Consider the following 72,089-nt stretch of genomic DNA (forward strand, 5'->3'; position numbering starts at 1 on the left):
ACCATCATTCCCATTTCCTCCTCCGTTATAATATTCTTTAATGCTTCTTTTATGTGAGATAATTTTTCCCATTCTATCTCCCCCACTCTTTTTCTTCCAGTTCCATCTTCTTTCTCACTTCTCTATTTGAGTGAGATGATATATCATCCCATCAAAGTCACCTTATATCTGTCACCCTCTGCACTCCTTCTAATTGTTCTTATAGTAATTAAGTTCTTAAGAATCACAAATATTATTTTGCCATATAAATAGTTTAGCCTTGTTGAATATCTTATATTTTCTATTTCTTGGTTCTTTTTTTTACCTTTTTTAATGTTTTCCTTAGGTCTTATACTTAAAGATCAAATTTTTTATTCTACTCTGATTTTTTAATTGGAAATGCTTGAGTTCTTTATTTCATTTCTTTTCTCCTGAAAGATTATACTCAGTTTTGCAAGGTAGGTGATTCTTGGTTGTAATCCTAACTCCCTTTAACCTTCTGGAATATCATAATCTAAATCCTCTGCTTCTTTCATGGGAAAGGTGCCAAAAACTGTGTAATCCTAACTGTTGCTCCACAAAATTTGAATTATTTCTTTTTTGAGTTCTTACAATACTTTCTCTTTGACCTGAAGGCTCTGACATTTGACTATGATGTTCCTGGGAGTTTTTATTTTGGGATCTTGTTCAGGTAGTAATCAGTGAATAGAAATGGCTATTTTCTTTCTGATTCTAGGGCATCACTGCAGTTTTCCTTGATAATTGTTTGAAAAATGTTGACTGAGTTTTGTGTTTTTGATCATGGTTTTCAGGTAATATAATTAATCTTTTTTTTTTTTTTTTTTTTTTTTTTTGCTGAGGCAATTAGAGTTAAGTGACTTGCCCAGGGTCACACAGCTAGAAAGTGTTAAGTGTCTAAGGGCAGATCTGAACTCAGGTCCTCCTGACTTTAGGGCTGGTGCTCTATCCACTGCACTACCTACCTGCCCCTAGTATAATAAATCTTAAATGATCTCTCCTGGATCTTTTTTCTAGATTAATTGTTTTTCCAATGAGAAATTTCACTTTTTTTTCTTCTTTTGATTTCTTTTATTATATTTTGATATCTCCTAGAGTCATTTAGTTTCTGTTTGCCCAATTCTAATTCTAATTAATAATTCTAAGGATTTTTTTTTCAGTGAGCTTTTCTACCTCCTTTTCCATTTGGCCAACTCTATATTTTTAAGAAATTAGTTTTTTTTTTCATGAACATATATATATGTGTGTGTGTGTGTGTATTTTTTTCTCATGACTCTCTTTTATTACTTTCATTTCTTTTCCCAATTTTTCTACTACTTCTTTAATTTGCTTTTTAAAACTTTTTTTAAAGCCCTTCCAGGAGTTGTTTTCTTTAAGACTTCACATGTAGTCATTTTGACATCATTGTCCTCTCCTAAATTTGTGCTTTGATCCTTCCTATCACTATAGTGACTTTCTATAGTTAAATTTCTTTTCTTTTCTTTTGTGTGTGTGTTCATTTTATCTGCTGATTTTGCTATTGATATTTTTGTGAGAGTTGGGCTCTGGTCTTGCACTGTCCCAAGTCTCTTGTCCCCAGGACTTACGGCTTATCTGCTAATTTTCACTGGAAGGAGGCCTCTCTGCTGGCTTGTACTAGGAAGTGGTACCAGCTTGTTGGCATCCCTTGGTGTAGGGTTTCACTGCTAGCATTGCTGCTGCCCTGAGGGAGAGATCTAACTGTTGGTCAGTCCCAAGGATGTGGTCTCTTTGATGGATGTCCCTGGAGATGGGGTCTTGCTACTGAAAGGCCCCAAGGGACCAAGGGAAGAAGGTCTCCTTTGTGGCCTGTGCTGGAGGTAGGGACACTGTGGTCAGGTCTTGCTGTGCTACACAGACTGCTGGCTTGGCACTACTGGCTTGCAGGAGAATGGGTCCTCACTAGTGAGTTGCCCCAGGGCTTGGAACCTGTTTCAGGCCCCCTGCTGTGAGGCCTGAGGCTGTGACTGTTCTAGGGCTTGGCTCCCTCTCACCCCACAGAAACTTTCCTGATGAGCTGGTAAACTGCTTCTGGGCTCCTAAATAAGTTATGAAACAGTTCTCAAGTTGTTTGAAGAGGATTGGGGAGGGAGTTCCTGCTTCTTCCACGTTGGCAACAGAAGCTCTATATATTTAAATTGTAAATATTTTTGTAAAACTTAATTCATGAGGAGATACAATGTTTTTCTTTCACCAAAAATTCTCTCTCTTTTTTAAATGTCTCTAGATAACAAAGTAATTAGAACGTACAAGGTAGGCAATTATCTACCTGATTTGAATTTTTTTTCAAAGCAATCCTGTTAGATTGTTTGAAGAGCAGGGCATTTCCCCCCAACTATATGGTCATGAAAAGTATTATGGATATATGAAGTGTTGTCTCTCTTTTGCTTTGTCTATACACAATCACTTTAACTGTCAATATCAAAGCCAAAGAAATCACTTAAAGTTAAGTGTTTGATTGAATTTATACTCATGATGGTTTATTTGATTGTTGTAGACACAGCCTTTTTCCCTGCTTGTAATTTCCATTCAGAGACATAGCTCTTATGGCAGATGGCATTGTGACTTAGGCAGAGTGGTTCCACTCTCAAAGATTTCATTTGAACAGAGATACTTTTAAAAAATAGCTTTTTATTTTCAAAATATATGTAAAAATAGTTTTCAACATTCACTTTTGCAAAATCTTGTGTTCCAAATTATTTCTCCCTCTCTTCTCCCCCTCCCCTAGATAGCAAGTTATCCAGTATATGTTAAACATGTACAATTCTTCTATACATATTTCCACAATTATCATGCTCTACAAGAAAAATCAGATCAAAAAAGAAAAAAAATGAGAAAATAAAAAGCAAGCGAATAACAATAAAAAAGTGAAAATACTATGGTGTGATCCATATTCAATTTCCATAGTCCTCTCTTTGAATGCAAATGGCTCTCTCCATCACAAGTCTACTGGAATTTTAAAAAAATCTATTGGAATTGACCTGAATCATCTCATTATTGAAGAGAGCCAAGTCCATCAGAATTGATGATCATTATAATTTTCTTGTTTCTGTGTACATTGTTCTCTTGGTTCTACTCACTTCACTTAGCATCAGTTCATATAAGTCTCTCCAGGTCTTTCTGAAATCATTCTGCTGGTCGTTTCTTATAGAACAATAATATTCCATAACATTCATATACCATAATTTATTTGGCCATTCTCCAACTGATGGGCATCCACTCAGTTTCCAGTTCCTTGCCATTACAAAAAGGGCTGCTACAAACATTTTTGCACATACCGGGTCCTTTTCCTTTTTTAATCTCTTTGGGATACAGGACCAGTAGAGACACTGCTGGATTAAAGTTTGATAACCCTTTGGGCATAGTTCCAAATTGCTCTCCAGAATGGCTGGATCATGAACAGAAATATTTTAAATTACCCAATAGCTTTAACAATATTTTTAAATAAGAAAATGTAATTATGCTTGTTAAATTTACTCAATAATTAACATCTTTATAACCAGGATTCAAATCACAAGGGTCTTTTTTTTGCTGTCAGTCCACTCTGCCTTAATGTGATTACAGGAGACAAAATATGTTTAAATTAGAGGACACAAAGTAAGAGAAGATTTGTAGATAACTTTTAATATGATTTAGGAAGGTGCATTTTAATCAGTGCTTGAAATGGGGAAGATGGTAGATGATTTGAACAAGCATCTTCCCTATTCCCTTCTCCAATTTCACCATTATCTTCTTTCACCTATCAATTAATACTAATCCTTATCATAAGAGACCATTCTATTGCTCCCAGGAGGAGAAAGAAGGGACATAAAAGTATTAATTCAGGAACTTTAGGAAACTATAAAGAAACAATGGTATGGGTATAGATCCTCAAAAAATTTCTGAATGATCTGTCATATCATTTATCTTTAACCATTCATTCAAGCCCCCAACATATAGCGCTATTGAATACTTAAAGATGTATAATTTATTCTCTTTTTTATATTTTTGGCAACATCTCAAAACATACCTCTTGAAACAAATCCTGTTTTTAAAAGTTTAACTGTGATGCAAAAAAACAAAGAGCATTAAAATTGTATTTTTTTTTAATTAAAGTATATGTAAGGGAACAAGAAAGACAATATAAAGTGTTCTGTGAATTTGCAACTATACTTTAAACTTATCATGATTGCTTCAAAAATGGGCCTGGAATTAATTATTTTAGGATAGCATAATGTATATCATCTAGGAAAAAATGTGATGAAATATGTGAGCAAAGGACATAGCATGAAAGAGGAGTAGAAATGTCATTTATGTTGTAGAACTGAAGAGTTATATGATTTTCTCAACTAGCTTCCCTGAAAATTTTGGTATGATAAAAATCTTATTCATAGGAAAACCTTATTTTGGGTACAAAAATCACATTAGACTATTTATCTTTATCATATCTATATCTACTAGCTCACTTCTGCTTTGTGATCTCCTGTGCTAGTAGAATATAGTAATAATGAGTTATAAAAATTGCATCAAAATACTTGGGAAAAAGAAAAAAAGGAGAGAGAACTCCATTCCTCTCCACCTCCAAAAAATATTTTTCTTAACACTAAAGAGGAAAAAATACATTTAAAGAAAATATTGGAGCAGCTATCTAGCATGTGAATAGAGTCCCCAGTTCAAATCCAGCCTCAAACACTTATTGTGTGACCCTAGGCAAATCAGTTAACACCAATTTAACCATATGTAAACTTTGGACTCCAAGTACCCTATGATATCTCTGTGATACTAGAGTACTACAGTTGAGCTGTAAGACAAAAAAAGTATTTAAAATATATACTTTTGTGCTGTAAAAAAGGAAAAATTAAGAAAACTCAATCTGTATCTTTAATAAGAGGGCTTTTTAAATACTTTAGAAGTGACTGGATTACTGGATCAGCTAGGCCATGGGGAAGATTGTAAATATGTTCATGTATACACTTCCTATAAGGCTGGGTTACTATTCTCTTTGCTCTAAAAACAGACTGAATATTTCAGTCTTACTGTAGAATTGAAATGTGTCTGAACTCAACTTTAGGTTTGTCTTCTGATTGGTTGGAACAAAGGAGCGTCGGGCTGCAACAAAGTAGGAAATAATAAGGTACCATCTAGAATAATGCTAGAGAATGGGGAGCCTATATAAAAATTGTGTGGGGGGGTAGAGATTTAAAGTACTGTAGGACAGCAAAACAAGACTGATGATGTTCAACTATGATAGACTTGGCTCTTCTCATCAATTCAGTGATTTAAGGCAATTCCAATAAACTTTGAATGGAAAATGCCATCCCCATTGAGAGAGAGAAATATGGAGACTGAATGCAGATCACAGCGTACTATTTTCACCTTTTTTTTGCTTCGACTTTTTTTCTCACAGTTTTTCCCTTTTGTTCTGATTTTTCTCTCCCAATATAACTCAGATGGAAATGTGTAAAAATTGAATATACATGTATAACCATATATATATATATATATATATATATATACATATATATATATATATATATATATATATACATATATATACATATATATATATGTATATATATATATATGTTTGTGTGTGTGTGTATAATTAAAGTGCTGTAGAAGTAAAGCAGATGGGGAAAGACAAACAAGAAGAGGAACAAATAAGAGGGAAATGACAAGATGAATAAGCCATTCACTAGTTTATGCTGAGATCACCTGTCCCAAGACAAGAGATGAATAGAATTTTCTATTTTGCTAATTTTTATATGTATTACAAGTCAATTTTGCATTTCTAAATTCTAAGAATAATTGTACCTACCAAATAAAGTAGATTGAAGGGAGAGTTTATGTCTAATTGGAACACCATCTGGTGGACAGTGAAGGAAACTACATCCATAGGGAAAGTTCATAGGCTATATATATTTTGTGTCTATTGGTTATTACCCACCAATTTGATGAACACATTATATAATACATCTTCCTTCTACTCATCTAGTTAATGCAATTCAGTGTGTTACAATGCTTTCTGTGGGTTTCTTAAAAGAGGGGAAAGGTACCGTAACACCTCCATGAAGGCACTTAGCACTTATCACATCATTCATCACCTGTTTCATTTTGCTTTCTATCTATGGATAGGCTAAAAGGCAGGTTTTCATGACTTTTCTTCTTTAAAATGCATATTTATGCCTTTTTTGGAAACACAATACTTTCTTTTGTAATATGAAATTTGAAACAATTACATGTAAAGATAATTTTTACAATTTATTTTTAATAAAATTATGAGTTCCAAGTTTTCTTTTTTCAAAACTTCCCTAAGATGGTAAGAAATTTGACATAGGTTACACATGCACAACCAAATAAAACTTTATTCCATATTAATCATGTTAAAATAAGAAAGTTTTCAAAAGGAAAAAAAAAAAACACAAAAAAAGTGAAAATAGAATGGTCCAATCAGCATTCAGATTTCACCAGTTCTTTCTCTGTATGTGGATAGCATTTTCCATCATGACTTTTGGAACTATACTGATTGAAATACACTATTTTCACCTTTTTTTGTTTGCTTTTTTTCTTGTGTTTTTTTTCTTTTGTTCTTATTTTTCTTTCACAACATAACTAATATGGAAATATATTTTTAAATGATTGTACATGTATAACTTATATCAGATTGCTTGCTGTCTTGGGGAAGGAAGAGGTAAGAAAGGGAGGGACAAAAATTTGGAATTCAAAATCTTACAAAAAATGAATGTGGAAAACTATCTTTGCCTATAATTGGAGAAATCAAATATTATTGAAATTTTAAAAAATTCCTCATAGGACATAACTAATATGGGAAAAGTTACTAATTTAGAATTGCCATCATAAAACTTTATGAAAATGGATTTTTTTTGAGAAACAATTTCCAGTAACTAAATAGACTAAAGAGTAAGCTGTTTAATAGATAAAAAACTCCAATTTTCTACCTGGAAAGTACACAAAACTTAAAAAAAAATTTCTTATTCATATACAGATGACAGCAAGCAGCAAGTCTACTCAGTCTCAGTTATCTTTGCATAAATTCTTTAAATAGCTCTCAAAAAAAGATGTTATATTTCTCTCCCAAAAAATGATGTAAAATGGGGCAGCTAAGTGGCATAGTAGATAGAGCACCATCCCTAGAGTCAGGAGGATCTGAGTCCAAATCTGATCTCAGACACTTAACACTTCCTAGCTGTGTGATCCTGGGCAAGTCACTTAACCCCAGTTGTCTCAGGTGACAAAAAAAAAAAAAAAGATGCAAAATGTTAAACCCACATGTCTCTCTATAGTGTTTGTGATAGAGCTGAAGGTATAGGGCCCTCAATAATAAATTTAGTATTAAGTTACATTGATTTTCTAAACCTAAGCTATAGAAAATGCTGGCAGAGAGAGAAAAGCTTCAGTGACCAAGAGTGCAATTTTGTTTTTGTTTTTGTTTTTACTTTTTGATAGTATTTTATTTTTCCAATCACATGTAAAGATAGTTTTCAACATTAATTTTTATAAGATTTTGAGTTCCAATTTTTTTCTTTCTCTCCCTCATCTCCCCCCTCCCCAAAACACTAAGCAATCATTTTAAATGTCATTTTAAGCATATTTCTGTATTAGTCACACCATAAAAGAAAAATCAGAACAAAAGAGAAAAATCACAAGGGAAAGCAAACAACAACAACAAAAAACCCACCTGAAACTACTATGTTTCCATCCACTTTCAGTCTCCATAGTTCTCTCTCTGGACACAGATGGCATTTTCTATCTCAAGTCTAGTGGAATTGACTTGGATTGCTGAAAAGAACTAGGGTCTATCATAGCTGATCACCACATAATCTTGCTGTTTCTATGTACAATGTTTTCCTGGTCTTGCTCACTTCAATAAACATCAGTTCATGTAAGTCTTTCCAGGATTTTCTGAAATCAAATTGCTCATCATTTCTTATAAAATAATTATATCAGGAATGCAATTTCTTGTTCTGTCCATAAAAAGTTATTTAAAAATAAAAAAAATTTTAAAAGGAATGCAATTTCTTTTTTTAAAATTAAGTTCAAATGCTTTAGGTAAAGAAACTCTGAAGAATAAAATTCATTCTAATTAATGCTATGGATGAAATAAAAAAGAAAAGAAATTCTTTATGAGTTTGGGGGAAATGAAAAACTTTTCCCTAGCAAGTTCTATCCCCTTTTTTTCTTCCATTTTGTGATAGTTAAACTGTTAGGACTTTTACTTTCTATGAAAGATGTGAGTCATAGAAGTCTATTACATGAACTGATACTAAGTGAAGTGAGAAGAACCAGGAGATCATTGTAGGTGGCAACAGCAAGATTATACAATGATCAATTCAGATGAACATGGCTCTTTTCAACAATGAGATGATTCAGATCAGTTCCAATGGTCTTGTGATGAAGAGAGCCATATGCACCCACAGAGAGGATTGTAGGGACTTGAGTATGGATCACAACATAATATTTTCACTCTTTTTGTTCTTGTTTGCTTCCATTTTGTTTTCTTTCTCATTGTTTTTCCTTTTTGATCTGATTTTTGTGGAAACATGTATAGAAGAATTGCACATGTTTGCACATGTTTAACATGTATTGGATTACTTGCTATCTAGGGGAGAGGGAAGAGGGAAGGGAGGAAAAAATTTGGAACACAAGGTTTTGTAAAGGTGAATGTTGGAAATTATCCATATATATATTGAAAATAAAAAGATTTAATAAATTTTAAAAATTGTCCAGTGGAGTCACACCTAATGGCCAGAAGTTTTGACCATGGAACCAGAAGAACAGCTCTAAACAGCAATCTTGTGATATATCCTCAGGAAGCAAACATAGCTGGTTGGTTAACATGTCTGTCAGAGATATCTAGAGACACTGGATGGCACATGAAACTAAATAAGGCATAGTCCTGGAAAGAATATTGATGTCTGAAGAAATCAACAGCTCTGCAGTATATTACTGGATCACTAACTTGTCATGATAGAGGGACTTGTGTAGCTCAGTGAAATCAGGAGCTATTCTGTATAGAGTTACCCAAGAAAGACAGGTCATGATGGAGAATTATGACCAAAGTGACTCACAGGAAAAGGAAATCCAAACCACTCCAATAGCTTTGCCAAAACAAAAATAGATCATATACATCAACATCTGATGCTATAAACATCAGTATTGCTTAAGGACCTAGAATGTGAGGTCTATGAACCAGCATGAGCTGGACGAGATCAAATTGAAGATGAAAAGGTTAAATGTGACATCTTAAATGTCAGCGAACTTGGATGTGAGTGGGTGATTTTAATTCAGGCAATCACTACATATACTACTGTGGGCAAGAATCCCATAGAAGAAATGGAGTAGCCCTGATAGTCAATAAAACAGAGAGAAAAGCAGTATTAGATATAGTTTTTTAAATGACAGAATTATATGCTTGAATCCAAGGCAAATCATTCAACATCACACTAATAAGTTTGTGCTCCAATCATTACTCCAAAGAGGCCAGAGTTGTTCAGTTCTATGAAGATATAAAACATCTGGAAATAACATTCTTTTTTTTTTTAAGTGTCACATTCAACATAGGTAATTGGATTGCTAAAGTTATCAATCAAAAGATAATTGGAATAACAAGCAAGTTGGCCTTGAAGTACAAAGTTAAATAGGACAAAAACTAATAAATTTTTGTCAAGTTTATTCCTTGGTCAGAGAACACAATTTTTCAACAACCTCAAAAGGCAACTCTACACATGGATATCATATGATGGTCAATACCAAAACCATATTGATTATATACTTTGCAGCCAAAAGTGGAGAAGCTCTATAGAGTCAATTAAAACCTGGACCTGACTGTGGCTCAATCATAAGCTTCTGATTGCAAAATTTAGACTGAAATTGATGATAGAATAAATGATTACATCATATATGTATGATCTAAATAACATCCCTTATGAATATTATGTTGAAATGATGAACAGATTTAAGGGATTAAATCTGTTAGAGTACCTGAAGAACTTTAGACAGAGGTTGCAACATTATACAATATTACAATAAAAACTACCCCAAAGAAACAGAAGAGAGGCAGCTATGTGGCGCAGTGGATAGAGTACCAGTCCTGATGAGGCTTTACAAATAGCTAAGGAAAGAAGGAAAGGGAAAGAAGAAAGGGGAAAATATACTTATCTGAATGCAGAATTTCAATGAATAGCAAGGAGAGATAAGGTTTTCTTAAATAAGCAATTCAGAAAAGTAGAAGAAAACAATCAAATGAGAAAGACAGATCTTTTCAACAAAATTTGAGATATCAAAGGGAATGTTTCATGCAAAAATGGGCATGATAAATAGTAGGGATTTAACAGAAGCAGAAGACATTAAGAAGAGATAGCAAGAATATATAGAAGATACCCTTTGATCCAGCAGTGTTACTTTTGGGCTTATATCCCAAAGAAATACTTTTTTTTAAAATTTTTATTTAATAATTACTTTATATTGACAGAATCCATGCCAGGGTAATTTTTTTTTACAACATTATCCTTTGCACTCGTTTCTGTTCCAATTTTTTTCCCCTCCCTCCCTCCACCCCCTCCCCTAGATGGCAAGCAGTCCTTTATATGTTTATCCCAAAGAAATACTAAAGAAGAGAAAGGGACCTGTTTGTGCCAAAATGTTTGTGGCAGCCCTGTTTGTAGTGGCTAGAAACTGGAAATTGAATGGATGCCCATCAATTGGAGAATGGCTGGGTAAATTGTGGTACATGAATGTTATGGAATATTATTGTTCTGTAAGAAATGACCAGCAGGATGAATACAGAGAGGCTTGGAGAGACTTACATGAACTGATGCTAAGTGAAATGAGCAGAACCAGGAGATCATTATGCACTTCGACAACGATATTGTATGAGGATGTATTCTGATGGAAGTGGATTTCTTTGACAAAGAGACCTAACTCAGTTTCAATTGATAAATGATGGACAGAAGCAGCTACATCCAAAGAAAGAACACTGGTAAATGAATGTGAACTATTTACATTTTTGTTTTTCTTCCCGGGTTATTTTTACCTTCTGAATCCAATTCTCCCTGTGCAACAAGAGAACTGTTCGGTTCTGCAAACATATATTGTATCTAGGATATACTGCAACATATCTAACATACATAGGACTGCTTGCCATCTAGGGAAAGGGGTGGAGGGAGGGAGGGGAAAAATCGGAACAGAAGCGAGTGCAAGGGATAATGTTGTAAAAAAAATTACCCTGGCATGGATTCTGTCAATATAAAGTTATTATAAAATAAAATAAAATCTATTTAAAAAAATAAAAAATATATATAGAAGAACAAAAAATATCCTCACATCATTAATGATAAACACCATAATGTCATTCCTAATATAGAGCCACACATCTTAGAGAATGAAATCAAATGGATATTAGGAAGCATTGCTAACAATAAGACTACTGGAGGTAATGAAATCCCAGCTAAGTGATTTAAAATCCTAAAGAAAATGCTGTTAAAGTGCTGTACTCAACATGCCCAAAATTTGGAAAAATCAGCAGTGGCCACTGAATTGGAAAAGATTCGTTTATGTCCCAATCCTTAAGAAAGGCAATGTTCAAATTACTGAAAAATCATACTTATTTCACATTTCCAACAAGTTATGCTTTAAATTCTGTGAGCTAGGCTTTAGCAATATATGAACTGAGAATACCAGAAGGATAGGTTGGTTTTTGAAGAGGCAGAAAAACTATAGACCAAATTGCCTTCATTTACTAGATTATAGAGAAACCAACACAGTTCCAAAAGAATAAAAAAAAATTCACTTCTGCTTTATTGATTACACTAAAATCTTTGACTATATGGATCACAAACAAAATGTGGCAAGTCTTCCAAAAAATGGTACTCACCAAATCATCCTTGTCTCCCAGAGAACATATATATGAGCCAAGAAGCAACAGTTAGATCCATAGAACAAGCAACTGGTTTAAGATTGGAAAAGGAGTATCACAAGGTTGAATATTATCACCTTATTTATTAAACTTAAATGCAGAGTATTTCATGTAAAATGTCAGTGAGACAAACCAAAAGCTGGAATTAAGGCTATCAGGAAAAATACTAACAATCTCAGCTATACAAATGATACCACTGTCATGGAAAAAAAAAAGTGAAAATAAAGAAGCCTCTTGATGGAGCTGAATGAGTAGAATGTAAAAATTGGCTTGAAGCTTAACATCGAAAGAAAAAAAAATCTAAGATCATAGCAATTGTTTCCATCACTTCCTAGCAAATAGAGGAAGAAGAAATAGAAACAATGACAGATTTTATATCCTTGGGGCTCAAAAGTCTATGTATTCAGTGACTGCAATCATGAATTAAAAGATGTTTGTTCCTTGAAGGAAAAGCTATGGCAAATCTGGACAGCATGTTAAAAACCAGCATGTTAAAAATCATCTTGCTAACAGGTCCATGTAACCCAAGCTATGGCTTTTCCAACAGTAATGTTTGACAGTGGGAATTGCACTATATTAACAGGTGAGAGCCTCCAAATGGATTCTTTTGAATTGTGATGCTAGAGATTTTGAGAGTCCCTTGGGTAGCAAGGAGATCAAATAAGTCAATATTTAAAGTAATTCACGGGACTCATTGGAAAGAAAAGTGCTAAAGCTGAAGCTTAAATACTTTGGCCACATAATGAGAAAACATGATTCCCTAGGAAAGAGTGAAAGCAAAAGTAGAAACCAATGGAAGAGGATGAGATAAATAGATAGTATTGTGGAAGTAATGAATGTGAATTTGGACAAACTTTGGAGGAGAATAAAGGATAGAAGGACTTGGTGTACTATGGTCAACAATAAAGTGTATTTGTTCTATACCCATGTATTTAGTACATATGTATATTTCCATTCATATTCATTATATGTGCATATTCCCAGTAATGGTATATGTATTCGTGTGAGACTAAGTCATAAGTTTAAGGAAGGAAATGTTTTATACTACTTTTCTTACTATGCTATGTCATTAAATGATTTTGATTTGAATTAATTATGACCAACAAAAGTCAACTCATAAATGAAGTACTTCTGAGCTATGGTTTTGAATGAATGTAGATTCAGAGTACTTTAAATCAAAGGTAGATGTTCCTAGGTACTAACATATGATTTAGGCAGTATATACAAAGTAATGAATTCCTGAACTAAATGGCTGAAAGCTCAGAATATTATTCAGTATAGAAGAGAAAAAGTGGAGAAAGATGAAGATTTTCAGTATTTCAATCTCATTTCATTTCAGCAAAACAATTTTTATTTCAGCACTTGACATTTCATTTCAGAATTACAGTTTTAGCAAATCAATCTAAATATCTAAAAGTAAAAAGTCATTACTGCCAAATGATTGCATAATATTATTGGACACTTATAACAAAGTAACACAAACCTCATTTCTCATTTTCTCTCCTAGATTTTCTGTTCTAACCATAGAGGAGCCACAATCCTCCAAAATACATTTATTTATTTTTGTACCACATGTATCAAGTGGAACCACTGTACAGGAACTCAAGGCATGTGTACGATGGGTTTTTAAGCTATGTCTATCTTCTTTCTTGAAAGACTTTGAGAAATAGGAAAACAGCAGTGACTGAGTGACTGCTTCTTTATCTTCTATGAGGATATTGAGCTATAATTATGTTTATCCATTTGAAGTCTAGAAGTGTTTTTTATTTTTGGGATTCAGGGGAAAAAATCCATTTTGCATTGTTCTTAGGGGTGGGGAAGACTTTCTCACCAAACATGAAGTGTATAAATGATAATCAGAGAAATGAAACCATAAAACAGCAATTGAAAAAGTCATGCAAATTAGTTTAATGACAGAGTTCATGGGAATCAGCAGACTCTGTAACTCAAGAGTATGATGAGGAGAGAGAGCATCTCCCTGTTTTATCAATCTTTGGGATATAATCATTGGAAACCATGGACATGTTGGGGTGTTAGCTTTCCTCATATTCCTATGGTTCCAGGGACTCTTGTTTACCATTCAAAATTTGTACTATTTCTTTGTCTCTCCTATTTCTCAGAAGTCTCCTCCCTCCTCCATGGTCACATCTCCCTACTTTATATAGCATCACAGGATTGTTACTGGTGATGGGCTTCTGTGTATTTCTGTTGATGTCAGTCTCATCTGAAATGTCCTTCCTTCCAGTCTTCCACATATCATCTCTATACTCCTTAAAAATCCAGCTCAAAATTCATCTCCATACTTATACCATGACTTTTATTCTATACCTTTTCCATGAGGACAACAAGATGCAGAGAAGTTATATGATTTGGATAAGACAACAACATTTGTGTATAGATTTGTAAAGGCAATGTTCATATCTTCCATTTCTTACAAATTTTCCTTTATCTATTCATATATTTATTGGTTGTTGTCCTTTGTTCTCCAAGAGGAATGTGTCTGACTATGGCTGATCAGACCAATACTAGCTCAGAATAATCTGCCGCAGGTCAGACACAGATGGTCTCTATGAATATTTTGGGTGGTTTCTCCAACTTTGCACACCTCGCATTTCTTCTGAGCTAATTCTGAGGTGTCATAGAGCACAGCACCTTCTCTAATGAAAGTACACCATACTAGGAGGTCCTGTGCCAATATCTCCCATGTCATATAATCCATTCTAAAGTTCTTAAGAGAGACCTTGAGAGTGTCTTTGTATCAGTTTTTATGACATCTTGTGAGTACTTGCCCTGTGTGAATTCTCCATAAAATAATCTTTTTAGCAAGCATACATTTGGGAGCTAAACATCATGACCAATCCAACACAGCTGCAGTAAAGGTGGAATGCTTAGCAGTTCAGTTCGAGAAAGGATTTCATTGTCTGGTATCTTTTCCTGCCAGGTAATCTTCAGAATGTTACAAAGACAACTCATACATATTGATATTTGTAGTAATCTAATAAATGTTATTAATTCATTATCTATAGCAAGCAAGTTAACTCATTATTTTATGTCTATGTGTAGATATGGATGTGTGTGTGTATGTATAGATATACACAGATATATATACATATATATGTATGCTCATATATGTGAGGAGTATATACACACACTGATGAAGTGAACCATAATAATAACCCACATTGACATGACATATATTAGTCACATTGTAAAAGAAGACAAAGACTTTTCCTCCAAAGAGGGAAAAAAAAATTTAAAAAAAAAAAAGTGAAAAATAGTCTGCCTTGATTTTCATTCAGACCCAAAATTTAATATTTAATATTTACTCCCCCCTAAAAAAACCATTAGGCAGTGCAGGTATTATTATCCCTATATAGCAGGTAAAGTGAAACTTAGGCCTAGAAAAGGAAAGTGATTTGTCACCAGCTAGCAAAATAACTAACTAGGAGTTAAAGATTTAAAACTAGGTCGCCTGACTCCAGCTTCAATGCTTATACTCAGAGTTAAAAATTGCAACATTTATGACAGATACAGTGGGTATATCTCATTCTGGAAATTCCAAAGACTGCACTCCCAACCTCCATATTCTCTATGCCCTACTATTAATCTCTATTCATAGAAAAAAAAGGCTTGAAATATTAGCAGCTATTCTTAGGTTCCCACAAGTGCTCTTTGAAATTAAAATGATAATATTTATCATATTTACCTATAAGCAGATGATTATGACCATTTGAATGTGATTTTCAAGAAAATATTTTGTAAGATTATTCTTTAAATAAAAATTAGCAATATAAAAGTGCTAAATATAAGTATTAAAAATAAGTTAGAATTTCTTTCCAGGACTCCTTTATACACTAGATTTCCTAATATATTTTAAATCTGGGAGAAGAGGGTACACAGTGAGCAGGAAGGAGTGCTATTTAAAATAAATGTGTGTGCACACACAAGCAATTTAGCAAAAGTCATTTAGTTTCAGAAAAATTGTAACTGCCTTTTAAAAATCATTAATTAATGGTTTATATCTTTTTAATTTTTTTATAAAACCAACTCCTAATTTTATTGATTATTTCAATGATTTTCTTTCATTCAGTTTATTAATCTCATCTTTAAGTTTTAGGATTTCCAATTTGCTAATTAATAAGGGATTTAAAATTTTTTTTGTTTCTAGTTTTTTTAATTGTGTGCCCAATTTATTGATCTGCTCTTTCCTTATTTTATTGAGGTAAGCATTTAGAGATATATATTTTCCTGTGATTACTGCTTTTGCTGTATCTCATAAATTTTGTTGTTTCATTATTATCATTTGATCAATTAAAACACAATTAAAAATCAATACTGAATCTATTCTTAAAGAATGAGTAGATAAGAAAAAAGATAAACAGAAGATTAATTATCTAGGGTCAGGTGTGGTTATCACAGTTGATCTCTGAATGCCCTCTGATACTCCTCTTTGCCCCCTGAGTAGTAACTAGGGCTCTCAGCACAAGTGTCCCTGCAAATACTTTCATTCCCAGCATAGCAATCCAGAATGCACAAGCAGTCTGAAGCTTATTCCTATGTCCTAAAAGCAAAATCAGGGACTCTTCTCTCTTACAAGTGACCACAACTAGCAGGTCTTACCCTTCTGTAATTCTGCTCACTAGTATGTCCTTTTAGTCCAAAGTCACTACTTGGGCCATTAAGTGCCAATGGAGGGCTCTTCACTCAGTCTCCCTTGATCAACCACCAAACCCCAACACCATCTGTGGGAAGAATTTTCCTGAAGCTTGATATTTGTCGATGAAGCAGTTTCTGCATTTTGATCTTGTCCAGACCACCACTCCAGGCCATATCTTTCCTAACGTTCTCCTGAGTTGTCTTAGACTTGAACAACTTCTTTATCCAAACTTTTAATTATTTTTGCTGCTCTAAAATTCACTTTAGGCATTATTTTAAATTATTTTAGTGGAACTTTGGAAAATCAGGTAATTTCCTGCCTTATTTTGCCATCTTCTTACAATTCTCTCATCTTGCTAATAATTAAATTTTCCATTCATTTCCATGCCCCATTCCATATACATAACCTGTTATTTTGTTCATCCTAGTTATTTAGATATGCTCTTGCCTGACAGTCTATAACAAAGGAAAAGGATGACCACCTTATTGACCTAGGGATCATGTAGGCCTAAATACAGTATATGGAGGTAAGTAGTAGATCATGCATAAAATTAAGTGTCAGGAGCACCCTGGAATCTGCTCCAACAAATGATACTATTCTTGTGGAGAGAAAGAGAGGAGAGAGAAAAGGGGAAGAGAGAGGGGGGAGAAGGTCATCTATAAATTCTATAAAATCTATAAAATTCATCTATAAAGTGAATGAGAAGGGAGTGACTCCACTATTTGATCCCTAATATTTCTTCCAATTCTAAATCTGTGACAGAGAATGTTCTCATTTTAAGGAATCATATCCCAAAGAGATTTTTTTTTAAGAGAAAATGATCTATTTGTACAAAAATATTTATAGCAGCTCTTTTGTAGTAGCAAAGTATTAGAAATTGAGGAGATGTCTATCAATTAAGGAAGGATTGAACATATACAAAATAAAGATTGAACAGAACCAGGAAAACATTGTACATAGTAACAGCAATATATGTTGATCAACTGTGAATAACTTAACTATTTTCAACAATACAACAATCCAAGATAGTTACAAAGGACTCACAATGAAAAATACTATATACCTCTAGAGAAAGAACTAATAGAGTCTAAATAAAAAACAAGGTACACTATTTTTTTAGTTATTTTTTAAAGTTGTTTATATCTTGGATTCCATAATCCTTATTAGAGAAATTTGATAAGAAAAATTGTTCCCAGTTAACAACTTTTCCTCTTATCTTATCCATATTAATTTTGATCGTAAAAAGACATTTCACTTTTATGTAATAAAACTATCTATTTTATATGTTTTATATTTTTTAGTTGCCTATATTCCTTACTTAGTAGAAAATTCATTCCTTTGCCTAATAGCTATGAAAAGATCTACTCCTCTTTTAATTTTGGGGGGGTCATAATCTTCAATATTCAGTACAAGTATCAATTTTGAATTTATTATGTAATATGGTATAAGATAGAGGAGCTAATTGGCACAGTGGATAGAGCGCTAAGGCTGGAATTAGGAAGACCTGAATTCAAATTTGATCTCAGACACTAGCTGTGTGATCTTGGGCAAGTCATTTAACTCTATTTGCCCCAGTTTCCTCATCTGTAAAATGAGCTGGAGAAGGAAATGGTGAAATACTCTAGTATCTTTGCCAAGAAAACTCCAAATGGGGTCAAGAAGAGACTACCATGACTAAAAATGACTGAACGTCAACAACACATTTTAAGATATTATTAGGATTCTGATTTAAGACATATTGCTTTCTAGTTTTACAAGTAGTTCTTATCAAATAGGGATTTTTATGATTTTTTTATTAGTGATTGTGCTAATGTTTAAGAAAGGCAGAATATAAAGAGGAGATCTGGAATTTTCTTTCACTTCTAAGTATAAAGAATTCATTGTTCTAACAAGGTGTGGGGGATCAGTGCTACGTGTCTTAGGCAATGTTTGAACTCTCTAATGAGGGGAGGGGAGAGGAAGAGGGAGGCAGAAAAGATACACTCACATATACAAATTCAGAGAGAGATAGAGACAGAGACAAAAAGAAAAACAGCGAGAGAAAGAGAGACAGAAAAGCAGAAAGAGAGGAGAGAGAGTGAAGAAAAAGAAGAAAAAAAGGGAGAGGAAAGGGAAGAAGGAAAGGGAGAGAGAGAGGAAGGAAGAGAGAGAGCCAGACAGATAGAGACAGAGAGAGACAAAGACGCATATAGAGACAAGGACAAATAGACAGACAGACAGGCACAGAGACCGAGAAGCTCAAGATGGTAACCAAACAAGGAAGTCATAACCTAAGCTGGTCCATCAGGAGGATTTAGGTGTGGTCTGGGAAGAATCAGGCCTTCCAGATGGTTGAAGTTCTTCTCAATTAAACTTCATAGTGATACCTTCTGGTTACATATAAAATGATTTTTGGTTTGCAAAACACTTTACTCAAAACAAATCTGTTAAATATCTAGTATATTGATTTTTTGTGATATGTTATGTATATATGCGCGTGCGCACACACACACACACACACACACACACACACACATATATATATATATATATATATACGTATAGATCAATAGTATCATCCCCCTCCTTTTTCAAAAGGAGAGTTTATAAAACTTGAACATATTCATATGATTTGGACTTAAAAAATAAAAAAAGAATTGGCATTCTCTATTAGAATAAAATTTTAATAAAGACATCTCTATATCTAATAATAAAATAAAAAGATAAAATTCCAATAGCAACAAAAGCTACATAAGCAGTGTACTTAGAATGGCACTTAAAAGTGACACAAATGTGGAGCTAAGTATATGTAGAAATCTAAGAGGATGTAAAATCCAAAAGAGCCAGGTTGAAGTTAAAAAAAAAAAAAATTAGCTGGGAGTAAGGAAGCTTACATTCTAGTCTTGTCTCTGTCACTAACTGGCTGGGTGACCTTAGAAATAATTCATTTATTTCCTAACTATAAAATGTGGAAGTTGAATTAAATGTCCTTTATGTATTCTGCTCTAACATTCTGTGTCTATGAGATCAGTCTTCAGAATGTTACCACTCTGATCTGTTCTATGAGCAAAGTTCTACAGATCACTTTGATGTCCTCTCTCTCACACAAGTTCTGGGTAATACCTAAAATGCCTAAAAACATATCAGCATCTGCAAATAATCCCCAATTGTGATGTCAAAAAGCAAACTAATGATGCTAAGCTAAAAAGTAAAATTTGAGAGAAAGTAGCTGGAAATGTTTTTTATAAACAAAAAAAATAGGGTGAACTTCTGGCAAGATGGCTGATTGAAGCCAGGTCTCCTTTGTTAACTCAAAACAACATCAAATGAGCCAATAAAGTAAAAGAACAAAAACAGTAAAAGAAGAAAAGAAAATCTTCACAAGCAAACTAGTACAGACTGAATAATCAAAAACAAGCAATGAATATAATAAATAAATACCATGGGACAAAAGAAATCAAGGAAAAACCGCCAGAGGAAAGTTATAGTGTTTCAACAATATCAAGCAGATTACCACCAGAAAGAATGGAACTGCAGCAACCACCTTCAGAGTGCTATAAAACCTCCATAAAAGGATTGAAGGAAGATCTGACATCTATAAAGATGGAAATAAAATCTCTTAAAGAGGAATACAAAAAGACAGACATGAGAATTGACAGCTTAGAACTGAAGGTAGAAAATTTTAATAAAGCAGTGAGTTCTTTGAAAAAGAAAATTTCAGAGACAGATCACAGAAATGGAATGATGGCATTACAGGGACAACTTTGAAGCCCTGTCTCTCACAAGTTCTGGGTAATACCTAAAAACATATTAGCATTTGCAAATAATCCCCAATTGTGATGTCAAAAAGCAAATTAATGATGCTAACCTAAAAAGTAAAATTTGAGAGAAAGTAGTTGGAAATGTTTTTTTGGTAAACAAGCAAAAAATAGGATAACTTCTGTTAAGATGTTGGCTCATTATCACAATACAGAAAATTTGAAGTGCCCACCCTTTCTTGGTGACCCCCAAGAGAGTGAAATAAATGTGTGTAAAATATCGCTTTTAAGAAATGATAAATGCTTGCTTTCTAAATTATTCATACCCATATATAAGTGTGAAACTGCTTATTATGAGGCTGTGTATGTCTGGGTATGACATAAAGACACTTATTTTGCTGCAAATATTCCCCCCCCCCCATTTAATTGTTTCTCTTCAAGTTTTTAAAATTTTTTAAATATTTTATTTAAAGTTTTGAGTTCCAAATTTTATCTGTCCTTCTCTCCCTTCCATCTTCCCTTCCTGAGATGGTAAGCAACCAGATACAGTTATATGGGTGCAACTGTGTAAAATATTTTCATATTAGTCATTTTGTATGTCTCAAATAAAAAAAAAATGAAAGAAAGTGAAAATAGCATGCCTCAATCTATATTCAACCAATATCAGTTCTTTCTCTGGGAGCAGATAGTATGCTTCATCATTACTCCTTTGGGGATTGTCTTAGATCATTGTCTTGCTGAAAAAGTTAAGTGATTCACAATTCTTCATAGAATAATGTTATTGTTACTATGCACAAAATTCTCCTGGTTCTGTTCACTTCACTTTGCATCAGCTTACTTAAGTATTTCCAGGTTTTTCTGAAAACCTCCTGCTTGTCATTTCTCACAAGACATTAATATTTCATTACAATCATATATCACAGCATGTTTAGCCACCCCCCAAATGATGGACATCCACTTCTTAGCCAACCACAAAAAGAGGTGCTTATAAATATTTTTGTATAAGTAGGTTTCCCCCCCCCCTTTTCTTGGATGAAAAAATCTGAATTATCCCACATGGATTAAACACTTTTGAATTGTCCCATGTGGAAGAAATGAAATATCCTATTCTTCAGTTTTTTTCTCTCCTGTTTTCCTATTAGATTGGATTGGGGACAAACTAGATTTCACATGGAAAAATAGGGTGAACAAAAGGACCTCTTCTCAGTTTTAGTTAAGTAGTAACTTATATAAATCTGGTATATAAATCTGACCACCAGAACCATGAAAACTTGCTTATCAAAGGAATAACCTCTCCTGAAATCAGCTAGCTAGCTTGTCTGTAATTACTCCCTGGATATTTGTGTGATACTCTAAGTAGCATAAATAAGGATGATCTGAGTAAAAACCTAACAGCTTTAATTGGTTCACAAAGCCCTTGTATCGATCAATACAGTGATGCCAGAAGTTTCTCCTCCAGAAACCTGTTTTACAGAATAAAAGACTCTGCCAAATAAAAACTTATTCTATTTTCAAAAAAATTTTCTTCTTACCAACAAATAGTGGTTCTTACTGGCCTAAGGCTTTCACAATTTGAACTCAGGTCCTTTGTGGGCACAAACACTAAATTTAATTCACTCACACTTTTAGCTGCTAAGTTCCAAAGAGCAAATCTTGCAAGGCATTAGGAAAAAGTCATTTGAAAATTTAAAACTATTTATTATAATAAGTGGATATGAGAAATAAAAGAAATGGTGGGATTATGATATAACAAAACAAAATTAGATTCACATTCTAAAACAGTGTACCTGCACAGCAACAACAAGATAAAGTGATCAACTCTAATGGACTTGGCTCTTTTCAAAAATAAGGTGATTCAGACCAATTCCAATAGGCTTGTGATGGAGAGAGCCATCTGCCCCCAGAGAGAGGACTGTGGGAAATGAGTGTGGATCACAACATAGTATTTTCACTTTTTTGTTGTTGTTTACTTGATTTTTTTCCCTTTTTAATATGATTTTTCTTGTGCAGCATGGAAATATATATAAAAGAATAGCACAAGTTTAACATATATTGCATTACTTGCTGTCTAAAGGAAAGGTTGGAGGAAAGGGAGGGAGAAGAATGTAGAATACAAGGTCTTGCAAGGGTGAATGTTGAAAAATATCTTTGCATGTATTTTGAAAATAAAAGAGCTATTTTTTTAAATTAAAAAATAAAACAGTGTTCCTGAATAAAAGAATTTTAAAACCAGAGTTAAGCAGTCTTTTGCAAGCAAATCTGGTGAACAAAAGAAATTTTAAAATGTGCTGTGATAGCCAAAATTATCCAATATATAAGAAAAATCTCTGTGGCAAAAGTCAGAGCTAATAGCACTTTATTAAAGAGTTCATGGCCTCCTCTAATGAAGTGGACCTCAAATCTTTCTTATAGTCTGAGATGTCCCCTTCCTCCAAGGCCTTAGTTTTATAATATTTATAGTGCTATAAGGAGTATATTCCATTCATAAAAGTGTTTAGTTTTATAATGTATATAGATGATACATATGTAGCAAACTAAAAATAGACAATCTCATTGGTTGAAAGACTTTGCCCACAAACTTCCAGGAAGGTCTACACAAAATCTAGATTCCCTTTGGTTGACAAACAAGCCAATGAGTAGACTTGACAGACCTATTTTGTTCTTTCAGGAGATTCTACAGAACCAACAAATAGATCCATGGGATGGGTTGATCAATAGATATCAAAACATCTATATGGGTTGATGGGTCATTTGAAAAGTCATTTATTGACCAAATGCTCATGGCCATCTCTCCATTTGGGGCAATGAAGTATCTCTCTAAGCACTGAGGGGGGAAAAATAGTTGGGAGACATTCAATCACCTCCATTGTGGTGACTTGGTCACCATAACAAAGCAAAAACAAGGTCTTCCAGTTAACTTCCTATGATTATACAAGTGAATTTACAACCTGTAGTTCTCAACTCTAGGAACTAACATACAGAACATAACACTCCCTCCTCAGAAGCATATTGAATTAATTAATAGTGATTGGAATAAAGTAGGAATCCAAATAATCTTTTGTCACAGTATAAAATACCACCTGGAAATGGATTAGCAAGTAAAGACTCTGGGTTTGGATATTATTAGGTGGAAATTAGATACAATGCTTTAGAATTTTCATTTTGTTACAGAGTCAATGAGAAAATAAAGATTTGGAATTTCAACATCTAAAGAGCAATCAGAAAAAAATAAACCACAGAGAGATGGCAAGGAGAGAAACAATAAAAAGACAAAGTTTCTTGGTATCATTGTCATTCCATGAAAAGAGGAAAAAGAGAAAAGAGAAGAAAGCAGGGATCTAGTTTTAGAATGGGAAGTAAAAGGGGGATGTATATGTATACATGAGGATAAATAACTAGATGGAATTGTTTTGTGTAGTACGTCATCCATAAGACAATCTTCCCATTCAAAATCAGAAGCTAGAAGCTCCAGAAATCATTCAAAGCATGAAAAAGGCAGACTGACAACTGATGCTTTCTTGTGCTCCTCAATTCTGCCCTGCCCCTCATCCAGGGCTTTCATCTTCACCAATAGGGAGAGAATTTCATATCAGTGGACTTTGGACTGGAGTTTCACATCCATTAAGTGAGAGAATGTTGTAGAATGAATTAGAAAACAAAATCCAAAGTATTCCACAAAAAAGAAAAAACAAAGCTTAGGATCACATACCTCAAGTAAATCCAAAAAAGAGAAAATTGCAATCATGAATTAAAATGTCAATTTTTAAAATGCTATCAAAAGAAACAGAAGAAAACTTCCTTATGCCTACAGAAATGATAGATTATAAAACAATATCACTATTAAATATAAATATATATAAAGAGAGAGAGGAAGGAAAGAACACAGGAAGGGAAGGAGGGAAGAAAGAGCATCAGTAACATTAAAGAAAAAATAAAGTGGGCATACCTAGGGAATACTTATGGATGGTATAACATAAAAATTATGTAAATGAGATTGGAGAAAAGATGGTAAGGACAAAAATCAGAGGTGAAATCTTAGCATGTCTTTCTTTCAAACCTTTGTTATAAATTCATACTTTTATTTTGTGTATATATATATATATATGTGTGTGTGTGTGTGTGTGTGTGTGTGTGTGTGTGTATATATAGCTAGAAAACATTTTTTCTCAAATTTTGGATCGACCTACATATGCATATATTAGAATGAATAACAGAAAGAATGTAGTCAGAATTCACAGGTCCAGATTTTATTATTTGCTAACTGTATGACTTTTGACAAGTCACTAATGCTTACTTTCTCCCAAGTTTCCTCTATAAAAGTAAATAATATCCTAGATAATTTTTAAGCTTTTGTGTTAAATGGTTTCATGGTTCTATGTGTGTAATAAATACTGAAGTATCTACTCATCTCTCATTCCAGTTGACTGAAATGGGTAAATGGTATTAGTCCAGGAGCATACATATCTAACATCAGCTTGAAGCATAATTTTTACCTTATATAATAGAATTGCCCATCTAAGTGCTAAAGAGACCAAATTGCTGAGCAAGTGGGGAGCATCAGTCTCCAAATGGATGGGACAGAGATAAGGTGCTGGTGTATGAAGAAATATTGACATTTTAGACCAATATCTGAAATGATGTCATTTCATCCTGAACAACAACTTAAGATTGCTATTAAGCAAATTATTGTGACAGCTAACTACCCATAAATTTATAGGCACCTGTGGGAAGGCAAAAGAGAATAATACATTCATTAAGGAAAGTTCCAGGACCTAGGAGAAACTGTAGAGTGGACCCCATCTCCTTACAAATGAGATTAATCAATAAATAACCATTAAGAGTCAACTATCCTAGCACTGTGTTAAACCCTGGGGATATTAAAAGAGGCAAAAAACAGTCCTGGAGCTTACAATCTAATAGAGGAGACAACAAGTAAACAAATATATTCAAAGCAAGTTATATATATATATATGTAGATATATATATGGATAAATAGACAATAATAACATAGGGAAGCAGTAGAATTAAGAAGTTTGCAGACAACTTCTGTAGAAGGTAGGATTTTAGTTGAGGCTGAATGGAAACTAGGAAGGTCAGTAGATTCAGCAGAAAAGAGAGAGCATTCCAAATATGGGGATCCTATGTAGGATCTCAAAATTAAATATGGGAATGCAAAATTATGATCTATTATCAGTAAATGTTTGATTGGTGCACCTATTTTATACACCTATAATCAGGATCTCATAAAATTCCTTGGGCAAAAAGGGGTCACAAATGGAAAAAGTTCAAGAATGGTCTAACCTGATATGATCTAATCCTTCATGTTATACATAAAGAAGCCCAAAGTGACTTGGGCAAAATCACACAGATTAATAGCAGAGCCAGAAATTAAAACCTCACTCTTTCCACACTATAAGTGAATAGGAGAAAGTAGCTAAGAGAATAAAACAACAAAAATGATCTAAGGAGAGAAAGCTCCCTATTTGGACCTGTGTGTACATTTGGAATTATTGAGATGGGAATCAGTTCACATATGATGATAAATTTAAAGCTGGAAGATTACAGCTTTGTTTTTTTCTTACTGGAAAACAAGATTTTCTATAATTTATGCCTTTGTCTTCAATTTTCTAGAGAATTTCATGCATATATTTCAACAGATTTTTTACAAGGTAAGCAATTGAGCTAAAAAAATTTCTTTTAATTACCTTAAACTATGCAAGATGTACACATGGACTATTTATAATCATGTAATCTTCTGAAGTTACCATCATGTGTGTGCTATGGCTCCATCCTAATCCACTGTGCCCTCCCCTTGACACATGCTATCTATCTCTCTTATAATATCTTTCTCACTCCCTACAGAGTTATAAGACCTGACCAGTCTTTTTCCATTGTCTTTCTGAAATGCATCACATTTTTTGTTTATGATCCTTTCTGAATATTATTCAAAAACTATAAACAGTTCAAAAAAACCAATGGAGTCAAATATAAAATATCCCACTGTATTCATTATTTCTTCACTAAGATTTATTATTTTAAAAAATATTATCTCCATTAAGTCAATGGAATAAAATTCATTGCTAATGCATTTTTAAGTAAACACTGATCAGAGTGAAATGTAGGATTTTCAAAGTGTTTATGTATTCAGTCATCTCAAAGTGTTTAGCCATATTCTCTTAGAAGGCTCACTTATTGCTGTATATTGAATGTCATCTCTTTGTTTTATTGTTAATTACCTCAGTATGTATTCAGAAATCTTACATGTGTCTGATTATATGAAGCAATCTTTAGCTGCCCTTTGATTTCATGGAAAAATTACTAATATCCCCACTTAAAAAGCTAGAGGCTAATATATGTTCCCTTCCCCCAACCCAATGTCTTGATTCCTCCTGATATCTGCTTCTAGTAAGTAGTTCGTATTAATATAGTACTTTACGTTTTCAAAGTGCTTTAAATATATTATCTCATTTGATCCTCAAAACAAAACAAAACATAAACATTCATACCAAAGATGTGGAACAAGAGACTAAATTTTTCTGTACCAAAGATAATACTGGCAATTTTCCAAGAACCTGGAATCTGAGTCTGAGCTTCATCTATACTATATGCATGTACATATAGTTTGTACTTTTGATCCAGACTACAGAATGACAAAAAATTTGCTATCATCTCTGGTGATATTTCTATAGCATATAAAGGTTATATTTCCCCTTAAAAGGTTTTATACAAGAAACTTTGAAGAAGAGGTATAGCTATCAAGAATAAATTTAGATGCCAAAGCTCATAGCACCAAGACTGAAGAAAAGAGCATGGCATCCATCTAGAACCAGTTCTGATCACTCCAAAGTCAGATGGGGCAGAGAGACCTAGGCTGGTGAGCTTGAATTGTCCAATGTGGGGAGAGGTTGAGATGTTCAGAGATCCATTCCCTAACAAACCACAAAGGAAAAAGGAAGCAGAAATATACGGAAAACAGAGCGGGGCAGGGTTAAAATTAATCTTCACTATTAACAAAACAATCATCAACAGGGAAAAAATATGGCCTCCATAGATTTTTCCCCATTTATCTAAAATAGTGTTTTCTTTCAAGTTATGATTTGCTCCCCTTTTTTGATATAAACACAGTACTTTACTTCTTTAGTTATTTTATTTTAATCCTTTTAAAAAGTGGTTCTGTTCCCACTGGCTCGCTTTTCCTCCTCTGTAATCTATGCTTATTTGTCACCCCTTTCTTTTAGGTTTTGTTTATTAGTTCCCCTCTCCTGCTTTTATCTGGTTATAGATTTCTTCTCTCTCTTCTTTCATCTCAGTCAAATAGATTCTTCTTTCCTTTCCTCCCCAAAAGCTAATCCTGTTAGTTTTTTAAAATTTCTTTTTAAGCTTCTTTACAAGAAGTATTTATCTCACTCTCTTCATATTTCCTTTTCCTGTTTACTCTAGACCCTTATTCTCTAATTCATGATTCGTATGATTATCTGGTCTCTTTCTTTTCTTTGTATTCTTCATGAAATCAAAGATACCAAAATATTTATTCTATCTGCCTTCTAGACACTTTCTGCTACGGATTTGTAGGGTTTACTTTATGGATTTCCCTTTTCCATTGCATTTTCAGAACAATGCCAATTATTGCAGGTATCAAAGAGGATACTGCCCCATGATAGGGCACCTTTGCTATCAGATCTTCCTAATTACAGACCCAGCAGACTATCCATTGTAACACCTAGCTATCCCACTAGAAAAAAAAAAAAAAAACATATCATACATTAAATGAATTTTAAAGAAAACAGGAGGGGCAGCTAATTGGTGTGGTGGATAGAGCATCAAGAAGGACTTGATGCTAAGTGAAATGAGCAGAACCAGGAGATCATTATATACCTCAACAATGATACTGTTTGAGGATGTATTCTGATGGAAGTGGATCTCTTCGATAAAGAGATCTAACTCAGTTTAATTGATCAAGGATGGACAGAAGCAGCTACACCCAAAGAAAGAACACTGGGAAATGAATATAAACTGCTTGCATTTTTGTTTTTCTTCCCGGGTTATCTATACCTTCTGAATCCAATTCTCCTTGTGCAACAAGAGAACTGTTCGGTTCTGCACACATATATTGTATCTAAGATATACTGTAACCTATTTAGCATGTAAAGGACTACTTGCCATCTGGGGGAGGGGGTGGAGGGAAAAAATCAGAACAGAAGTGAGTGCAAGGGATAATGTTGTAAAAAAAAAAAAAATTAACCTGGCATGGATTCTGTCAATAAAAAGTTATTTAAAAAAAAAAAAAAAAAAAGAAGGACTTGAGTTCAAATTTGATCTCAGACACATAACACGTCCTGGCTGTGTGACCCTGGGCAAGTCACTTAACCCCATTACCTCAGTAAAAAAAAGGAAAAGAAAACAGGAGTTGTCATCAAAGCAAAACCAAATATTTGAAAAAACAAAAGGGGATAAACAAGGAAACCATGGTATACTGAAAGGACAATAGACAACAAACCAATAGCAGTAATAAACTTTTAAATCTCATTTGAGATTTATCCAAATTCAAAACAACAACAACAACTATATTAAAAGTTGCAAGAAGATATACATAATAATACAATAATAAAAGGAAACTTCAATATTCCTCCATCAGTTTTGGAGAAGTCTAACAGAAAGAAAAACAAAAGGGAAAATAATGGAACTGAACAAATTTCTGGAAAAACTAGAATTAAAAGAATTGGCACTTCTACTATATAAATTATTCTCAAAAATTGAGGAAAAAATACCCTACACAGAATTCTTTTTACCTAAACCAAGAAAGGTAACACTCCACTCCCAACTCCTCTTCCCCCAAAAAACAACCATGGTCAATATCGAGCATTAATTAAAAACTTAAACTAAATCATATATCCAAATGATATATACAAGAAATAATTCACTAGATCAAGTAGGATTTACACTAAGGAAACAAGGAGGGTTCAATTTTAGGAAAACAATTAACATAATTAAACATATTAGAAACAAAAACATCCAAAATTATATAATCATCTCAATAGATGCAAAAAAAAAGCTTTTGATAAAGCATAACACTCTTTTTTGCTAAAAAAAACAAAAACCCAAAAACTTTACAAACTTTACAAGGACATTTTGAATATCATTTAAAAACAAAAGTCAGTATCATATGTGTTGGAATATACTAGAATCTTCTCTGTAATAAAGCAAGGGAAAGAAATAAAGATAGGTAAAGAGGACATAGACTAGCCCTGTTTGTTGATATGAAGGTTTGCTTAGAAAAATCCAGGAAATCAATTAAGATACTAATTGAGAAAATAGGTTCAGCAAAGTTGCAGGTTACAAAATATATCTTCAAAAATCAACTATATTTTCATATGATAATAGCAAAGCATAAGAAGCAATAATAGAAAGGGAAATCCCATTCCAAAAAATGGCAAAAGGTGTAAAATGAAATCATTTTGATCTGGTACTTCTAAATAATGTAATAGTATAGATCAGGCTTGAATCATGCAACTTCTCTAATTTAAGTTTGAGATTAGACTAAAATGAGAAACTCATAGGCTAACTGTTAGCTTTTTACTGTTAGATACTAAATTAACAAAAGGGAGTTTTCTTACCTATAGCACAGAAAGATTATTAAGCACTGATTCAATTGAATGAAGCTTTCTTATTTATATATTTAGCATAGCATCTGCTGGTGTTAAAAGATGAGTTCTTAGGACAGCTAAATAGAACATCAGCCCTGAAGTCAGGAGGACCTAACTTCAGTTGTGACTTACTAGTTGGGCAAGTTACTTAACTGAAATTGCCTCCACAAAAATAAATAAGTAAATACAAATATAGAACTTGGAATATTGTGTGATTTATTCATCAAATTCAAGTCACATAAGTTATATAAGTTGCACATAAGTGCAAATGAGGTGACTAGAAAGTTCCTCAGAAGAGGAAATCTATGGTAGAGCCAAAATGGTGTTCAGATTTTGATACAGAAAAAAAAAAATCTATTATTAATTCTTAAAGAAAACTACCATAACATAGAATATTTAGAAAACAAAGTGGCTGACTATTTGAAGTATATGGAGAAGTCCAAAAGTTCCTTCTCCCTGCAAACCATATCAGATTGCAAACTTGGATTTACTTAATATTCCTGCCAAATTCAGTCAAGACATGGCAGCCAAGAGTTGCATATAATGAAGTCTTATTTTAAAAACATTAATAAAGAGTATGACAAAAAACTATAAGCCGTACAATTTCCATATAATTTCACAAGCAGTGAAAAGCAAATAAAGAGAAAGCAATCCTGCAGAGATTTTGGCATGAATTCCAACTAAGTTTAATCATCCCTATTAGGGTTTTCAAATGAAACAAGAAGAATTACAAACAAATGTAAAATAAAGCACATATACCAATAATTTTATAGTCATCTTTTTCATCAATGACATTACTAGATAATTTAGATTTTACCACTTTAATATCTGATTTAAGAAAATGTCCATAAAAGTTTGAAGGTATGATTGATCTTGGCTTTGTATGTACAAAATAAACCCATTAAGGAGGAAGTAAAATTTTAGAAGTATCAATTTTCTATGTGGTCTCTTTATAGAAGTGTTCATCAGTCAATCAAACAGTCAATCAATAGGCATTTATTTAAATGACAAACACTATGCAAAGTTCTGGGGATACAAATGAAGTTTAATACAATTTCTATCTTCAAAAAACAAATGTTGTAATAGTAAGACAGTTAAGTAATATTTATTAAGAGCTTATTTTGTGCTAGACAAAACTATAAATGTCATGAATATACAAAGGCAAAAAACTAGAAAGATAGGAAGGAGTCACAGTAGAGTTTCATAAATCAAAAAGAGGATTTTATATTTAATCCTGGAGACAGTAGGGAACCAATGGAATTTATTGAATGGAGGGATAACATAGTCAGGTTTGTACTCTGGGAAGATCAATTTAACAACTGAGTAGAGAATAGACTGAAGGATAAAAGAGGGAGGTCAACATGTAAATTAATAGACAAATACAAGATGTTTACAGAGGAGACAAAGTCATCTGAAAAGGGAAGATATTAGCAGCTTGAGGGACAGGAGACTGAAAAACAATTCCTGCAGAAGATGGAATTTAAGCTTTTTTGATGTTGAAGTTAAAAAGGAATCACTAGAGTTTATTGAAAAGGGGAGTGACATAGTTACTTAGACTTACACTTTAGAAAAATCACTTTGACAGTTGAGTGGAAGATAGATTGAAATGGACAGAGACAAGGCAGGAAGACTAATCAGAAAATTAATTAAATAATTTAGACAAGGAGGTTGAAATGAAAATTTTAAGAAATTAGAAAAGATCATGAATTATGTTTTCAGATAAAAGTATTGCATGGTTCACTGATAGCTGTGTTATTCTTATCCACTGGGTATGAAATAGCAAACAGCAGCACTCAACCTATCTACTGGAGACCAAATGGTAAAAGAAAGAGATGGAAAGGGTAGTGTGGTTAGTGTAGCTCTCACTAGAGCTACAGAGGATAATTCATGTTGTGATTTATACCAATTCTTGGGAAGTAGCTGATGGATTAGGCACATGGACAGCTAAATGTAGGATTGATAATTTATAGTAAATAGCAGTAGGGTTTGAGGCAAGGAATTGTAGGAAGATATAACTAATGTAAATGTGCAGATTAAAACTAGACATGTTTTACTACATACTAAAGGTTAATAAAATGAGACAAAGTAAAATGAAAGGGTGAATCATATCAGCAAATTAAGAGGGTAAAGGTAATGAATGATAGAAAATACAGAATCATAGTAAAATGAACATGTGAGAAATTGAGCATTTGGCATTCAGCTTACCATAGTTTGTGTGGAAGATAAAATAGTAATAAGAAAAGGGAAAGTAATTATAAAATCCACAATGCTACACTTCCTTATTTGATAGAAGGCTAAACAAAATTATTTAAAATGCTATACAGATTCATTGCCAAAAACTGTATTCATGGAAGAGACTGACAGATTATGTTGCCCCAAACAATGATAAACTTAACAAATACTGTTCTTTCTAATTAATTTACATATGAATGGGAATAGCATTTATGCATTCCTGTATTCCACTATTGAAGGATTAAGTGTTTGAATTGATTGGTATGATTGGATTGTGATATAGAGAATGATCAAGAATTACATATCACTTATAAGTCAAAAACTGAGTTGAAGCCCAAGGAATCATATGATATTTAACTTATTTTATAATATCCAAACTGCAAGAATGATAGAAAGATTTAATGGAATGCTTAAGAAATTAATAATTTCCATAGGGAAACAAAGACCCCTGATTGGAAAGCAGTGATTAGAACAGAATAAATCTAATTAAATAAATGACCTAAGAGAAATCATCCCATGACTATAAATGAATTTTAAATTATAATGGCATCTTCAATTGATTCAGATGATAAAGATCAAGATATTACTGAAGGAAGCAAAATGTGGTGGTGCAGTCCCTTAGACCAATTAATTCCAGGAGCAGGGAATCCAAATAAAGTATGATAGAATGCCCAGATTACTCCCCCTCTTTTCTCATTGAAAAAATGATATAAATATACAATTTGGTAAAATTGGTATCTTTACTTCCTCTCCTCACATATTCTCTAAACATTTACATCTTGGCCTCTGACTTCATTATTCAACTGAAACAGCTTTTCCCAAATTACAAAAGTATCAAGATTAGCACCTAGTCAGTTGCTCTTAGTGAGATGGAGTAATTTGATTGATTGATTCAATTTCTATAAAGAAAATTAAAATCAATGTAATATAGATAGATAGATAGATAGATAGATAGATAGCTTTGTGGTATAGGAATGCTGCAGTTGTAACAATACCCAAAATTAGGAAACATGCTCTACATATTGTGTAATATATATAGATAAATGATAATGTTCTATTACAAAGAATCCTCTCTTCCATCCCCAAGAAAGAAAGAATTCAAAAAATTTTTAAAGAATAACATTACAAAAAAAGCATTCAAAATTCTGAGAGGGGGAAGAGAAAAAACATAAACAAAGACAAACAATTCTGAACAACTCTTTCTCATCCAGTACCATGCCTGAATTCACCATAACTTCTCTTCAGGTCTTGTCAGTGGAAATCTAGCCATAGCAAGGACCCCCAAATCCTGGAACTCCTGGTGAGAAGCTTGGGACCAAGGATGAGAAACACCAAATGATAGTTGTGGGCTGAAATATAAATAAAAACAGAATGTATATGGAATCTTTTCTCTAGGAAATGGGGGGGAGGGGACAGAAAGGAAGTGAAAAAAGTTCTGAAATTTGTACTCAGAAAATCCTAACTGCTGAAAAGCTAATTTAGTAGGGAATGTAAGCAAGAAAAAATGAAGAGAAAGACTACTAGGAATCTGGCGAGGGGGGCCAGGGGGAATGCCTAGGATCCAGTCCTGGTGGCTAGGATACAGAATGAAGGATAAAGGAAAAAAATAAAGGAAATGGCATAGTCCTAACTTGCCAGAGATTGAGCCACAAGGGAAAGGGGAAGTTTTTAAGTGAATGGAGCCTGAAGAAATATATTTTAAACTGTGTTTTAAAATATGCACATACACATATACATATATATTATAATATGTACATATTATATAAATGTCCAGATCAATTAATAAACATTAGTCAACTATTCTGTGCTAAGCATTTGATATATGACATAATATATACCATATGTACCTATATACATTAATATATGTAGCTATATTTCAATATAATTAAGTTCTTTTCAATATAATTAATTCTCTATATTTCTGAGATGGGGTACATAGAGTACATGAAACTAACAACAAAAAAAAATCCATGATACAAAAAAAGGTCAAAATCTTTGCTATACAATACCACTACTCGGTCTGTACCCCCAAAGAAATCATAAGAAAAGGGAAAAGGACTGTAAGTACAAAAATGCTGCCACAATATTTTTGTGGTGGCAAAGAAATGGAAATTGAGGAGATGCTCAGCAACTAGGAATAGCTCAACAAGTGGTGGTATATGGATGTAATGGAATACTATTGTGCTGTTAGGAATGATGAACATAGATGATGTGTTAAATGATGAGTTAGAAAAATCTACAAATACTGGCATGAATGGATGCTGAATAAAGTGAGCAGAACCAGGAGAACACTGTACACAGTAACAATAAGATTGTGCTATGATAAACTACAAATGACTTAGCTCTTCTCAGTGATATGATGATTCAAGACAATTCCAAAAGACTAATGAGGAAAAATACTATCCACATCCAGAAAAAGCATTGATGAAGTCTGAATGCTGATCAAAACGTACTGTTTTCAATTTATTCTTTTTGTGTGTTTTTTTTTTCTTTTTGGTCTTTTTCTATTTTCACAACATGATTAATTTGGAAATATGTTTTACATGATTATATATGCACAATCTATATCATATTGCTTGCCATCTTGGGGGAGGGAAGGAGGAAGAAAGAAAAATTTGAAACTCAAAATCTTACATAAAATGAATGTTAAAAGTTGTCTTTACATGTAATCAGAAAAAATTTTTATATATATATAATCTAGGTAGCACAATGGATAGAGTACTAGGCCAGGAGTCAAGATGATTTATCTTCCTGAGTTCAAATCTGGTCTCAGACAAAATACTTTACTCAGTTTCCTCATCTGTAAAATGAATGAGAAGAAAATGACAAACTGCTATAGTATCTTGACCAAGAAAACCTCCAATGGGATCATGAAGAGTTGGATATGATTTTAAAATGACTCAACAACAATTGTGTGTGTGTGTATTATTCAGATATTCCAGGAATTTTGAATATTGACTGACCTTTTATCTAAGCTCTATTTTTCACTAAATCTTTTCTTATAGATATTTTGATTAATTCTCTTTTTCAAGATTTGTGTTGAGAATACTTATCATTTGAATGCAGAGAGGACTGGCGAGACTTACATGAACTGATGCTAAGTGAAATGAGCAGAACCAGGAGATCATTATACACTTCAACAACAATACTATATGAAGATGTATTCTGATGGAAGTGGATCTCTTTGATAAAGAGAACTAATTCAGTTTCAATTGATCAAGGATGGACAGAAGCAGCTACACCCAAAGAAAGAACACTGGGAAATGAATATAAACTGCTTGCATTTCTGTTTTTCTTCTCGGGTTATTTATACCTTCTGAATCCAATTCTCCCTGTGCAATAAGAGAACTGTTCAGTTCTGCACACATATATTGTATCTAGGATATACTGTAACCTATTTAACATATAAAGGACTGCTTGCCATCTAGGGGAAGGGGTGGAGGGAGAGAGGGGAAAAATTGGAACAGAAGTGAGTGCAAGGGACAATGCTGTAAAAAATTACTCTGGCATGGGTTCTGTCAATAAAAAGTTTTAAAAATAAAAAAAATTTTTTAAAGATTTTTAAAAAAGAATACTTATCACTATCACTAGATCTTTACAGTGAGATTCATTTTTATTTGCTCATTCTTCAAGCATACTTTATGAAAATAAAGATATTAAAGATAGATTTTGCCTAATTCTGGAGAGAATATCAGGATTGGCTTTTGTCTTTTGGGCAACTCAGACTGTGGACACCTGCAAGCTTTTAGTCTTTCCAAAGTAGTCTGATCCTAAGAAAGTTTCAGTAAATATCTTCCTGGTTTGAGTTCTGACCTGGTTTTCCATATGCATTCTACTCTTGCAGCTTTATAACCTTATTGGAAATTCTAGTAGATTGCTATTATACTCATATATTATCAGTCAACTGGATAGGTCTGTGAGTTCAAAATGACAGAATTGCAAAATCCCATGTGATCTGGGATTCCTGTCCTGATTATTCTCCTGTGTGTTTAGGATTGCTGCAGGATTAGAGTCTGGGAACTGAGAACGTGCCCAAAAAAGAGTCCCACAGTGTCGGTTTGCTGCTGAATTTGTTCTTAGATCAGGGCCCAACCTAAGGCTCAAGACTCCTTCTTACCCTGGAATTCTCAGTTACCCTGGACTGTTATCACAAGCTGAATAGTAAGCAACAGTGCTGACAGTTGACACTGGTTTCCACAGTCTGAAAAAGGCCAGGTCCTTCTAGCAAAAAGCTATATGAATTATTTCTATGATAAAGAATTGGTCTTCTTTCAATCCTTAACACTGGAATATTCCACATCTATGTTCCTAATCAGATCTTGTTCCTAGTGTCCATAAACTTTTCTGTCTGTCTCCCTATGTTAACTTGGATTAGAAATAAGATTTAAGGGAAACTATATGGCACAGAGAATAGTATATCAGCCCTGGAGTCAGAAGAAACTAAATTCAAATCCAGCCTCAGACATGAACACTTCACTTCCATGAAGCACTGTCCATGCAACTCTGGACAATTCGCTTAACCCCAATTACCTTGACAAAAGAAAAAAAGAAATAAGACTTAGGTTATATCCAATATTCTCTTCAATATTCTGATCAGAACAATATAATCTCCAATATTCTGATCAGAACTAGGCCCAGTGCATCTTTTATATAATACACACACAAACACCCACACACCACACACTCAGAATTGTTGTTCAGGCATTTTAAAATCATATCCAACTCTTCATGACCCCATTGGGGGTTTTCTTGGTCAAGATACTGTAGAGGTTTGCCATGTTCTTCTCTTATTCATTTTACAGATGAGGAAACTGTGAAGTATTTTGCCCAGAGGCCAGATTTGAACTCAGGAAGATAAGTCATCTTAACTCCTGGCCTAGTACTCTATCCATTGTACTACTTAGATGATATATATATATATATATTTTTTCAATTATATGTAAAGACAACTTTTTACATTCATTTTATGTAAGATTTTGAATTTCAAATTTTTCTTTCTTCCTCCTCCTTCCCCCACCAAGATGACAAGCAATATGATATAGATTGTGCATATATACTATTCTATATAATTTTAAAAGAAATGCCCACTCTAGAGTATTTTCTTCCCCTGGATATTCCTTACCAATTAATCATAATTTCAATACTTATCCTACCTTTATCCTTTACTATAAATCGGGTAGCCCAGCAATAATATGTTCACTCCTTTGACATAAAGATAATATATTCATTCCATTGAATCCTGAAATGTTATTTTTAATAAATCTATATTATCTTTACATTTCAATGAGCTCAATTCAATATATATTTACTAAGTGTCTGCTTTGACATAAAGAATGAAATGAAAATGAAAACTGGAACATTGCCCTTAGAAATTAAAATCTAAATAATATTATTTAATAATATTTTGTTTTCTTGTTTTCACCTTTAAATTTTGATGGACCTTAACAAAAATGCATCTTGTACTCAGGCGTCTGTGTGTGTGTGTGCCTGTGTCTGCTATGGGACCTTTCTCTCTGTCTCTGACCTCCCATCTATCTTCTTATAAGATAAATGTTTGACTGACACTGCTATTTTTATATGATGACTACTGTAAGGCTATTGTGATTCTAAGCTATCACACTCATGCTAGAAATTCCATAAATTTTCTAATGTTTTAAAAAATTTATTCTGGTGTTAACATGATTGCTTTATGTTAATTAGATGCATTTTCTTGTAGTATTTTGAGTCACTAATAATCAATAATATTCATTTGTGCTACTTTATTAAGTGTCCCATAGCAGACAAGTCTTTCATGCTAACTTCAGAATTGCTTTTCTGCAGATCCTAGAAATAGAAAAATTCTCACATAGAAATCATAATCAATGTTATATTAATAACACTATAACTTTCAAAAGTATTTAATAAAATAATCTAATTCTAAATTGATTCTTTTCCAATTCAATTCAACAAACATTTATTAAGTAATATTTCCCAAACTGAAAGTTGATACCCCACTTTAATTTGTATTATTGTTGATTGAGAATTACTACTAATCAGTATAACAATACTTATGGATAAGATTTGTATAGACCTCAATGGAAGAGTTTGTAAGAGTTTAACTTCCCTATTCATAAGAACTACATCTTTACCACAAAGATTCAAATTTTGTGAGCTTCTGCTGACTATGGTGGAGAATGTAAGAATACCTGGTCAGAGGATGTTTGCCCACTATGGTACTTTCCAGAGGATATTCATCAATTCTGTGTTTTTCCCATTGCTATGGGAATGCTTGGAAATCCCTTTCTGAGTCAGGCTAAATTTAAATCCACCTTTCATCTTTGTGTTAAATTATAGTCTCAGTTTAGTCTTCAACTCTGGACTACATTTTGTACCTTATATAATTAGCTGTATAAATGGCTGCTCTGTGCGTTCTTGAGTACGGAGGAAACTTGGATCTCATTTATTTGGAATTGCTAGCCTGGCTAGCAAATTGATCCTGCTCAGTTTTTTTTCCTTCAGAGATGTTTATGTAACACAATAAGATACGGGAAATCAGCAATCCTAATGTGAGTATATATGAGCAAAAAATACTTAAGATTCCTTAGTTATTGAATTTTTTCATTATTTTCTTGGGCCTATTATTGACCCAATATGTGACCTTGGACTAGTTACTATATTTTTCTCATCTCCAATATAACCATGTGTTCTAAAGATATTTGAATTCTGGCAAGATAATACCTAAAAGAATATTATAGTGACTGGGTGAGAACATATTTGGACAGAACTTGTAAAATCTTGAATGCTGAACAGTAGCACTTTTATCCTAAGACACAGATTTCATCATGTCACTCCCCTGCTTTAAAAAAAAAAAAAAAACTATAGCAAATATATATTGTCAAAAGGATAGAATACAAGTGCCTCAGTCTGCCATTCAAGAATTTCTAGTCTGACTCCAAATTACCTTTCCAATCAGTCAGTCAATCAAAGGTATTTGCTATAACTTTCTACTTTCCATGAACATCTCTCCTGAGTTTGGACTCCACAAACATCAGTACTCCAAATCAAGAACTCCTCTGGTGCAAGCTCTCCTTTTCAAATTCCATTTTTATATAATCTTTCCAATTAGACTGTGAGCTCTTTGAGGTCAGGGACTATATTTATGTCCCCTGTGTTTAACATCATGTCTGGCACATTATTATGAATTGTTTTTCAGTATATTAGTTTAGTGAATTGAAGTTAGTAAGTCAGTGTTTATTATGTGACAGGAACTAGGTTAAGCAAAAGGAATATAAAAGAAGGTAAAAACTGTCCCTAAAACCTTAAGAAATATACTTTATATTAGGGGAAATAATATGTAAGTAACTGAAATTTATCAGGTGATAATTTGAGAGGGAAAGAAGTCTTGGGATCTGAGAACACAGAAAAGGTCTCCAGAAAAAGTTGAGACCTGAACTAAATCTTGAAGGAAGCAAAAACACTGAGATGGGGAAAGGAGTGAGAGGATAACCTGTTAAGAAAGAGAGAAAAATAAAGAGAGAGAAAAAATAGAGAAATACAGAAAGAAATAAAAAGAGAAGTAGAGAGAAAGAGAGAGAGAGAGAGATGGATGCACAAGGAACCACAAGTAGGGTAATATAGCTGGATAAGAATAAGGTGTAAAAAAAGTTGGAAAGGTAGGAAAGAACCAAGTTATAAATCAGCAGGTAATAAGAAAGTCATTGGAGCTCAGGAGCAACAGAAGTGACATTTTCAGACCATGTTTTAGAAAAAAATCATCTTGGCAGCTAAATGTAGAGTATAGGTAGAATGTAGGTAGAAACTTAAGGTTGCAGAAACTACAAAGCCATTGCAATAATTCAGCAAAAAGTTATGAAGGCCCAAACTAGGCTTGTGTCTATATAAGAGGAGACAAGAGAGCTCAACAGAGAGATGTGAGAAAGTAGAGATGGCAAGATTTAGCAATGGACTTACCAGAAGGATAAATTAGATGAGAAGGAAAATGAAAAGCCAAGATGACAAAGCTAGAAGTCTGGGTAATTGAGATCATGGCAATGACTTTTGACAAAAATAGGGGGATTTGAACATAGGAGGAGTTTTTTGAGGCAGGAAATAATGACCTCTGTTTTAGATATGTTGATTTTAAGATACCTATGGCATATCCAGTTTGAAATGTATAAGATCTTTCTGCCCTAGTTTCCTCAACTATAAAATGGGGATAATATTTGATACCCCCTACCTCCTAGTATTGTTGTGGGGATCAAATGAGAGATAAGAATCATAAAGCACTCAGCACAATACCTGGCACATAGTAAGCACTATAGCAATGTTAACCTTTATTATTATTATTATTATTATTAATAGAAAAAAGATGGGATATCCTCACTTTATTTTTGTATTATGAAAAATTCTAGCTAATATAATGTTAGGTTTTTCTTTTTAATTTAAAATGTCATATGCTTTCCAGAATTTTTATCACACTTGTTAGATTTTATCACAAGCTTCTTTTATAAAATTTTTTTCATCTATTTATATAATCCTGCAGTTTTAGTTAATTTTCCTATAGAAATGATTGTTCATTGTTTTCCTAATAGTGAGATATTTTTATTCATTTTTTGTTTTTATTTATTTTTAATAATAGCTTTTTATTTTCAAAATACATGCAAAGATCATTTTCAACATTTACCCTTGCAAAACCTTGTGTTCCCAATTTTTCTCCCTCCCTTCACTCCCTTCCCTACCCCCAGATAGCAAAATACTGAGTCATTTTGCTTTTCAGTTTTAATCTAACTTGAATATACGGAGGGTAAAAAGATTTAATACATTGCTGTAATATTTTTGCTATTATAGTGAGGGGAGGACAAGTCCTCTGACCAATTGAGTTTCCCAATCCATTTGATGGTTATACCATGTTTTCCCGATAATAAGACACTGTCTTATTATTTTTTTGGACAGAAAAACACCAGAGGGCTTATTTTCAGGGGAGGGTTTATTTTAATGAACATTGATAGCAATTTTAATAAACAAGTAAATGTGAACAAAAAAAAGTACCTTTATTCAATAATGATCATGTCATCTTCTTCAACAACATCGTCAAAAGTGTCCATACCCTGAATTCCATCCTGGATGTCTTGCGCCTTTATTTCCTTCAGAAGAAGTGGACCCAATCTGTCATGTCCAGCAATATAGCTCTCTTTAAATGAACATGTCTTGTCCAGGTAACCTGCTCGTAGTGCCTTGGAGACACAGCTGTCAGTAATTTTATCCCATGACTTCTTCACCCAAGTCACGACTTCTTGCAGGCAGGGCTTCCCAAAGTTTCCACGCTGATTTCTTTCCATTCTATTTTCAATGTAGTCATTGACTTCCATGCGCAAATGGTCCTTGAATGGCTTGTTTATTGCAATATCAAGGGTCTGGAGATAGGCAGTCATTCCTGCAGGAATCATTACTTGATCTATTCTTCTCTCCGTAAGGAAGTTCGTGGTAAGTGCTGGCTGAATCCCAGATTATCAGACCTCTTTGGTTACCTCGCATAACAAGTAGCAGCATTAAATCAACCCACTTTCTATAACGGCTTGTGTACACCAGGCTTTTTCGGTTTCAAGAATGTAAATGCCTGATACACGTTCAATCTTATCTTTCTTGCCCTTACGGATGATTAGAGGTGTGGCTTTCTTTCCATCCAAATGAATTGCCAAAACACAGGTGACCCGTGCAGACAGAATAATAAAATTATGACCATCAGTCCTTCTTTTCACTCCATCATGCCCCTCAATAATGTTTTAACTTCATCATGCTTCCTGAGTGCTCCTTCTAGCCTCCATGATGCCCCCTGAGTTCTTTTATCCTCCATCATGCCCCTTTTATCCTCTATCATGCCCCCTCACTCCCGCTTACATACCGGGTTTTTATGTTGTCCTGCCTCAGCTCTCCTCCACGGCACTGGGGAAGAACAGGATGATGCACTCACTACTGCAGCTCTGATTGGATGCAGCTTGGAGCGCAGCGTGCGTTTCACCTGGGGGGGAGGGGGGAAACGGTGCATACAGAGGGTACCGTAATGTAGCATGTAGCACAGGGGATCACCTTCACTACAGTAGCAATCCCAATAGGGCTTATTTTCGAGGGAGGGCTTATTTTAGAGGAATCTTACACAGTAAGGGGAGGACTTATTTTGGGGATAGGTCTTATTAACAGGGAAACATGGTAGAACAATTAACAGAGATAATTAGATAGAAAGATATTAATTGACAAATCTAATCACCTTTTCTCCTAATCCTTATTAATATTGTCAATCACATTCTTATCTTGGATATGCTCTCCTTTTTAGGTTTTGGTGATAATTGGTTTTTTTAAATCATATACATATAATAAAAATTCTACCCCCTCCAGTATGGTGGTCATTTTACATAATATATAATTAGTTCCTGATTAATATGTTTACATTATTTGAATTTGTACTCCATATTTCTGTTGGACTAGATTCAATTACATATTTTACATCCAATAGTGCAAATCTGAATATATGGAGCCATTTAATAAGATTCATTATTCACACTAATTGTAACTGACTATATACATATAAGTAACAGTAATTATTTTTGTATTATAAATCTTTCTTATTTTTCTTTTGAGAACAATTAATTTCGAATTAATCTAATGAAAAAAGAGATATTAAAAATATTTTGAAAGTTTAACTAGCACTATATAAATAGTAATAGGAACTGAAACTGTGATATTGCTCTTCTATAGTACTCCCTAGGGAAGAAACTCCCTCTCCTGATGCAGATAAGCACTTTCTTTTCAATTTATTATTTTAGAGAATTGTCTAGAGAATTAAGATATTATTATTCAACCACATCAAACCAAATTATTTTCCACTTTATCTGCTTTTTTGTTCAACTTTCAAATTAATCCTTTTGATTAACAGTCTTTGATAGAATCTGTGTCCCATTAGACAGAAAAGTTAGAAATTCAGAATATTTTATTCCTCATAATATATATATAGATCCTTGTGGCATCTTCCAAGAATGCAATCATTAACCTATATTTTTCTATTTTAGATAGAATTGTGTTTCTTTCATATAAATTGTTGATACTCTTGACTTCTTGGGTTTTTTTTTTTCTTTTTTAACACATTTGGCATTGGTGATACTATTGTTTTTCCTTACTCTAATTTTACTACAAGAATGTAAATTGATTTGACCATTGAAGATTGTTAACTGAATTCTCCCATGACTGTATTCAAAATACATCAAAAATATGGTTTGATTAACATGAATGCAATCTTGTTCTATTTAACTGAATAATGTTGGGATTTTTTTTCCTCTTTTTTATCTTAAACCAAGGTGCCACAGTTAAAGGTGATGTGACAAATAATCTTATTTTCATACATGACTACAAAACAGTATCTCTTCCATTTTGGAAATTGTTTTTGAAAGTATATTATTATGAATTGTTTTTCAGTATATTAACGGAGTACTAGGGGAAAAAAGAAATGTTTTGTGTCCATGTTTGTGGTATTGGGCATGATAATGACAATTTTTTATTTTTATAGTCAAATAAGGTTTTTGTTATTTAATAAAAAAAATCATTTTTCCAAAATAAATGAATAAGACATATAAGGAAAGGTAAGGAATAGAAAAAGAGGAAGAGATGAGGGAGATAGAGAAGAAAGTAATGAAGAAATAAAGGAAGTATTTTAACATCATTGCATGAACAACTATACAGCATCTTAAAGATACCAGAAAGGGAGAGTACCTGAGAAGTACAGCTGCAAGAGTTTCAACATTGTAACTATATAGCATTATGTGCAATATAACCTTATCAAATTCATTAGGCCTAGGTATTATCCAAATATGTGAAAATTCAGTTTATCAGAAGTTTTTAAAACTTTTCCTGTCCTTAAAATAGGGGTTGGATATGATTAAAACAATAGAAGGAAATCTCAAAATATCTATTCAGTTTAGTAACGTGACATTCCCAAGACATAGGCATTATTATGGAGTCATAGGAATTGAAAGCTAGATGGGCTCTTCAAATTATCTAATATAATTAGATGAATAAAAGTGAAGTCCAAAGTGGTCAAGAAATTACTTTAAGATCACAGAAGCGGTAGCAAGATCAGGATTGAGGGAAAAGTGTAGATGAATTAAAGATTCAGACCTTTATTTTCCTCAAATTCAATTTCTCTCTCTCTCTCTCTCTCTTCTCTCTCTCTCTCTCTCTTTTTCTCTCTCTCTCTCTCTCTCTCTCTCTCTCTCTCTCTCTCTCTCTCTCTCTCTCTCTCTCTCTTTGTCTTTCTCTTTCTCTCTTTGGTGAGGTAATTGGGATTAGGTAAATTGCCCAGGGTCACATAGCTAAAAAGTATTAAGTGTCTGAGGGCAGATTTGAACTCTGGTCTTCCTACTTTCAGTGCTTGTGCTCTATCTACTGTGCCATCTAGCTGCCCCTATAAATTCAATTTCTCAAAGGAGAAATTATAAATGGTATTGTATGGTATTTTTTATTAGAAGCATGCTTTAGCTTATCAACTGAACAAAACCTAATAGATTACGCAGGGTTCATACAATCACTATTTCATAACTAATCTTAAGAATCATTTTAGGGCAACAAGATGGTACAGTGGATAGAACATTGATCCTAGAATCATAAGGACCTGAGTTCAAATCCAATCTGAGATAAATAAATATTTAATAAGTTTTAATAAATAAATAATAATATTTAATAAAAATGATTTTTTAAAGAAAAGAATCATTTTGCATGTTCTGGTAGGAAAATTAACTTAAATATTGTTAATATCAATGTTCTCTTTTCTGTCAAAATGTCATCCTGACAATAAGAAAAGCCCCTTTCTCTAAACAATCCCAGGAATGTCATTGTATTTCTGCTCTTGAAGTATGTTACTCTTAGTGTTACATTGGGCCCACTCCAGGGATCTTTAGCTGTTTATCCTGTAAAAAGAACTAGCTAGAGTTAGCCACTGAAGTGATTCCAAATGTCCTTTCCTCTTTCATAAATAGTTCTGGTGACTTAGATCATGAAGGATAAAATGACCAGAATGCAGTGGGTTTTCTCACTTGGATTGCCAAGGTTAGCTGAAGCCTCACGACCAGGCCCTCCTCCTCATGTCTCCCCTCACCCCCACCTCTGGCTCCTTTTTTTCTCCTGAAAGTATAAAAAAAAATTGTAGGTTTTATTGGTGGATATTCATGTACTCAGTTAAAGACATTTTTTCCCTCCATTTATGAGGTTAATTTATTTTAGAACTAACAAGTCAGTTAAGTTTGGGGAGGCTTATTTGCAGTTAATAATCTCATTATCAGGAAACCTTTTTTTTCCTAATACGTAATAAAATATTTCTTTTTCTTTACTTCTTATTAATCATTTGACTCCCTTGTATCATGTTGAATAATTCCTCATTAATGATGGATTAGTAGGAGTCATTTTTCCAATCTAGATTAGCAGAGAGAAAGAGAGGTTTACAGACATTGGAGACAAAACCTAGTATAGAGTAAGCAGCTATAGAATACCTCCATGTTCAAGGAGAAGTTGTGAACCAGGAGAAAGGTGTTTCAGCCCTATGACAGAAGAACTTCAAAGTGGCAACTTTTTGTTTGTTATCTAGTTTTAGATTAGAGATCTAGAGAGGAGCAATGAACCTAAATCCCACCCTTCCCCTTCCCTCCCTGGCCCCTCCAAAACCCTCATCACACACAAAGTGATTTCAGGACTTAGGTCTATGTGCCCCTAGAAGAGCAATTTTAGAAGCAGGCAGCAGGGAGAATTCTGAGATGGCAAAGTAATTCTAAAAATTTCAAGCTCTCCAGATTTCTTTTAAAAACAGAACAGATTTACACCTAGGGGCAAGCATAGATTGGTGAAAAACAAATTAGAGTGCGGCAGAACAGGGATCCTCTGGGGATACCAAAGAAAAACCTCCTAAGTGAGGTTTAACCAGTGTGAAATACAAACACCTCCAGGCTAGCTCTCAAAAACAGCAAGCAGGTAGCCCTGGGGCTAACTGGGTTCAGAGGGCACCTCAGTCACAACCACTGGAACTTTCATTACCAAGATAAGTCAGGGGTCTGAGTCCAGGAAAACTGAGGGAAACTGGGCTAATTAGGAATGGCAGGCCCAATATTAGCAAAAAGATTACAGAAAATCATCCCCAGGATAATACACTATGACCAAGTAGGATTTATACCAGGAATGCAGGGCTGGTTCAATATTAGGAAAACTATTAGCATAATTGACTATATCAATAATCAAACAAACAAAAACCATATGATCATCTCAATAGATGCAGAAAAAGCATTTGATAAAATCCAACATCCATTCCTAATAAAAACACTTGAGAGCATAGGAATAAATGGACTTTTCCTTAAAATAGTCAGGAGCATATATTTAAAACCTTCAGTAAGCATCATATGCAATGGCGAAAAACTGGAACCTTTCCCAGTAAGATCTGGAGTGAAGCAAGGTTGCCCACTATCACCATTATTATTCAATATTGTATTAGAAACACTAGCCTCAGCAATAAGAGTTGAGAAAGAGATTAAAGGAATTAGAGTAGGCAATGAGGAAACCAAACTATCACTCTTTGCAGATGATATGATGGTATACCTAGAGAACCCCAGAGATTCTACTAAAAAGCTATTAGAAATAATTCATAATTTTAGCAAGGTAGCAGGATACAAAATAAATCCCCATAAATCCTGAGCATTTTTATACATCACCAACAAAATCCAACAGCAAGAGATACAAAGAGAAATTCCATTCAAAATAACCATTGATAGCATAAAATATTTGGGAATCTATCTACCAAAGGAAAGTCAGGAATTATATGACCAAATTACAAAAAAAGTTTCCAGACAAAAAATATTAAGTGCTCTTGGATAGGCCGAGCGAATATAATAAAGATGACAATACTCCCTAAACTAATCTATTTATTTAGTGCTATACCAATCAGACTTCCAAGAAAATATTTTAATGATCTAGAAAAAATAACAAAATTCATGTGGAACAATAAAAAGTCGAGAATCTCAAGGGAATTAATGAAAAAAAAAATCAAACAAAGGTGACCTAGCTGTACCTGATCTAAAATTATATTATAAAGCAGCAGTCATCAAAACCATTTGGTATTGGCTAAGAAATAGATTAGTTGATCAGTGGAAAAGGTTAGGTTCACAAGACAGAATAGTCAACTATAGCAATCTAGTGTTTGACAAACCCAAAGATCCTAACTTTTGGGATAAGAATTCATTATTTGATAAAAACTGCTGGGATAACTGGAAATTAGTATGGCAGAAATTAGGCATGGACCTACATTTAACACCATATACCAAGATAAGATCAAAATGGGTCCATGACCTAGGCATAAAGAACGAGATTATAAATAAATTAGAGGAACATAGGATAGTTTATCTCTCAGACTTGTGGAGAAGAAAGAAATTTGTGACCAAAGATGAACTAGAGACCATTACTGATCACAAAATAGAAAATTTTGATTATATCAAATTTAAAAGCCTTTGTACAAACAAAACTAATGCAAACAAGATTAGAAGGGAAGCAACAAACTGGGAAAACATCTTCACAGTTAAAGATTCTGATAAAGGCCTCATTTCCAAAATATATAGAGAACTGTCTCTAATTTATAAGAAATCAAGCCATTCTCCAACTGATAAATGGTCAAAGGATATGAATAGACAATTTTCAGATGATGAAATTGAAACTATTACCACTCATATGAAAGAGTGTTCCAAATCACTATTGATCAGAGAAATGCAAATTAAGATAACTCTGAGATACCACTACACACCTGTCAGATTGGCTAAGATGACAGGAAAAAATAATGATGAATGTTGGAGGGGATGCGGGAAAACTGGGACACCGATGCATTATTGGTGGAGTTGTGAACAAATCCAACCATTCTGGAGAGCAATCTGGAATTATGCCCCAAAAGTTATCAAACTGTGCCTACCCTTTGATCCAGCAGTGTTACTACTGGGCTTATACCCCAAAGAGATATTAAAGAAGGCACATTTATGTGCCAAAATGTTTGTGGCAGCCCTGTTTGTAGTGGCTAGAAACTGGAAATTGAATGGATGCCCATCAATTGGAGAATGGCTGGGTAAATTGTAGTATATGAATGTTATGGAATATTATTGTTCTGTAAGAAATGACCAGCAGGATGAATACAGAGAGGCTTGGAGAGACTTACATGAACTGATGCTAAGTGAAATGAGCAGAACCAGGAGATCATTATACACTTCGACAACGATATTGTATGAGGATGTATTCTGATGGAAGTGGATTTCTTTGACAAAGAGACCTAACTGAGTTTCAATTGATAAATGATGGACAGAAGCAGCTACACCCAAAGAAAGAACACTGGGAAATGAATGTGAATTATTTGCATTTTTGTTTTTCTTCCCGGGTTATTTTTACCTTCTGAATCCAATTCTCCCTGTACAACAAGAGAACTGTTTGGTTCTGCAAACATATATTGTATCTAGGATATTCTGCAACATATCTAACAAATATAGGACTGCTTGCCATTTAGGGGAGGGGGTAGAGGGAGGGAGGGGAAAAATCGGAACAGAAGCGAGTGCAAGGGATAATGTTGTAAAAAAAAAAAAAATTACCCTGGCATGGATTCTGTCAATATAAAGTTATTATTAAATAAAATAAAATAAAATATTAAAAAAAAAAAAAGGAATGGCAGGCCCAAATGAACTGGGAAAATATTTTTACATTCAAAGGTTCTGATAAAGGCCTCATTTCTAAAATATATAGAGAATTGACTCAAATTTATAAGAATTCAAGCCATTTTTCAATTGATAAATGTTCAAAGGATATGAACATACAATTTTCAGATGAAAAAATTGAAACTATTTCTAGTCATGTTGTGTGGGACAAGACCACCAGCTCAAATAAATCAAATAAATTAAGATTTCTCAAGGCAAAGGCAGAAAGGAATTTTATTACAATCTTGAAAGAAAGGACATCTCCTTCCCCACATAAGCAGATAGGCAAGGAGAGGCAAGGCCCAGTTAACAGACAAGAATTATATAGGGGCCTGGGGTAATAGTCCCTATAGGCTGGATCTTTGTCCTTATTAACCAGCACATTCTAAGTCATAAATGAGGAAAACTTTCAACCCAACCACATCTTTAGTATTATTAAATTACTTTATTTGGGAGCTTCAATATTAAGGTAGCCCCAACTTAGTCTCACAAAGAAAAGGTCCCACTTTTTGTAAACCAGATGATTTCTAGAGAGAGAAATCTGGCCCTAGGGCACAGCCAACTGTCACTCACTCTTTAGAACACTGTCTCCATTTTGTGAGACAGCTTTCATAGTTCATTTCATTCCATATGAAAAGGTGTTCCAAATCACTATTGATTAGAGAAATACAAATTAAGACAACTCTGAAATACTACTACACACCTCTCAGATTGGCTAAGATGACAGGAAAAGATAATGATGAATGTTGGAGGGGATGTGGGAAAACTAGGACACTGATGCATTATTGGTGGACATATGAAGGGATCCAGCCATTCTGGAGAGCAATTTGGAATATACTCAAAAAGTTGTCAAACTGTGCATTCCCTTTGATCCGGCAGTGCTACTACTGGGCTTATATCCCAAAGAGATCTTAAAGAAGGGAAAGGGACCTATATGTGCAAGAATGTTTCTGGCAGCCCTTTTTGTAGTGCCAGAAACTGGAAATTGAATGTACGCCCATCAATTGGAGAATGGCTGAATAAATTGTGATATATGAATATTATGGAATATTATTGTTCTGTAAGAAATGATCAATAGGATGATTTCAGAAAGGCCTGGAGAGACTTGCACGAACTGATGCTGAGTCAAATGAGCAGGACCAGATTATTATATACTTCAACAACAGTATTATATGATGATCAGTTCTGATGGGCCTGGCCATATTTAGCAATGAGATGAACCCAAATTAGTTCCAATGGAGAAGTAATGAATTTTACCAGCTACATCCAGCAAAAGAACTCTGGGAGATGACTAAGAACCATTACATAGAATTCCCAATCCCTACATTTTTGTCCGCTTGCATTTTTGATTTCTTTCACAGGATAATTGTACACTATTTCAGAGTCTGATTCTTTTTGTACAGCAAAACAATGGTTTAGACATACATACTTATTTTGTATTTAATTTATATTTTAACATATTTAACATGTATTGATCATCCTTCCATCTAGGAGAGAGGATGGGGCAAAGGAGGGGAAAAATTCAAACAAAAGGTTTGGCAATTGCCAATGCTGTAAAATTACCCATCCATATAACTTGTAAATAAAAAGCTATTAAAATAAAAATATATATATCATTCCTAGGTCTGTATCCCAAAATAATTTTTTCAAAAGAAAAGGATTTATATATAAAAAAATATTCATAGCAACTCCTTTCTGACAGAAAAGAATAAGAAATTGATGGGATTCCCATCAAGTGGACGATGGCTGAATAAGGTGTGATATATGATTGTGATGGAATATTATAATGCCATAAGAAATGATGAGCTAGATGCTCTCAGAAAAAACATTTAAAGACTTAACAATGAATCAATGCAAAATGAAATGAGTAGAACCAGGAAAAAAGTGTACATAGTAATATCAATATTGTAAAATGATCAACTGTCAATGAATTATATTCTCAGTAATAAAAAGATCCAAGAAAACTCTGAAGGACTTATGATGAAAAATACTATCATCCCCAGAGAAAGAACTGATTGAAGTCTGGATACAGATCGAAAAATATATTTTTTTTTAATTTTTGTTATTTTTCTTCTTGTTTTTTTAATTTTTGTCTTTTCTTTTACAACATGATTAACATGGGAATATCTTTGGTATGACTACACATGTATAACCTATATCAAATTATTTGCATTCTCATTGAAGGAAATGGGGACAGAAAGAGTATTTGGAACTCAAAATTTTTAACATGAATTCTGTCAACAATTGTTTTTACATGTAATTGGAGAAAAATAAAATATAAAATTAAATTTTAAAAATATTCCCTGTATATAAGCCTCTAAAACTCTCTCTTCCGAGAGTATAAAACATAGGGTATCAAAACAAGTCTGGGGACACTGCTTGGTATCCTGTGAGATTGAAGGATTTGCCAGAATGTCAAAGGTTTGATCTACAATACCCCAATTTTAAATCCATTCAAGGGAAGTTCAAATTATATAAGTACTAAGCTGTAGAAAACTTTAGAACCTTATGGAAAAGTTGAAGTGGAGAATTGTGTTTATCTGTAGTATCTTTTGCATATTTCCTGTGTTTTCTGTATTTGTTTATGAACTTGCATCTCATGCATTTTCTTCACAGATATTCTCTACACCATGCTGCCTGTGTTCTGGTCACTTGTACTCTTATTCTCTTCCTTTGTACTCTACTGTAAGTTAACTGGGTCTCATAGATAAGCTTTTGCTTCATTTTGCCCAGAAGTAGACATCTACTCAATTTATTAGTCATCTCTACAGCATGCTTCTTGTACTTCAGCCATCTTCCTTTTGCTCCTTCTCCTCAGTCCTATAAACCAAACCAAGGCTCTGTAAATGAAATGATGAAAAATAAACATTTACTTAATCTTGCCTGAAATAGTTTGCTTCCTAGACATTTTTAAACTATACTACAACTATTTTATAATGCTGCTTCTATCATCTTACCTGCACTTTGGATTTTGTCCCTGGAATGTACTTTGATAGGTGATCTTATACTCTATGTTTACTTACTATGTGCCCAGCCATATAGTAAGCATTTATCTATTTGAGATAAAATACAAATTGTTCCATGCCCAGTATTTGAGTATTGCCCACATCTGTGTAAATAATAAAACCTATATTCTGAAATTTCTCAGCATAAATTTTGAATATAGACATTAATGTATTAAGTTTTAGGATCTATGCTAAAACATTTTAAATTGATCTACTATGTTACCTAACTTTCAAATATCAGTGAGTTAAATTTATAAAAATGGAGAGCTTAAATATTTATGGAATAGGTTATCAAAGTTTATCTAATGTATGGTGATTTAAAGGAGATGTTATTTGTAATACTGGAAATACACAATACTGAAGTACACAATAATACTACCAAGGTAAGATTGCCACTTTTAGCAACTAAACTTAGAAAATTCCTTTCACATTAACTGCCTAAAAATTATTTTTAAAATAATAAAATAATTTCTATGAAATGAAAATAAATTTTAAAAAATTTTAGTGTTTCAGCAAAGTTCACATACAGTATACAAGACTGTTCTAATATTAAAAGATTGTATGCACTGAAAAGTGTCAGTTTGGAAAAGACAGATCAAAATAAATTTGGTAACATAAATATAACTATTTGGATATCTAGCACACCCTAGTGGGAACAATTTTAACTTCAGCTGTCTAAAAGGACATTTAAAATTAAAATTCCCTTGTTGAAATAGTGGTAGAATTTCTTTAATTGGAAGATATTTAATTCAAACTTTTTGGTTTCTTAACCTTATATGCCAGAGATATCAAATATTAAGGCCTACAACACTCCCAAATGTTGCCAGAACCCCATTAAAATGTAATTGGGAAATATTTAACAAAATAAATAAAAGTACATAAATAAAAAAACATAGATAACATTAATGTGTTTTCTAAGTCAATATGGGGGCAGAAGTGATCCTTATATATTGGCCATTTCTATTTGAATTTGACACCATTTTTTAAGCTACTCCATGTTTCCAGGAAGTTGAATTTGAAAGCTTTTTTTTTTCTTAATTTAAAGTAATTCCTTTTCATTCCTTCAGAAGAAACACAATTAAACTGGCACTTTAGAATATCACAGAACCTATCATTTTGAGGTCAATTGTTTTCATCTGTCATAAGGATGAAATATCAAGCACCATAATGACTCACTATCTGCCTAATCAGCTAAGGAGATAATGTGAAGCTGCCACATAAATAAACTAACACTTGGGTCTTGAGAAGTTTCTTCTTCATATTCACTCTTTTGCTATATTCATGGTTGACTAACCTACTACTAGCTCATTTTTCTTATTCATTTTCAACCTACTTTAAGGTAATCAAGAATATAATCTGATAATTTCACATTAGTTACTAAAATTGCAACATTTCTCTCTTTAATTATCTTATCCCATCTATTCAATATCATTATCTACTACTGAATGAATTCTAAACCACTATTCCCATTAACATTTGCTCACTCTTTACATATCTGCAAATTCCTAGTCTCCAAAGCTTAAATAACTGTAAATATCATAGGCTGTATTACATGAGGTTATTTACAATGTTATCAGTTGTGAGAAAGATCATAGAAAAGGCCACTTTTAGTCATCAATATAATTGCTGGTTCACCCTCGATTCTGGAAATGTCTCATTCAGTTCTCTCAACACACCAACTAAAGTCTATTTTAAAGCATTTGCTTCATGATTTTTTATAAGAAAAGGTTGAATTAAATTCTTAGTTCTTTGTATTTGTCCTCTTTTTAGTCTTTATAGTTAATCATTTCTCTAGAATGAGTTAAAAGACATTCTGCTCAGAAATTCCTCACAAAATGAATTAAACTATAATACCAAGATTCTATTGTCTCTCAAAGATGCCTAGTCTTGCTCGATTTAAACTGTTAGGGTCACATTCAAAATATTTCAATTGATTTTCATGAGATGATCAAGTTAAGAAAACACAAATTATTTATTCCCAAGAAGAGGAACAGAAAATGAGAATTATATTTTGTCAAAGAAGATGTCAGGGAAGCTAAGAAACAAGGGCATAGGGGTAGAGCAAACCAGGCATAGATGAGAACCAATGTAAAAGCATGGAAATGAGACTGTTTGTACCCCAGGGAATCATTATAAGTATTCTACAAAGATAGAACTTTCAGGCCCTGTCGTATTTTGAGTTATATTGAATGACATAATGTAGATCCAAAAAGATCTTTTAGGCTAGAATGCTATGTCAAATCTGAGATGAATTTTAATAGGGATAAATGTAAATTCTTACACTTGATTCTTTATAAATCTATATAAACTAATGGAACAACAGCAATTGATATTGCCTACTATTAAGTAATTTTTTTTGCTTTGTTCTAAGAGTTCTTTAATTTTAAGAATTGATTCTTGTTTTCTGTAAATGGATAGGGTTATTTATTTATTGAGTCCATGTTGGGCTCAGGATACTTCTATGCCCTGTGACCTGTGTAAATATAAATTAGATATAATCCCTTTACTATAAAGTTTATTAAGAAACATAATTTTCAATTAGTAAACTTTAATATTTTGTTACTCATTAATACTATGTTATTATATAATTAATACCAGCTTTCTTTTCTCTTTGATTGATTCTCCATTCCCCTCCCTCAGAATTCCATATAATCCTAATGTGAAACCCACACAGTAGTATTCAATTTAAAAAGCTTAACAAACAAGGTAAAATAAAATGTGAAGTAAGTCAATTAGGACTATACAATATTCTAAAAATCTTAGTGCAGTTCTAAAACTTTTCTATTATCTTATATGTAGACTTTCAGACAGTTTGGATTGTGAGAGAAGCTGGTAAACCTAAGCATTCTCTGAAACAAAATCCAAACTTAGAACTTAATACAGCTGAGAATAATAACATTGTAGCTTTGAGCAATAAGACTAAAATACTCCAAGAATCTATAACTGTAACACACATCAAAAGTAAATTTTAAGTACCATACACTATAGCACATGGTAATATAGAGTGTCCTATAAGTCTTCATGCAGTTTTAAGACATCTTTATAAACAGAAGAGTTGCGAAATTAGTCTTTTTATAGATAATACTGTAAAAGTCACAAATTATAATGATGGAAGATACTTTTCTTAGTTTTTCTGAGATCTTATCTTCTCTATAAGAAAATTTTTTTCTAATAATGTTCGAAATTTATAATATTCCATGTCCCCTTTCTCTTTTTGTTAAAACATTTCTTAACCCTCTGACATTTTAAAATTCAGATAGCTTTAATTTCCATATCTCAAAGATCTGAGAATGATCAATTTATTAGCTGAGCTAGCAATAATCAATATATTGATTGAGACAATTTTGGTCTCATTGACCAAAAATCTCCGGTGAATACTGACAAGATCTTTATTAATAATTAGCAATATGGGAAAGCAAAATCTGAAGCAACATAATTGTCTTTTTTTGATTGGCTATTGATGACATAGAATTGAGATTTCATCATTTGGGCCTCCTCTTTTGAAATTCCTTTAACTACATCCAAATATATGAATTGAATCACCAAAGATTCCTAAGCAATGGAAGTTATTAAAATATTTTAAATTGATGAGATTTGATCTTTTAGGTTAGTCAAGTTTCTCTAGATAATAGTTGATGAATGGGGTTACAAAGCTGAAAGAAATTACAAAACAAAAGCTTAACCTTCAAGTAAATTTTTCCAAGATGTAGATGGTAAGTGAAATTAGTAAAGAGAAGAAACTTTAAAAGTGAATATTAAATCAAGATTAAAACTAAACAAAATTAAATTAAAATCAATTTTCAATTTGATAGTAATATGTATGTCAAATAATATCTCAAAGAATGAAAATTCTCTTAATTTCTAGTTTCTAACTCCAAGCTGGTTCCCTTGAAATAATAAACTGCAAGCCCTGTTGCTAGCTGGGTTGGGAGGTAGTCTCTGCCCCAACTTAGAGGAAGCCTGAGGCAACCTCTGCTGATAAGGAACATCAGACCCAAGTAAATGCTGAAATAGTGGGGCAGAAATGCTTCCAGCTGTTGGCTCTTACACTAGGGAGAAGTTCTTGGTTTGGAATTCCAGGCCAGAGGGGGAAAAGAAAGAAAAATCTGCTGCCAGAGGCATCATCCTCCCTACCTCACAATTTGAGATGATTACACTAACTACCTTTTTATTAAAAATAATAATAATAATGACCAGGCAAAGCAGAACTCAATCATAGAAAATTACTATGGGAATAAGGAAGACCAGGGTTCATAATCAGAGGATACTGAAGTAACACAAACAAACAAACAAACAAACCCCTCCTATCCCAAACCCACATTAAATGGTTACTTGCCCAGAAAGAATTTAGAACTTTAGAAAGAATTCAGAAGTACTTTAAAAAGACTTTTAAAATCAAATGAAAGAGAATGAGGAAAAACTAAAAAATTAAAAATACAAACCATCCAAGAAAAAGAAGAAAGTCAAACAATTAGAAAAGGAAATCTAGAGTCTTAAGGAAGAAAATGATTCTTTGAAAATTAAAATTGGACAAGAGAAACAGTGAAGTTGTAAGAGATCAAGAAATAATAAAATATAAAGAATGAAAAAAATAGAAAAGAATGTGAATATCACATAAAAAAAAAAAACAGATCTGGAAAACTGATCAAGAAAAGAAAGCATAAGAATAAGTGGACTACTTCAAAGCTATGACAAAAAAAAAATCTGGATGCAATAATGCAGGAAATAATTAAAGAAAATTGTTCTGAAGTGTTCAAACAAGAGGAGAAAGTAGAAATAGAAAAAAAAGTCACCTGAAAAGATCACAACATCTTTGCTAAATTTCAACCCCCTAAATTAAGGATTATCTTTGGGGCAGCTAGATGGCGCACCAGCCCTGAAGTTAGGAAGACCTGAGTTCAAATGTGGTCTCAGACACTTAACACTTCCTAACTGTGTGACCCTGGGCAAGTCACTTAATCCCAATTGCCTTCAAGGAAAAGAAAGAAAAGAAAAAGGATTATCCTGAACAAAAAATAAGGAAAAGGAAGTCAACAAAGTATAAGACCTTCCGGATTTTGTTGCCAAAAAAAAAAAAAAAACTTTAGTTAATAGAAAATTAAACATATAAAATCCAAGAGAATTATCAGATAAACATCAAAGACTAATTTCAAGGCTAGTATTAAAGACAAACTGTTTATGTTTTATATATGAAAATGTAAACTACATATCTAAAACTGTCATTAGTAATTAGGTAATACAAAAAAAAAGATTGGGACAGAGCTGAGTACAGTGTGATTCTAAAAAGCAAAATCATGTAGAAAAAGGTAAAAATAGTAATTATGTTTTATGAAAGAGGTACAAGAACAAGAATTGATACAGAGGAATTAGATGGGGGAGAAGGGCTAACTGTTCTGAAATCCTACTTACACATTGAGAATGGAATAAGGAGGGAACAATACAAACACACATGCATATACATATGTGTGTGTGTATACATCTATTTATATCACACACACCATACACATATATACATGTTATATATAATCTTCCAAAATTTTGAAAGAAATAAGAGGGGAAGATGAACTAAAGTGGGGTATTGAAGGGTGTATAGATTACCTGGAGTGGAATAAAGTATATAGATTAATGGGAATGGGATTAAGGAGGGGAAGGAGAAAGGAGAGGTCCTGGGTGAGATTGGCAGGAAAGTTAAGTAATAGAAAGGCCAGCTAGGGATAGAAATAAAGCAAAAGAGTTAACAGGGATAGAAAACGAGATATACACAAACACAATAATAATGATCAGGAGTAGAATTTATTGGAAAAAAGTAGGGGTGATAATCACTGATCTTAGACAAAGTTAAAAAAGATCCAATCCAAAAAGAGAAATCTACATTATATACATATCAATCCATATTAATATTATTTTAGACCATTCAAAACAACTAGGTAATATAATATAGGAATATTGTTGTGTCGTAGAAAATAATTAGTGGATTTAGAAAAATATGGAAAGACTTGGATCTAAGAAGAATGATGTTATCCACCTTCAGAGAAACAAAGTACAAATAAGCATAATACAACCTTATATAGATGTATATAAGTATTTATGTATATGTGTTTGTATATATGTGTATCTATACATATGTATATGTATATAAATATATCTGTGTTTAATCTATGTAGCCTGATGGGGTGGGGGAAAGGGGAAAAAAGAATAAAGTAAAAAGTACACAGCAGAGGTAAAAAAAAAAAAAAAAAAAGCAAAAGGGAAGAGTTATGAATACGTGTTCTATTATTATATATACTTTCTTGAAATGGAAATTTATTATTATATATTTTGAATCCTCTCGTGTTCTTTTGTGCACCCAACAATGCTTCTTTTTCTGTTTTTTTTTTTCTATTTTGTATTCAAGTTTTAAATAAATAAATACATTTTTTTTAAAAGAAAGAATATTGGTCATGGCATGGTCTAAAAGACTATCTCCAGCAATATTACAAACTGACCCAAATAGAGGATCTTTCACTCACTGCTGCCTGAACAAAGATGCCCTCCCATAAGTGGTACAGAATTATGGAAATAGGTGTACTCTATGCTTCTGTTTTGTAGGAATTGATCTTGTAACTCAATTTTACATTTATCTCAGTTCCCTTTCTATTCAATTATGGGTCCAGTCCAATTTTTGTCTAGTGAGAAAACTTTATTCAAATATGAGAATTGTGAGAAAACTTTATTGCACCATTTGAACCTAATCCTGCATGACTGGGCACCTGAACTATGCTTAGAGACCCTTAACCACGGACCTAAATCATGCTGACCAGGAAGCCAATCAGATCAGAAGATTGATGAGAGGAATTTTGTCCCATTATACCTCTCAAACAACCCATAAGTCTTATCTGCTTTGATTAAATATAGAAACTGAGAGGGAAATAAAACCTCTTTTTCTGATTTCAGGAAATTGTACTGTTTACTCCCCCTCTCCCAACTGGGAAAGTACCTATCTTTCCTCCAATTAGAAATCTGATTACCTAATTTTGTATACTGACTAATTTTTTTTCTTTTAATTAATTGGTCTTATTTAATTAATTGTTTTTAATATATAAAACTGTCTTACTCCTTATTCTGGGTCTTTAGATTGACTGGGGAGTTCACTAACCTAATCTATTATTATTATTATCCTAATAAATCATATAATTTGGATCATTTCCTCAGTTATTATCTACCACAATTTCAGGTATCCTGATGGAATGAAACCAGAGCAGCATTTTCTGAGCAACAGAATTTAATTTTTTCTAAAAGGCAACAAGGCTGTGACCAGGATATGGTTGACTCCTACCTTCTTTGATGAAGTTTCCTGGTTACTGAAAGGCATTAAAAGTCATATTCACATGAAGTCAAGACCCTTCCAATTCAGTGGATGTCTGAAGACCACTAGAGCTACCATAAATTGTCAGGCTGACCAGAAATATTTCTATATGGAAACAGAAGAGCCACCACTATAGAATCTTGAGGTCCAATATATACTTGTTGCATATCCTATGATAGGACTAAGTAAACCTCCTTTTGTTAACTATTCAATAATTTTAAAGAATTTCATTTTGTCTTGATATCACACCCTAACAGGGTAATAGTGCCAGATCTGCTCTTAACAACCTTGTCCCAGTTTGTAACTGGGGCAAGATGAGATGGCTTTGTGGATAACATGATGTTTGAATTGAGATAAAGAGACTGCAAATATAGGTCAGATGATCAGTCACTGACACCAGATAGAAAAAAGTGCTTCTGATTATGTATAAGGAATCTTCTCACTGGAACAAGGATCAGGTTCCTTGACATGAGCTTAGTGAATACTGAAGGTGGCTAGGGTATAGAAAGGGCTGAATCATTTTTACTATCCTCTAGAAGATAGGATACCAGCACAATGAGACTGAAAGTGTACCAACTTAGCCCATTCAACAATCAGAAATAGTTGTTGGCTTTTAGGGACCATGCAAAGAGGATAGCTAATGGAGCTAGTGGCATTTTCTAATGGAAGTGGAAACTGAGAGACATCAAGCAGGAACTCACCATGTGGTCTCAGGACCATAGTTTCCAGTTCTACAAGTTCTGGTTCCATCAAAAAGTGACTCATGAGGCAAAAGAATGAGGGACAAGGAGCCAAATAAGGAAAGGACTTCTTTCTGATGGTTTAAAAAAAAAGCCACCTCCAACTCAATATTATTATCACTGCTCCTAGAAGGAAAGTGATTTCATACCCTAGGAAATACGGGGTGAGAGGACCTTCATTGCGGTGAAACTTGGCTGCATGCCTGAGAAATTACAACAGAAACCTGATGAATCATCAGAGCAAGGTCTCTTGAGGGTGTAGTCTAATGAAGTCAAAATTGAGATTATTTCTGCATTAAAGTTTGATAGATTTGAAGAATTATTTTATTGTTAGAGAGTCAAGTAAATAAATTAGAGGCATGAAATCTTGATTTTTGTCCCTTTTTAGGTGACTTAGATGGGAAGTTATTCTCACTTGATTTCATGAAAGATCATTCCTATGGTAGACAGCTTGGCATCTTTCTCAAAAGAAAAGGTTTTAACAGATTAGATTTACATATACCCACATTGGAAAGTCTACCTTTGGATTTATTTCCTACCCAGAATAGTTTAATACTTTATATTTATTATATATATTATTATATATTATATTTATATTTTAGCTATGTGTCTCTTCTACCACACAACTATATAGATGTGAGCTGATCAACTGGTAAAATTAGAGCAGAAAACCCAAATGGGTGTAAACCGGGCAAATACTGATGTCATTGTAAACAAGTGACCTAGAAATGGAGGGAAGAGTCACAGTCCCCTATTAGGCAGGTAAAAGGCAATGACATCTTCTGGAGAAAGATGGGTGTGATTTCTCAAACATGTAGTTCATAAGGAAGCCTCTCAGTTTATGGTTTTGACAAGACTCTTCAGCTATGCCTAAGGACAATCTCTAAAGCCTCTGCTCCATTTGTTTCATATATGAGATGCTACAGAGGTCACACTATGGAGGAAAGTCTATTAGCAGTCAGTTATTATGTGAGGCTTTTCAGCAAGCTCGATGCATATAGAGATGGGACAGCAGACAGGCAGTAAAGATTGAGGAACTCTCACCAATAGTAAGAAAGCACCAGATGTAGGAGGATTTTTCCCTTCCCCAAGGGACTAGCCAGGGGTTGATCCTTTGCACATAAGAGCTGATGTAATTACCTGAGAAACTCAAACAGAAATCTTACCTGTTTCGGAAAAAATGTTTCCTGAGGGCATGACCTGATGGTACCAATGATGAGTCTCTTAAAATAGCTTTCATAGATAGAGGGAACTTGCCAAAAACCTTATTTTAAACTAACTTTACATGTATTTGGAAAAATAAAATACTTAAAAAAAAAAAAAAAAAAAGAACCTTACAAAATGTATCATAGTTACCAAATAGAGAATGCTCTTTTTCCTTTTATTTTTAGGTGGTTGGGAAAGGGAGTTATTCTCACCTGGCCTCAAAAGATGAATTCCCATTTCCGTAAAATCCCTAAAGGGTATCTGCAAAGGAGGGGATGAAGTTCCTAAAAGAACTGGGTTTTAACAAATTGGATTTAAGTGCCCTGACCCTCACTATGGCTTGCTACACCCTTTGTCCAATCTGTCTGGAGGAGCCCAATTAGAATGGAATCAAACTTTATCTATGGGCCTCCTTAGCTACCAAATTATGAGTATGTGGTCTGATTTGTTAGTGAACTTTAAGGAAGAAAGTAGGATGGCAAGGTATTCAGGACAGTTTCTGCTGAGATGTCCTCTAAAGCATACAGTCAAACTCAAAAAGATGATGGTGGGAGAAGAGGGATGGTATCACTAATCTGTACATAATGATCCCTGTGGGCTGCATATAGACTAAGTTTTTAAAATATAATTTTGATAAATTAAGAAATGATCAAATGATATGAACAGGCAATTTTCTGAAGAAGAAATCAAAACAATCGATAGTCACATGAAAATCATTATTGATTAAAAAATGCAAATTAGAATAACCTGGAAATATCATTTTATGACTAGTAGATTAGCTAAAATCATAGAAGGGAAAATGACAAATGTTGGAAAGGATGTGGAAAAATTGGGACACTAATTTATTAGTAGGGAAATTGTAAACTGATCCAACCATTTTGGAAAGCAATATGGAATTGTGTCCAAAGAATTATCAAATTACTTTTGACCCAGCAATACCACTACTTAGCCTTTTTTCTTTTTTTTTATTATAGCTTTTTATTTACAAAATATATGCATAGGTAATTTTTCAGCATACTTAGCCTATTTCCAAAGATGATTAGAAAAAAAGAAAAACATATATGATCCAAAATATTTATGAGTTCTCTTTGTAGTGGCAAAATACTGGGAATTGCAGGAATGCCCATCCATTGGGGAATAATTGAAAAATATATATATGATTGTGATTAAAATAATATTGTACTATGAGAAATGATGAGTTCAATGATTTTGGAAAAACATGGAAAGCCTTGGATGAAATAATGAAAAGCAAAATGAGTTGAACCAAGAGAAAATTATGTGCAGCAACAGCAATATTATTTTAAGAATTACTTTGAGTGAGTGAGTTATTTTTGACTATTATAAATACCCAAATTTAACTATAAAGGGCATATGAAGAAAGATGACATTTGCATACAAAAAAAAGAACTGATAAATTGAGCATGTATAAAATAATTATATGTGTATATATATGTATACATGAATATACAAATATACTTACATATATACATATATGTATAGTGTGTATATGTTACATATATATGTATATATATACATATATATATATATATATATATACATAATTGTAATGGTAGCCATCTCTATGACAGGGAATGGGGAAGGGAAGAAAAAATGAAATTTACATGATTATTTTGTTTTATATTTGAAATGGAAGGTTGTACATAATAGATTTATAGTTTCATATATTATATATAATATACTGTTTTAGAAATATGTATTTTGTTTCATAAATTAAATATGTAATATCTATATTTCTATTTATTTTGTTAAACATTTCTCAGTTACATGCTAATCTGGTTTTGGCCCCACTTGGAAATATTGTGGCCCACAAATTGTCCTCTGGCCTTGTGTTTTACACCAGCTTTAAATGGGAGTTTACCCCATCCCCATTCTATTTGAATCATTCAAGGGAGGCTAAAAAAGGAAGAACATAAAGGGAAAGAATATTTTACATTCAATTTCTATGTAATCACTTTCAGCAAATTCTAGACATGTTATCATGGGGCAGGATCAAATGGAAATCCTTATAATTACCGAAACTCTCCCATGTAGCTAATGCCATATATCCAGAAAAATGTATTGGCATTTGCTTCCCTCTTAAATAATAAAGAAACCCAGAGACTTAATTGGATTTTTCAGGCTTTATAGAACCCACACTCTCCATTTAAGTATCCTCATGGACTCTATTTACTGATCCACCCATGAACCTGTTACTTTCAAGTTGGCTCAAAATAGGTTAGAGCCTTGGAAGATGTGAAGCATATTGTCCACTAATCTCTTCTGTTGGGATCTTATGATCCTACAAGGCTCATGTTTCTGTACCATAAAGAGTGGGATCTTTGGCAGGAATCAAAAAGTCATGACTGTTAAACTTCTATAGTTCAAATTACCCTAGAACAGTCATTCATTGCATCTTTTAAAAGCAATTACTTCAATGTAGCTATGTCCTATTTGCTAGTGGATAGATGATCTAGTATCATAAAATTACTCTTTTTTTTTTCTGGAGTTTCCTATTATTGATTAGGTGATCCCTCTCTCCAACAAAACTGGGAAAGTACAGGAGGTTTCTATTGCTGAATAAAAATGGTACATTAAAATCATACTTCTCAGTGTTCTTTTGATGTTATTGACCCTTCCTAAACAAGTTATGACTTTATCAGAGACTGGGACCTCCATTCCAGGCATGATACAAATATTGACTGCCAATTTTGCTGACCTAATGGGGTCATACCTATAAGGATTTGGTTCCTAAGGTACATAATTTTGCGAGGATGACCAATGGCTCCATCTGCTATTAGAGAGGTATATTCAAGTGAACTTCCCCACTTATCAATCTGGTAACAGAATAACTTAGAGTATCATAGTCATGGCAAGTCTTCCAATAGATTAATTCCAGGCTATTTGATGGGCATGTGACAGAACCTCTAGAATTAGAAGAGAGCTTCAAGTACACATTTCTGGGGAGTGGGCATGAGACACATGAAGTGATCTTAGCATGTAGGGTACAGAACTGATAAGGCAAAGGCTCTCCCCTTTTTGGTCAAGACCAAAGGAAGAATTTTGACAATGCCTCCAACTCTATACATACCTCCATAGGAGTATGTCAGCACCCATCAGAGAAAGCATATACTGAACAAAGAATAATAGAAGCCCAGGGCCAGTTTGGACATTGGGAGGGTTGATAAGGTACACGAAGTCATGAAGGTGGAGAGTTGTCCAGAAAGAATTCACAGACTCAGGACATTTTCTAGTCAAGGGGCAAAATCCTTATTTTGAAGCCATTAAAGGGGCTAAGTTTCCTAGTGGAACTCACAATTAACAAAGATAAAAATGGAATCTCTTATAGGAAAAGACACAACAAGGTAAGCTAACTTTACTAGTTGTTTGCCTTAAAAAGTCAAAAGGTGAATAAGGAATGTTTTTACAAAATAATCCAAAATAATTTGGATTACCATCTATAGTTTAATCTCTTGGTTGTATGTAGTAACTGGATATCAGATCAAGATAATCCAGTCAATATAAGAAATTCAATAGAGGCTCACTTAAGGATAAAATAATACTGGCAGTATAAGAAATTCCTCAAAAACACACTTAGAGACAAGATAATCCTGTCTGTATTCCTGCCTTGGCTCCACTGGGCTGCTACCAATCATGACCTTTTGTTGGGATCTATTCACTCTATCAATGGTGATGCCATGTTATGCTGGGGACCATATAATTCCTAAGGGAAAGACAGTTATTCCCAGGTCATCCGGGATCTTTTGCCAGTTATAGCACCCACTTAACCCAAGTGGTTAACCTTTCACCAATTGACACTCTCTCAACTCAAGGCAAAAGATCTTTGCTAATCAACAACTGCATTCTTATGTATCTTACTGCCAAGATATTTATGACATCCCAAAAGTCACGTTTATGACAAATCAATATTACCTTGGGAAGGGATAGAAGAGATATCTAATAGTTTCAAGGATCCAGTGTCCAGGAAAACTCACTGAACAGGAAGAGATTGTTCTGATTAACTTTCTCCAGTCTTTACTTATTTCTTCCCCCAGGCAAAGTTTCAGTTATGAAACCTATGATCCAGGAGAGGATACTGGGAAGAAGATGAAGTAGGTCAGAAAATTTGGGACTCTCTAATTTCCTACACACACACACACACAAGACAGAACATTGCCTCAGAGGGATTGTAGAACAGTGGAAATTAACAAAGTTAGGGTTAAAAAATTGTTCTCCAAAGACACTTTGAAAAGACCTCAGAAAAGACCCCATCTCTTGGGGTAGAGATTTGTTCAGAGTGAAGTGTAAACATCACCAAGCCTAATTTACAAAATTAACCAACAACAGATCCTGGGGATAGCTAGAGAAGCAGCCTAGGTTTTAGAAATTTTCATCTCGGAAGTGTATCTCTTCGATAAAGAGAGCTAATTCAGTTTCAATTGATCAAGGATGGACAGAAGCAGCTACACTCAAAGAAAGAACACTGGGAAATGAATATAAACTGCTTGCATTTCTGTTTTTCTTCTCGGGTTATTTATACCCTCTGAATCCAATTCTCCCAGTGCAACAAGAGAACTGTTTGGTTCTGCACACATATATTGTATCTAGGATATACTGTAACCTATTCAACATGTAAAGGACTGCTTGCTATCTGGGGGAGGGGGTGGAGGGAGGGAGGGGAAAAACCGGAACAGAAGTGAGTACAAGGGATAATGCTGTAAAAAATTACCCTGGCATGGGTTCTGTCAATAAAAAGTTAAAAAAAAAACAAAATAGAAACTTTCATCTCACAGTGTGGAGGTCTCAGAATTGAATAGGAAAAGATTGAAGAACCTTCCACTGTCTAGGGACCTCAAGCACAGCTGTGCTGACCAGACACATCCTAGGCTGCAAGGAGGAGCTAGCCCACACACCTGAGGTGGGCAAGGACTTTGCTGGCTGGGGGCATTTGCAGGAGAACAGAGTCCCTTGTTTCAGTTCCAGGGCAGAAAGGACAATTGAGGGATGGTAGGAAGCAAGATCATTTTCAGAATAGTGTGGCTAGGAATCCTAGTCATGACTGGCGAGGGAGAGAAGAATTAAAGATTGACACCCCCCCCTCCCCACCAAGGCCGCAGAAAATAACAATTTAAAAAAAAAAAAAAAACATGAGACTTAGGGCATCATTCTCCTTCCCTCAGAACTACAACTTAATTAAACAAATAGCTGCTAAAACAAAATAAAACAAAAAATAAAAATAAAAAATAAGTAAGCAGAGATAGTTAATACGAGGATAGAGAAAATCTGGGTTTATATTTAGAGGAAGATAATATAATTTTCTTTAAAAAGCCACTCTTTTTTTCAAAGAGAACCATCAAATGTGACCAGCATAAAAAGAGTTATTGGGAGAACTCTAAAAGGAGTTTAAAAAGCAAAAAAGAGAGAGCAAGGAAAATTTAGAAGAAAAAAAAGCAATCCAAGAAAATTATGAAAAGAAAGTCAAACAACTAGATATAGAGAATCAAACATGTAAGGAAGAAATTAATTATTTGAAAACTAGAACTGGGCAAGGAGAAGGTAATGATGTTCGAAGACACCAGGAAATCATAAAACAAAATAAAAAGAATGAAAAAACAGAAGAGAAAATAAACCTACTCATCACCACCTGAAATCGATCCCGAGAGGAAAAGTACAGGAATATCAAAGCCAAGTTTTAAAACTTCCAAGTTAAGGAGAAAATATTGGAAGCAATAAGAAAAAAACAATTGAAAAATCAGGGAGCTATAATAAGGATTACACACGACTCAGCAGTTATTATGTTGAAGAATCATAGATCCTAAAGTACAACATTCTATATGTAGAGCAAAGGAGCTAGAGTTACAACCTAGGGTAACAACCAACAAAGTTAAGTATAATCCTGAACAACATTTTTTTAAAGTAGATATTTAATGAATTAAAAGACTTTCAGTTTTTTTTTTGTGACAAAACCTCCAGAAATTAAAGGGAAACTTGACAAATATCATCCAATTTTAAGGGACTCAATCAGGTCAAATTGTTTACTTCACATATGTGAAAATATTAGCAGTGTTCTTATGATTATCATCATTATTTGGGTAGTTTGAAAGAAAGGCATGGACTAAGCTGAATATAATGGAGTGATTCTTTAAAAAAAAAAAAGTAGGGAGAAATAAAAAGGAATAATTATGTTGTACAAATGAGACATTAAAGGAAAAATTAGAAGAAGTTAGTAGAGGAGACACAGTAGTATTGAAACCTTACTTTCATCAGAAATGGATTAGAGGGAACAACATCTAGAAGGATATGTCTTCTAAATTCAGAAAGAAATAAGAAGGCAAGGGAATGGGGGTGGGGGGCAGAAAGAATTAGGGAGGGACTTTTAAAACGATGGGTAAATTAAGGAAGAGAAGGGCAAGGTAACAGGTAAGGAAGGATAGGGTAAATAGAATAAGGATAGTGAAGAAAAATAGGAAGGAGGAAAATACATGAGTGATTATAGTTTGGAATGTATATGGGATGAACTTATACATAAAAGAAATTGTAAATTAAAAGTTTGAATTCAATAATATGTTTTTAGGAAACATCTTTTAAAAAGCAAGAGATACATACAAAAATAAAATAAAGAATAGGAGTAGAATTTGTCATGTCAAAAAAAAAAATCAGGGATAGTAATCAAAGTGTCAGACAAAGTTAAAGTTAAAATAAATTTAATCAAAATAGAGAAACTATACTATGTGTCAACAATTTTATTCAATATTGTTTTAGACCAAGTAAAATACCCAGATAACATAAAATACCTGAGCATATACTTATGAAAACAGACACAGAAACTATACCAATATAAACTTAAAATGAAAGAAAGAAAGAAATGGAAAAAGGGAGGAAAGGAGAGAGGAAGGAAGGGAGAGAGGAAAGCAGGAAGGCATGAAGGCAGGAAGGCAGGAAGACAAGAAGGCAGGAAGGCAGGAAGGCAGGAAGAAAGGAAGGAAGGAAGGAAGGAAGGAAGGAAGGAAGGAAGGAAGGAAGGAAGGAAGGAAGGAAGGAAGGAAGGAAAGAAGGAAGGAAGGAAGGTAGAGAAGGAGGGAGAGAGGGAGGGAGGAAAGAAGAAAAGGAGGGAGGGAGGAAGGAAGGGAGAAAGGAAGAAAGGAAGGAAGGAAAGGAGAAAAGTAAGGAGGAAGGAAGAAAGAAACCTATGACTCCCCCCCTCTCCCTGAAAGAATTGACAATCAGGATTGAGGAAGAAAATATCTATAAAGTCTCACGTTGCAAGGGTCCTCAAACTTTTAAAATAGGGGGCCATTTCACTGTCCCTCAGACAGTTGGAGGGCCAGACTATAGTAAAAACAAAAACTTTTGTTTTGTGGGCCTTTAAATAAAGAAACTTCATAGCCCTGCATGAGGGGGATAAACGTCCTCAGCTGCCGCATCTGGCCTGCGGGCCTTAATTTGAGGACCCCGTGAGACTATGGAGACAGAGAGCAGAGCAATGGGTATAGTGGAGGACATTGCTCTGTCAGCTATTTTCACAACTTAATTAAATCCCCAAAGCCCCCATATTATATGTTAATATAACTGCAAGGAATGCCCCCTTCCTTGCTTAACAAAATTACTTTTATTAAAGATAAAGAAGCATATAAATTTAGCGTTGTTATAGTTTACATCCAGTGGTAATATCCTCTAGGCATAAGCTTCATATAGATAAGCTTATTCATAAATAAAGTCTAAGGCACTGCCTGAATTCAAATTACGTGTGCATCCCAAATAAACCTCTTACCTTTCCTCTTACACATAACTATACTTGTCTAAAATTGTATTTTAAAACACAAGGTTTTGTCTAATAGTTAGCCAGCCTTAGCTAGAGCAAACCAATCACTTGGTCACTGAAGAAGTGCCTGATTCTGCCCAATGGGTACCACAATTCAACTTTGCAGGACCTTTTAGAACCCCAATAAATATGAACAGCTCTGGCTAAAATTCCTATCACTCTTGGGTAATCCCATCCCTGCCCTAGCCAATTATAATTGCTATAACAATAAATATTATGTATTGTGCATCATTCTTGACTGGAACACAGTAATTCACAGCACCAACACTGCACATCAAGTTTTGACACATTCATATCTGAGTCTTTATAAACTCATTTGGGATTTTCTTGGCAAAGATAATGGACTAGTTTGTCATTCTCCAGTTCATTTTATAGATGAGAAAACTAAGGTAAAATGGGTTAAGTGACTTATTTGAACTCATGTCTTCCTGACTACAGGCCTTATACTTAATCTTTTGTACTATTTAGCTGTAAAGGTAAGGGTAAAGTTATCTTAGCTTAAACATCTTTGCCCCTCAGATTCATTTGCTCTAGAGAAATAATTCAGATGCTCTTTCTTTGGCAGGCTTTCTTTTCTCTGGGATGGTTCTGGCAACTCTTTTCATAAAAAGACTTGGGTGTCCAAGAGATGATCTTGTTGAGATGTACCTTGCTTTCAAATATCACAGGGATGGTGAAACTGCAACAATATGGCAGCAACGGATGTATATTTACTTAGAAGATGGCAATCCCCTACTTGGTCATAATTTTAAGTCCATGGATAATAGTAAAGGAAAATCTTTGTTTAGTTCCTAAGGAAAAAAATAAACTAAAAATTTCAGAGGTCTCAAAGGTCTATAAATGATTTTGTATCCTTCCTTGATTTCCTCTCAGGAAAGGACCATTGTAGTAGGTGGGCCAGGGTAAGAGCCTCGGTATTACTTAAAATCCTGGGAAAGCATGCATGCAAGAGACTTATGACTCTGTTCTAGAAGTGTCAATGCTGTGGCCTTAATGTTCCCAATTCTACTCTTGTCTATGCTTACCACCTTATACGCAAAGATCCACTCTATGACCATCAGTTGGAGAATGGCTATGAAAGTTATGGAATATTATTGTTCTATAAGAAATGATCAACAGGATGATTTCAGAAGGCCTGGAGAGACTTACATAAACTGATGTTGAGAGAAGTGAGTGTAAAAATGTGTTTTTACACAGAAACAACAATATTATGCGATGATTAATTCTAATGGACATGGCTCTTTTCAATAATGAGATGATTCAGGCAAGTTCCAATGGTCTTGTGATGAAGAAAGCCACCTGCACCTAAAGAGAAGACTATGAGAACTGAGTGTGGATCACAATGTAGTATTTTCACTCTTTTTTAAAATTTGCTTGCATTTTGTTTTCTTATTTTTTTCTTTTTTGATCTGATTTTTCTTGTGAAGCATATTTGTGGAAATAGGTTTAGAAGAAGTACATGTTTAACATATATTGGATTACTTGCCATCTTCTAGGGGGATAGGGGGAAGTGAGGGAAAAAGTTTGCAACACGAGCATGGGTGCATGGGTAAATGTCGAAAATTATCCATGCATATGTTTTGAAAATAAAAAGCTTTAATATAAAGAAAAAAAAAATCCATTCCAAATTACAGATTTGTCATCACCTACCACATGGCCCAGACTAGTAAGATTTGAGGTTTTGATTTTTTGAAACAATGAAGAAAAGTTTAGGATCTTCAGTGTTTTCTTTTCCTCCACATTTTTCTTATTATTCTTTTTCTCTCATTATGTAGACTCCTGGGAAAGCATGACTTTAATTTTTCTCTTCAAAGTGATAATGCTTTATTCTAAGATGCTACATTCAACCAGCATAATTCAGGCAGATTATTTCTGGAGCTAAAATTAAGTTTTTTCCCTGTCTTACAGATAATTTCTTAGGATTCCAATGATCTTACTTCTTGATTTAATTTCAAATAAATCTGAGGCAGAACAAGGGTAGGTAAAGGAGGCAAGGTCAGTATTCGTTATTTATATGACCTGATTTTCTGTCTTTATTTTGTGTCTGTTAGAAGCAAGCCAATATGTTACAACTGTTCTTTTGAAGTAATTTATACTTAATTGACATTTATTTGATAGATTTACAATCCTATTTTTTTTTAAATCACAGATCAACTTTAAAAAAAATCAAATTTAAAAAGAAAGAACCAAATATGCCAGTGTTGTTGTGCAATTGTTCCAGTTGTTTCATTCTTTGTGATCCCATTTGGGATTTTCTTGGCAAAGATGCTGGAATGGTTTGCCATTTTCTTCTCTAGCTCATTTTACAGATGAAAAACTAAGGCTGAGGTGATTTGCTTAAGGACATTCAGTTAATATGTATCAGAAGACAGATTTGAACTCAGGAAAATGAATCTTCTTGAACTCCAGATCTGGCACTCTATTAAATATATCATCTATTGGAAATTTTAGTAAGAAACACAAAAATAAATCATTTCCTAAATGCAAAATGCCTTTTTTACTCAAATATTCAAATGGATCTATGATTTCATTGATATGTTTCATATGATGGTGCAGCCATCCTGCTTGTCCATCCTGTGTATAACTCTTGTCCATGTTCTCTCAATATTCACCACTAAGAGTTCACCTAATACACTTTCTGCTGTCCTCATAAGGTGATCAGTGAAAGAGGATATAAGTCCTTGCCTTTACAATAGGACCAATCCATCTTTCTTTTTTTCTTAATCCTATATTTCTTTGATATTGTCCTTTCCTCCCATTCATTTCTGGAAGAGCTGTGCTGCATGTGGGCCCCTTCATACATACACATATGACTTACTAAAAACACTTGCTTTCTATGTGTGTTCCGTTATTTTGTCTATTCTCCTCAATAATAATATATACATCTATGTGTACCCCATGTTTGTGAGAAAGTGCTTCATTGTGCTTTTTTCCTTTTGTACAACTTTATTAAATTATTTTGCTTCGAATCATGTTTCCTTCTTGACTACTGAAGATGAAAGTAACAGTTGAGTACCTTGAACTTAAAGGTAGATAAAGGTAGTATAT

Source organism: Antechinus flavipes, chromosome 3 (assembly GCF_016432865.1).
Source record: "Antechinus flavipes isolate AdamAnt ecotype Samford, QLD, Australia chromosome 3, AdamAnt_v2, whole genome shotgun sequence".
Classification (NCBI taxonomy): domain Eukaryota; kingdom Metazoa; phylum Chordata; class Mammalia; order Dasyuromorphia; family Dasyuridae; genus Antechinus; species Antechinus flavipes.